The sequence below is a fragment of the Salmo trutta genome, chromosome 7 (genome assembly GCF_901001165.1).
Source record: "Salmo trutta chromosome 7, fSalTru1.1, whole genome shotgun sequence".
Lineage (NCBI taxonomy): Eukaryota > Metazoa > Chordata > Actinopteri > Salmoniformes > Salmonidae > Salmo > Salmo trutta.
The window spans coordinates 28,889,888-28,961,976 of NC_042963.1; the positions used below are offsets into that span (position 1 = coordinate 28,889,888).

Below are 72,089 nucleotides of genomic sequence, written 5' to 3' on the forward strand. Positions count from 1 at the left end.
TTTGGATACTGCTTCAAACAAATTTCTGCAGCATTAGTAAAGATATGATGAATACATGTTGATGATTTCATTCCTGTACTGTTTGTAGGTTGACTGAACCAGGTTGCAGGCACTGGGTACAGTTTGAAGCTTTCTCTTGGATGGGCAGGCTGATGAAAGCCAATCAATATTTAAATCAACCAGAAAGTATAACTCTATTGACGTCACATACATTATCAAGCATTTCACACTTTATCCAGATACTGACTGTTAGCACTTGGTGGTCTATAGCAGCTTCCTACCAGAATGGGCTTCAGGTGAGGCAGATGAACCTGTATACATATTACTTCAACAGTATTTAATATGAGATCCTCTTAGCTTTACAGGAATGTGGTTCTGAATATAAACATCCACACCTCCACCTTTGGAATTTCTGTCTTTTCTGTAGATCTTATAACCATGTATTGCTACCACTGTATCATCAAAGGTATTATCTAAGTGAGTTTCAGAGATTGTCAAAATATGAATGTCATCTGTTAGCAAATGATTGATTTCATGAACCTTGTTTCTTAAGCTACATATGTTAATGTGGTCTATTTTAACTCTTTTCTGGGATGCTTGATTATTTTTCTTGCTTTACTGGGAAGCTTAGAAGAGATAGACATACTCTGGTTATTTATGTTAGTGCATGGTGAGCTGCACACAGTGGACTTCCTGGTAGGGCACACCACCTCAATGCTAACAGTATAACTCTGGTTCATAGGCTCATGATTACGGCATACAATAGCTGTAGGATCAGCAGAGGCATTCAGGGCAGTAAGAGGGACATAAATGTGGTTATTTACATTGTGTCTTCCAACGCCCCTGGGATAATGTACATTTGCTGAAGCATTATGGCAACTCAGCGACACAATGGTAGGGATTGAATGAGCTGGACTTGGGTCATTGATAAGTCATTGTCTCAACGCAGCTTTATAATGCTGTGAAAGGATCCAGGAACCCAAATGATTTGGGTGGATCCTATCCTTTTTATAATACAAGCTTTGTTTGTAGAAGGTATCAAAATTGTTAATGAATGTTACACGCACGAAGCTGCAATAGTCTCCTAGCCAGTTAAGGGGGGCTAAAGGTTTGCTGAACCGTTCAATGCCACGATTTAGGGAGGGCAGAGGGCCAGTATAGTATTTTGGGCCGTTTGTTGGTGTTAAGTAAGGACTTTAAAATCCATCTTCAGCTGTTCTGAGCTGACCTTCATAATGTAATTTGACCCCACAATAACCATGACAGTATCAGCTCCCAGTGACTGAATCACAGCCTCGGGAAGCAACCAGGTGATATCCTGAACTTTTGCCACAGGTTAAAAACACAAAGTCTTTGCCCCCAGGTACAGCTATATGCCTCACCATCGAACTCCGTATCACAATCGCCGGAATGATCCAGCCTCTGCCGTGTCTCGAAGCAGAGGACAGATCCACAGAACTCACCTGAGTTGGAATTGTCCATAGAGCTCTGAGACAGTATTGTGTCGAGGCACAGATTTGGGGAAGAGTACCAAAAAATGTCTTCAGTATTGAAGGTCCCCAAGAACACAGTGGCCTCCATCAGTCTTAAATGGAAGCAAGTTGGAACCACCAAGATTCTTCCTAGAGCTGGCCACCCGGCCAAACTGAGAAGGGCCTTAGTCAGGGAGGTGTCCAAGAACCTGATGGTCACTCTGAAAGAGCTCCAGAGTTCCTCTGTGGCGATGGGAGAATCTTCCAGAAGGACAACCATCTATGCAGCACTCCACCTGTAACGCAGACGCTGGGAGTCAGGAAGTAAGTACAGGGGGTGAATTTAACAATAAATAGAACATGGAACAATACAAAACAAGAGTAGCGTCGGGACATGAGAAACTTAACTAATACTGCCTGGGGAAAGAACCAAAGGGAGTGACAGATATAGGAGAGGTAATCACAGAAGTGATGGAGTACAGGTGAGTCTCATGAGGAGCAGGTGCGCGTAACGATGGTGGCAGGTGTGCGTAATAATAAGACAACTGTCGACAACAAGTGCCAGAGGGGGAGCGGGAGTAGACGTGACACCACCAATCAGGACTTTATGGCAGAGTGGCAAGACGGAAGCCACTCCTCAGTAAAAAAGGCACGTGACAGGCTGCTTGGAGTTTGCCAAAAGGCACCTAAAGACTCTCAGACCATGAGAAACAAGATTCTCTGGTCTGATGAAACCAAGATTGAACTCTTTAGGCTGAATGCTAAGCGTCACGTCTGGAGGAAACCTGGCACCATCCCTACAGTGAAGCATGGTGGTGACAGCATCATGCTGTGGGGATGTTTTTCAGCGGCAGGGACAGGGAGACTAGTCAGGATCGAGGGAAAGATGAATGGAGCAAAGTACAGAGAGATCCTTGATGAAAACCTGCTCCAGAGCGCTCCAGACTGGGGTGAAGGTTTACCTTCAACAGGACAACGATCCTAAGCACATGGCCAAGACAACGCAGGAGTAGCTTTGAGACAATGTCCTTGAGTGGTCCAAACAGAGCCCTGACTTGAAACTGATCAAACATCTCTGGAGATGCCTGAAAATATCTGTGCAGCAACGCTCCCCATCCAACCTGACAGCTTGAGATGATCTGCAGAGAAGAATGGGAGAAAATCCCCAAATACAGGTGTGCCGAGCTTGTAGCGTCATACCCAAGAAGACGAGTCTGTAATTGCTGCCAAAGTTGCTTCAACAAAGTACTGAGTAAAGAGTTTGTAAATGTAATATCACATTTAATAGATTTTAGAATAAGGCTGTAACATAATTTTGAAAAAGCACTGCATTCGGAAAGTATTCAGACTCCCATGCACTGTTAACTGTGGGACCTTATATAGACAGGTGTGTGCCTTTCCAAATCATGTCCTATCAATTGCATTTACCACAGGTGGACTCCAATCAAGTTATAGAAACATCAAGGATGGTCAATGGAAACAGGGTGCACCTGAGATCAATTTCGAGTCTCATAGCAAAGGGTCTGAATACTTTTTTTATTTTTAATAAAATTGCAGAATTTCTAAACCTGTTTTCGCTTTGTCATTATGGGTATTGTGTGTAGATTGATTTAAACAAATATATCATCCATTTTAGTATAGGCTGTAATGTAACAAAATGAGGAGAAGACAAGGGGCCTGAATACTTTCCGAATGCACTGCATGTCTGACTCTGGCATTAAAACTGAGAAGAATGGGATATGTGGTCGTCATTTTATCTCAGCAGGCTTTGAGAAACAGTGGGGTAGTTGACCTTGGTCAGTTAATCGACTGCTCTTCCCTCTGCCAGCCTCTAGCTGACTTGTCGGTTTAACCCCTTCAACTTCTGGTGAATCTTTGTTTTCATTTCAAGAATTTACTATCTGTGATGTGCTAGATCCCTGCCCCTGCATTAATGCAAATAAAAATCCACTGGAGCTGATATGCTTGATCCATTTTTGCTGCAGCTCTCTGCCCCCGATTGCTGAATTATTAACCCATATGTTTTACCTGACGATTATATATCTGGTACTATCCCCAAGGTTTGGAAGGCACCCTATGTACTCCCATTCACAAAGGTGGTGACTCGTGACCAACCTGACAGAGCTTGAGAGGATCTAAAGAGAATGGGAGAAACTCCCCAAATACAGGTGTGCCAAGCTTGTAGCATCGTACTCAAGTAGACTCAAGGCTGTAACAAAGTACTGAGTGAAGGGTCTGAATACTTCTGTAAATGTGATGTTTTTTTTGTTTTTTTTAATTTGTAATAAATTCGCACAATTTTGAAAAACCTGTTTTTGCTTTGTCATTACGGGGTATTGTGTGTAGATGGGTGAGGAAAAACAATTAAATCCATTTTAGAATAAGGCTGTAAAACATAACAAAATGCGTAAAAAGTCAAAGGTTCTGAATACTTTGATGCATATGTTCTAATATGCATGAGTGTTTTGAATGAATCATCACCTTTGAAAGGCTGTGCATTTCTTTGTGTTAGGCTTTGAAACAACATCCACAACAATGTTTTACCTGCTATTGAACTTCTTTCTTCAAAACTGATCATCACAGCGAGGTGAGTTGTAAAATGTTCGATAGGCCTACTGTTTTGATAAGTGTTTGATGTGATTTTCAATTGCATTTGCAATGATGTCAAAGTGGTTAGAGGGACAATAGAGCCCTGAGTACGAGGCCATTAGGACCTGATGGTAGTTACAGTAGCAAGTTGGGTACTACCAAAGTATGTCCAGAGTGCATAAAAGGAGATTATCGTGACTCAACGGTCACCTGTAATTTGGATCACGTGGAATTTTACTGCAATCATGACTCATGACTGCCGGTAATATGGTCACTGCAACAGCCCTACAGCCAACCGGCCTCACAACTGCAGACCATGTGTAAAAGCCAGCCCAGGACCTCCACATCCGACTCCTCCTTCACTTGCGGGATCATCTGACACCAGCCACCCGGACAACTGATGAAACTGTGGGTTTGCACAACCAAATAATTTCTGCACAAACTGTCAGAAACAGTCTCAGGGAAGCTCTTTTGTGTATTCGTCGTCCTCATGTCTGCAGTTCGGCGTCAAAACAGACTTCAGTGGGCAAATGCTCACCTTCGATGGCCACTGAAGAAGTGTGCTCTTTGGGTATGAATCCTGGTTTCAACTGTACCGGGTAGATGGCAGACAGTGTAGCGCGTGTGGGTGAGCGGTTTGTTAACGTCAACATTGTGAAGAGTGCCCCATGGAGGTGGGGTTATTGGTATGGGCAGGCATAAGCTACGGACAACGCACAAGTGATTTCCTTATATGAACTGTAACTCAGTAAAATCTTTGAAATTGTTGTTTATATTTTTGTTCAGTGAAGATGTTCCTTCTGGTTTATGAACATCTACAACCAGGAGCTCAAATTACTTGGGAACAGAAAGATTTGGACACCATGAAATTTGATTTTACATATGGCCCCTCCTTCCTTTAATCTGTCACATCTAAATACATGAATCACTTACTTCAATGTCTATCGGAGAAGAAACCATTTAACCATGTTTCCTAGAGAACCAGAATGTCAGTCATGAGCCCTAAACCCGAGTGTCAATTGTGTCCATTTTTTCTATCATACTTGTCACATTTAGTTGCATAAGCATGAGCCCCCCTATGAAGTGTAAAGTCAGAGAGGGTATTAATAACCTGTTTGGGATAGGGGGCAGTATTGAGAATTTTGGAAAAAATATGTGCCCATTTTTAACTGCCTCCTACACCAACTCAGAAGCTAGAATATGCATATTATTGTTCAGGTTTGGATAGAAAACACTCTGAATTTTCTAAAACTGTTTGAATGGTGTCTGTGAATATAACAGAACTCCTATGGCAGGCAAAAACCTGACAAGGTTTCAAGCAGGAAGTACCCTGTCTGACAAGGAGTCGTGCGTCTTGCATCTGTTTATTGAAAAGTAAGGATCTTAGCTGTAACGTGACAATTCCCAGGGCTCCGATAGGCTCTCAGAACCCGGGAAATACCTGAAGGTTGACGAGACAGCCTCAGGCTGAAACACATTATCGCCTTTGGTAAGTGGCGGCTCAGAGGACCTTTGAATGAGGCGCTTGCACGATTCGCTCCTGAGGAGAAATTTTATTCGGCTGTTTAGGCTCAATGCATATTCCCGGTCGGAATATTATCACTTTTCTACGAGATAAATGGCATAAAAATTGGTTTTAAACAGCGGTTGACATGCTTCGAAGTACGGTAATGGAATATTTAGAAATTTTTTGTCACGCCAATGCGCCATGCGCGAGACCGTGATGTAGCATTCTGATAGTGTCTAGAACTCACGAACAAAACGTCGCTGTTTGGATATAACGATGGATTATTTGGGACCAAACCAACATTTGTTATTGAAGTAGAAGTCCTGGCAGTGTATTCTGACGAAGAACAAGCAAGGTAAGAACATTTTTCTTATAGGAAATGTGATTTTGGTGGAGGCTGACCTGGGTGGGTGTCTAAATAGCTAGCCCTGTGATGCCGGGCTATGTACTTAGAGTATTGCAAAATGTGCTTCATCCGAAAAGCTATTTTAAAATCGGACATATCGAGTGCATAGAGGAGTAATGTATCTATAATTCTTAAAATAATTGTTATGCTTTTTGTGAACGTTTATCGTGAGTAATTTAGCAAACTGTTAGTAAATTCCCCGGAAGTTTGCGGGGGTTATGCTTTTTCTGAACGTCACATGCTAATGTAAAAAGCTGTTTTTTGATATAAATATTAACTTGATTGAACAGACATGCATGTATTGTATAACACAATGTCCTAGGTGTGTCATCTGATGAAGATCATAAAAGGTTAGTGCTGCATTTAGCTGTGGTTTGGGTTTATGTGACATGATATGCTAGCTTGAAAAATGGGTGTCTGATTATTTCTGGCTGGGCACTCTGCTGACATAATCTAATGTTTTGCTTTCGTTGTAAAGCCTTTTTGAAATCGGACAGTGGGGTTAGATTAACGAGATTCTTGTCTTTAAATAGCTGTAAAATAGTCATATGTTTGAGAAATTGAAGTAATAGTATTTCTAACGATTCAAAAATCGCGCCACTGGATTTCAGTGGCTGTTACGTAGGTGGGACGAGTTCGTCCCACATGCGCCAGAGAGGTTAAGGTCATTCCCATAAGAGCTAACAGGCATAGGGTCATCTGCAGCTATTTGTTGAGTGAGATGAGACTTCGATAAAGTCCCTGGCCAACCACGTGACAGCAGAGCAGTCTGAACATTTGACAGACCTCCCTCAAGTTGCTGGATGCAGGGGAGAGAACTGGGAGAGCAGTGTTGGTGGAGTTGCTTTGTGAGATGGTGTAAACCGTGAAAGGTGTGAACCCATGTTCACAGTTATTCCAGTGTTATATCAATGCCAGCTGAAAAGTACCAGCGACCCCGCTTTGGTCATGTCAGAGCAGGTCCGCTGAGGCCATGGCCAAATGTGTCACTGGAGCCGGGCCGTATAGGTGGTAACACAAACGTCTGTGCCTTTTTGGTAAAACACCGGTGTAAATTCTCTGTGGAAATTTGCCATGTGAGCTGCACCATGCATAATCGATGAGTCACAAATAAAGCCAGGATAACAAATGTTCACATTTTTCATTAGATTTTATTGAAAACTTTATAAAATAACATGCTACAGCAGCATTTCATTTTTAGTTTACTATCCTTTACATGTTCACATTTATTCAAACTGTAGAAAATGGCATTAACAGCCCTCTCAGACCAACTGCACAGGCAGAGGCTGTGACAGAAGGGATCTGCTGCCCTCTTGTGGCTAAGAGTGGGAGTTCACTTACCCAACACCACGCTATAGGCCTTTTTTAATTTTTTACCTTTATTTAACTTGGCAAGTCAAACAGATTTTAGTCTCAGAAACCCCACCCTAGGTAGCACAGTGACCAAATGTACATGCGCACAGTATTCCGGATAGTAGCTCATATCCCGCTTAAGGTCTTAATCTGAAATGAATAAACTGAATATTCCTCATTTAAGTTATAGGTTAAATGGAATTGTAACAGAAACACGGACTGACAGTAGGCCCTATAACCTCTCACATGCAGTGTAATATAATACTAACACTAGCAGTAAAATTATACAACAAAAGCCCGTGTGGCTCAGTTGGTAGAGCATGGTGTGTGCAACGCCAGGGTTGTGGGTTCGATTCCCACGGGGGACCAGTACGGAGAAGAATTTTTTTTAAATGAAATGTATGCATTCACTATTGTAAGTCGCTCTGGATAAGAGCGTCTACTAAATGACTAAAATGTAAATGTTAATATTATACTACTTTCCTTTTTTTCTTCTCTCTCAAGTCCAGTACGGAGAATCAGCTAAATAAACAATTATTGAATTATTTTGGTTGTACGAACTGTGCAGGTAGACTACATTTTGGAAGTGACTTGTTTGACAAATCAAATGAAAATATCACACAACACCCATGATTTGCAAAATTGAGCCTGCGCACTCCATGAAAAACAACAGTAAACGGGATACATGCCACAGTATCCCGTCTAAGATCAGCATATCCCAGACATCTTATCCGGGTTTCTCATAACCGGGATACAAGCCTTTTCAGGTTATTATAAATGGGATATGATGTTCATATGCATAAACTCAAAAACAGTATACTTCAATATACCGAATAATAACGGGATATTGGTGTGCATGTAAATGTGGTCAATGACTAGGTTCTGGTTTCAATGATGGACTCGTTTGGCATAGAGGAACTACATCACTGCTTATGCCACTACTTCATCCACTTGAATAAAATACTAAATATATTTTGGCTGCAACCTTGGATTTACAAGGTTTTGGCATGTCTGCCTCGTGATTTGTTGGGAGAGTCACCAGACCAACCCCCCCCCCTCCTATCAACGTAGGCAGTGACATAGTTCCTCTATGCCAAAAGAGTCCATCATTGAAACCAGACTCTAGTCTCTGTTGCTTGGGGTCAGGTTTTGGAGAATAAGCAGGTTAGGGGATCAATCCCATTTCAGTGCCGTCAGCTCGAAAAGTAAAAGAAAACAATGAACAATTATCAAGCAAATACTTTGAATTTCAAATCATCAGTTTCCTGAATTGAAATAGAATTGGCCCGAAATCCTGATCCTTCAACGGGCACGGTAGACTGAATTCCCAGGCCCATGTCTTAAATAATAAAAAATAAAACAAAATTCTTAGTGTCATCTTCAAGACACTCCAACATATAACATAGTACAAGAAAACAGGTACAGACTTAGGGATACTTCACCTAAACAGTATTTTGTTGTTGTACTTTGTACAGGCAGCCTGCACATTCAAAGGGGGCAAAATGTTCTGAAACCAATTTAAAAACATCCCCCCCCCCCAATTTGGAAAGTATTCAGAGCCCTTGACTTTTTTCACATTGATGAAGGCTGTAATGTAACAATCTACACACACACTCACAATACCCCTTAATGACAGTCAAAACAGGTTTTCAGAAATGTTTGCAAATGTATTACAAATAAAAAACAAAATACCTTATTTACATAACTATTTAGACCATTTGCTACGAGACACGAAATTGAGCTCAGCTGAATCCTGTTTCCATTGATCATCCTCAATGTTTCTACAACTTGATTGGAGTCCACCTGTGGTAAATTCAATTGATTGGACATGATTTGAAGAAGGCACACACCTGTCTATATAAGGTCCCACAGTTGACAGTGCATGTCAGAGCAAAAACCAAGCCATGAGGTCAAAGGAATTGTCTGTAGAGCTCCGAGACAGGATTGTGTCAAGGCACAGATCTAGGGAAGGGTACCAAAACATTTCTGCAGCATTTAAGGTCCCCAAGAACACAGTGGCCTCCATCATTCTCAAATGGAAGAAGTTTGGAACCACCAAGAGTCTTACAAGAGCTGGCCACCCAACCAAACTGAGCAATTGGGGGAGAAGGGCCTTGGTCAGGGAGGTGAACAAGAACCCGACAGTCACTCTGACAGAGCTCCAAAGTACCTCTGGAGATGGGAGAACCTTCCAGAAGGACAACCATCTCTGAAGCACTCCACCAATCAGGCATATATGATAGCGCGGCCAGACGGAAGCCCCTCCTCAGTAAAAGGCACGACAGCCCGCTTGGAGTTTGCCAAAAGGCACCTAAAGATTCTCTGGTCTGATGAAACCAAAATGGCACTCTTTGGGCTGAATGCCGAGCATCACGTCTGGAGGAAACCTGGCACCATCATTACGGTGAAGCATGGTGGTGACAGCATCATGCTGTAGGATGTTCTTCTGCGGCAAGGACTGGGAGTCTCGTTAGGATCAAGGCAAAGATGAACAGAGCAAAGTACAGAGATCCTTGATGAAACCCTGCTCCAGAGCGATTATGGCCTCAGATTGGGGGTGAAGGTTCACCATCTAACAGGACAACAACCCTAAGCACACAGCCAAGACAACGCAGGAGTGGCTTTGGGACAAGTATCTAAATGTCCTTGAGTAGCTCAGCCAGAGCCTGGACTTGAACCTGATCGAACATCTCTGAAGAGACCTAAAAATAGCTGTGCCGTGATGCTCCCCATCCAACCTGACAGAGCTTTAGATCTGCAGAGAGGAAGAAACTCCCAAAATACAGGTGTGTCAAGCTTGTTGCGTCATACCAAAAAAGACTTGAGGCTGTAATTGCTGCCAAAGCTGCTTCAACAAAGTACTGAGTAAAGGGTCAATCTTGGTTCAATCAGACCAGATAATCTTGTTTCTCATGGTCTGACAGCAGGCTGTTATGTGCCTTTTACTGAGGAGTGGCTTCTGTCTGGCCACTCTACCATAAAAGTCTGATTGGTGGAGTGCTGCAGAGATGGTTGTCCTTCTGGAAGGTTCTCCCATCTCCACAGAGGAACTCTAGAGCCTCTAGGAAATCTGGGTGGTTCCAAACTTTCTCCATTTAAGAATGATGGAGGTCACTGTGTTCTTGGGGATCTACAATCCTCCAAACATTTTTTGATACTCTTCCACCAGATCTGTGCCTTGACACAATCCTGTCTCGGAGCTCTACGGACAATTACTTCGACCTCATGGTTTGGTTTTTTCTCTGACATGCACTGTCAACTATGGGACCTTATATAGACAGGTGTGCGCCTTTCCAAATCATATCCAATCAATTTAAATTTACCACAGGTGGACTCCAATCAAGTTGTAGAAATATCAAGGATGATCAATGGAAACAGAATGCACCTGAGCTCAATTTCGAATCTCATAGAAAAGGGTCTGAATACTTAGGTAAATAAGGCAGTTTTTTTATTCGCAAAAAACAAAAACAAAAACACGTTTCGCCTTGACATTATGAGGTATTGTGTGTAGATTGCAAAATAAAAATGTTTAATCCATTTTAGAATAGGGCCGTAACACAAAATGTGGAAAAGGTCAAGGGGTCTGAATACTTTCCAAAGGCACTGTACACACACTACCGGTAAAAAGTTTTAGAACATTACTCATTCAAGGGTTTTTCTTTATTTTTTACATTGTAGAATAATAATTAAGACATCAAAACTATGAAATAACACATGGAATCATGTAGTAACCAAAACTGTCAAACAAATCAAAATATATTTTATATTTGAGACTCTTCAAAGTAGCCACCCTTTGCCTTGATGACAGCTTTGCACACTCTTGGCATTCTCTCAACCAGCTTCATGAGGTAGTCACCTGGAATGCATTTACATTAACAGGGGTGCCTTGTTAAAAGTTAATTTGTGGAATCTCTTTCCTTTTTAATGCCTTTGAGCCAATCAGTTGTGTTGTGACAAGGTAGGGGTGGTATACAAAAGATAGCCCTATTTGGTAAAAGACCAAGTCCATATTATGGCAAGAACAGCTCAAATAAGCAAAGAGAAACGACAGTCCATCATTACTTTAAGACATGAAGGTCAGTCAATACGGAACATTTCAAGAACTTTAAAAGTTTCTTCAAGTGCAGTCGTAAAAACCATCAAGATCTATGATGAAACTGGCTCTCATGAGGACCGCCACAGGAATGGACGACCCTGAGTGTTACCAGCTTCAGAAATTGCAGCCCAAATAAATGCTTCAGAGTTCAAGTAACAGACATCTCAACATCAACTGTTTCAGGCCTTCATGGTCAAATTGGTGTCAATAAACCACTACTAAAGGACACTAATACAAACTAGAAACTTGCTTGGGCCAAGAAACACGAACAATGGACATTAGACCCGTAGAAATGTGTCCTTTGGTCTGGAGTCCAAATTGGAGATTTTTGATTCCAACCGCCGTGTCTTTGTGAGACGCGGTGTGGGTGAACGGATTATCTACGAATGTGTATTTCCCACTGTAAAGCACAGAACTGGTGTTATGGTGCTTTGCTGGTGACACTGTCCGATTTATTTAAAATTCAAGGCACACTTAACCAGCATGGCTACAACAGCATTCTGCAGTGATACGCCATCCCATCTTGTTTGGGCTTAGCGGGACTATCATTTGTTTTTCAACAGGACAAACGACCCAACACACCTCCAGGTTGTGTAAGGACTATTTGACCAAGAAGAAGAGTGATGGCGTGCTGCATCAGATGACCTGGCCTCCACAATTACCCGACCTCAACCCAATTGAGATGGTTTGGGATGAGTTGGACCGCAGAGTGAAGGAAAAGCAGCCAACAAGTGCTCAGCATATGTGGGAACTCCTTCAAAACTGTTGGAAAAGCTGGTTGAGAGAATGCCAAGAGTGTGCAAAGCTGTCATCAAGGCAAAGGGTGGCTACTTTGAAGAATCTAAAATATATTTAGATTTGTTAAAAGAAAAAAAATGGGTTACTACATGATTCCATATGCGTTAATTCATAGTTCGATGTCTTCACTATTATTCTACAATGTAGAAAATGGTAAAAATAAAGAAAAACCCTTGACTGAGTAGGTGTGTCCAAACTTTTGACTGGTACTGTGCACAGACAGAGACAGACAGTATGTATGATTGATATTATATACACACACACACACACATTTATATATGCCATAATTTTCAGAAACATTTCTGGAAGGAGAGAGGAAAAGCATTACAATTAAAAAAGGAAACTTTTGAGAAATATATATGTAGACTTCAATGGCAATAAACTCCTCTCTGATTCTACGTTGTACTACAGCCCAGTTTATAACCACCACATAACATGTTAAATAATTGGTGTTTAATGAGAAGCCGCCTTCTTTTAAGGTTTAGAGCTGCTGGTTTCCATTCACAATATATTAGAAATGGCATTAAGCATGTTCTAGGTCACATCAGGTAGCTTGGAACTATTTAGCACAAGTCTTCTACTCTCCATCCAGTGACATACACACTGTAATACCTACTGCGACTCACAACTAGTTATTTTACATTGGATGGTGCTTGTAATTACACATGGAATCAAGGTGCCGAAGTTCATGTCACAGCAAGAGTCACCAGCCCTGAGCAGTGCGGCCCTGAGCAGTGCCCATTTTAGTCTCATCTTTGTGATGTGCTTTTTTTTCTCCCTTATTTATTGGGAGGGTGATCACCAACACAAGTGGATTAAGTCTGTAGCCAACATCCACAATGTGGACAACTCTCCAACGCAAAAGAAGTCCCGTCATGTCATCTAGGCTTGATATTCGCCCATGATGAACAGTGCGGTGAGGGGCAAAGGGTTATGTAATACTGTAGCTACTACTTCAACTTCAAAGCCCACACTTATTGTTACCTGGCTTTTGGCTATTCTGAGACGCATTTCCCATGAATGACGCCAGTGTGATGAATTAACACGTAAAAGAGCCTATTAAAAACAGGTGTCAGACGTGGGTAACATTTCTCCGGTGGCTATGCGTGCCCTGCATTCTTTAAGCATATTTACAATTGCACAGATGTTCATTCTGTATTTAAAGCTTTTTTTGGCCGGCTTTGCATCCCTCCTTTGCATCCAATTTGGTTTGAAAACCATCATCTGTCATGTTACAGCCATCATTACCACATGTTGCTAGGATATAACGATTGCATTGGACCTCCACGGCATTGGGACTTTGTAAACTTAATTGCCCTAGCGCAGGTTAAGTGGCACAGCCCAAATGGTTTAGCATAGGGATCCCAAACTCGATCCTGGTGCGCCCCCCGATTTGTTTTTGCCTTAGCACTACACAGCTGATTCAAATAACCAACTCATCATCAAGCTGTGATCATTTGAGTCAGCTGTGTAGTGTTAGGGGGAAAAACTAAACATGCACCCAGGGGGGTCCCGGGACCGAGTTTGGGAAACCCTGCTTTAGCAGGGATGAGTTCAAAGCTTTGGCTGTTATTTAGCTTGTAAGTAAGCATGTCTGCTGGACCCTTGGGGGTTCGGTTCCTCTCCCTCCCAACCATTGCTTCATCCTGATTACATTTAAGTTAACATAATTCTGCCATGGTGAAAACAAAATCTATCATCTGTCCCAACCCAATACCCTTTGTGATCCCAGTTTTGCAACAAAAAAAAAATCATATTTGACCCAATTAAATTTCAACACATAACAGAATAATAAATCGTCCCCGTAAAGTTCCCAGCACAATTACACAATAAACGTACATGAGGTAAATCCCTGTAGTATGGGATAGCTAGCTGACACCACAACCCCAAATCCCTGTTCAGTGTTTTGTTCTGTGATTAGTGTTAACAGTGAAAAGCCAGCACAGGAATGACTATGACACTGTTCAGGTAGGCACAAGAACAACATCCCCCTTCCCCCAGACACACCTCCCCACTTGTGATCCAGGTGACCTACATGTGTATGGCGCTGCAGCGCTTTGCGGCTCTTTTTTTTGTCCCTTTCCCCACCCCCTACCAGCGGCGCAGCGGCAGGCTCCGCCTCTCAGGACTTCCTGTGTCGGAGTGACTCGGAGATGCCGTTGAGTTTGCTGCGTCCCGACGGGGTTGCCGTGCCACCATTGCCATGGGGACGGCCGCAGTCCCCTGTGACCTCCTGCTTCCGTCGGCGAGCGTCTTTGTAGCGGAGAGTGATGTCACTGCGGGTAGAGCAGAGGAAGAGAGTCAAGGGGGACACAGTGGCACACACACACACACGTGTAAGGATGTTCACCAGCCTATATAGGCCTAAACGTTAGCACGTCTTCACACAAACTTACAAATATCCTGATTCTAAAGCACCCCCAATGGTTATGAACACGCTCACCCCCATCCTCCCTAAGGGACAGTGTAGAATAGTAAGACATACATAGGTTGTGTGTTTGTCAAACAGCTGAGGAGGAGGACACCACTTTTCAAGTCTCTGTTTAAAGATGGCATGTCCAGACTACATGTGGCTATATTCCTCTGTGCACTTCAGAACCATGACTGAAGACAGTTGGTGGAAGGTGCAGGGTGAGGAGCTGTTGATCTGATTGGCTATCAGAGGATGGCGGGCGGGGTGGGGTCAGCATGCTGACTGACAGGTTGAAGGGCAACAGTCTCATAGCAACAATATCCCTATTTTCATAGCAACAGTTCCCTGTGAAGAAACCCTTGGCCACACTTTAAAAACGGCCAATAATACAGCCAGGACGGCGAACCCTCTTCTAGAGAGCTACTGGGTGTGTTCCGGCCCTGTTTTAACACACCTGATTCAGTTAATCAAGCTTACCCGACTCCTGAGCTAATGATTAGTACAATTATGTGTGTTCAAGCTAAAATGTTGACTGCTGAGAGTACTAAAGGACTAGAGTTGAGAAACTGCATGCACCCAAGGAGGGTAGCTCTCCAGAAGGAGGGTAGGTAGCTCTCCAGAAGGAGGGTAGGTAGCTCTCCAGAAGGAGGGTAGGTAGCTCTCCAGAAGGAGGGTAGCTCTCCAGAAGGAGGGTAGCTCTCCAGAAGGAGGGTAGCTCTCCAGAAGGAGGGTAGCTCTCCAGAAGGAGGGTAGAGGAGGGTAGCTCTCCAGAAGGAGGGTAGGCCACACTGGATTTGCCAGGGAGAATCGTTAGAAAAGCCCTCAGAGATAACATGACACGTCTTGCAGGGTGACATGGCACAGGAAATAATCATTGACACAGCATCTCACACCACCAGCTCATGCCATGTAATACTTTATAAACTGTGTTGGTGGCTGAGGTATGAGTCATACAGTGCATTCGGAAAGTATTCAGACCCCTTCACTTTTTCCACATTTCATTAAGTTACAGCCTTATTCTAAAATTGATTAAATTGTCCCCCCCATCAATCCACACACAATAACCCATAATGACAAAGCAAAAACAGGTTTAGAATTTGTTGTACATGTATAAAAAAAAAATAATGAAATATCACATATACATATACATAAGTATTCAGACCCTTTAGTCAGTACTTTGTTGAAGCACCTTTGGCAGCGATTACAGCCTCAAGTCTTCTTGGGTATGACGCTACAAGCTTGGCACTTGGCACTGGGGATTTGGGGATTTTCTCCCATTCTTCTCTGCAGATCCTCTCAAGCTCCATCAGGTTGGATAGGGAGCGTCACTGCACAGATATTTTCAGACCTCTCCAGAGATGTTCGATCGGGCTCAAGTCCGGACTCTGGCTGGGCCACTCAAGGACATTCAGAGACTTGTCCCGAAGCCACTCCTGCATTGTCGTGGCTGTGTGCTTAGGGTCATTGTCCTGTTGGAAGGTTAACCTTTATCCCAGCCTGAGGTCCTGAGTGCTCTGGAGCAGGTTTTCATCAAGGATCTCTCTGTACACTTTGCTCCGTTCATCTTTCCTTCGATCCTGACTAGTCTCCCTGTCCCTGCCGCTGAAAAACATCCCCACAGCATGATGCTGCCACCACCATGCTTCACCGTAGGGATGGTGCCAGGTTTCCTGCAGACGTGACACTTGGTATTCAACCCAAAGAGTTCAAGCTTGGTTTAACCAGACCAGAGAATCTTGTTTCTCATGGTCTGAGAGTCCTTTAGTGCCTTTTAGCAAACTCCAAGCAGGCTGTCGTGTCTTTTACTGAGGGGCTTCCGTCTGGCCACTCTAAAAATAAAGACCTGATTGCTGCTGAGATGGTTGTCCTTCTGGAAGGTTCTCCCATATCCACAGAGGAACTCTGGAGCTCTGTCAGAGTGACTATCAGGTTCCTGGTCACCTCCCTAACCAAGGCCCTTCTCCCCCAATTGCTCAGTTTGGCCGGGCAGCCAGATCTAGGAAGTCTTGGTGGTTCCAATCTTCTTCCATTTAAGACTGATGGAGGCCACTGTGTTCTTGGGGACCTTAAATGCTGCAGAAATGTTTTGGTACCCTTCCCTAGATCTGTGCCTTGACACAATCCTGTCTCGGCACTCTACAGACAATTTCTTTGACCTTATGGCTTGGGTTTTCCTCTGACATGCACTGTCAACTGTGGGACCTTATATAAACAGGTGTGTGCCTTTCCAAATCATGTCTAATCAATTGAATTTACCACAGGTGGACTCCAATCAAGTTGTAGAAACATCTCAAGGATGATCAATAGAAACAGGATGCACCTGAGCTCAATTTCGAGGCTAATAGCCAAGGTTCTGAATACTTACATAAATAAGGTATGTTTTTGTTTTTTTTAATTATAAATTTGCCAAAATTACTAAACCCGTTTTCACTTTGTCATTATGGCCCATTGTGTGTAAATTGATGAGGATTTATTATTTTATCAATTTTAGAAGTAAGCTGTAACGTAACAAATTGTGGAAAAGGGGGTCTGAATACTTTCCGAATGCACTGCAGTCATAGCTTTCCAAATGTTCCAGAACGGCACTTTGAAGTGTGCAGTTGACAACTTCCACTTCATTTAAAGTGTGTTCACTGATCAAACCCTTTTCTACTTGAGGAACAATCTGAGAGAGAAAAGAAAAAGGAGTGTGAGGTCAGAAAACAAAACAAAAAAAACAGGAAGAGGATAGTAGTACGACACGGCATAACCGAAAACAACATGCATCATGAGATGGATTGATTCGGAAGAGGAAAACATGGATCTATTTTGGATCCAGAGAAGGTGAGGTGGCGGGTGATGATGATGGCACCACAGCAGACCACAGCTACGTAGGAGAAGAGAGACAGCCTCGCTCCTACACCTACCTCACTGGACATGAACATTGCCGCTAAGAACGAGAAGGGACAGGAGGAGGGTTGGAGAAAAAAGACGAGAAGCTTTAACATGCAGGGCTAATATACCCAGTCACGTCCTGCATGGGGGAGGGGGGCAACATAAAAGAAAACTTGCCACATAAAAAAACAAACATACAACGACCATGATGGGGAGGTGGGAGGAAAAAAAAGGAAACCAAAAAAAATCTACAAAAAAAAAGATACATATTAAAGAAATAGATAAACATATTAAATTACTAAAATAATAAATGGGCAACTACTGAACATAAGGTTCCATGAAGAATCAACATAACTATGTCTTCATAAACATGAATTTCATGCAAGGCATTTCTTATCAATTAACAATTCATTAATGTTGATGGAATCGGAATGTTAAGTGTTGCCAAAGCATGTCTGCATGGCACAGGTAACAGAAGAGACCAGAACGACTCCAGTTCATGACCCTAACACTGCTGAAGACCTCTTTTACTCCAAACATGTTACAGTATATCCACATTCCTGTCATTATTGCTATGTTCTACAACAGAGAACTCAGAGGAGGAGACAGGCAGACTGGTTGGCAGCTTACCGGATGAAGAAGCGCCACAATGTCCAGCTGAGGATGAGGACGATGCCCAGGAACCAGCATTGGGTGACGAAGAAGGGGATGGGCAGCATGATGGTCCTGGGGTCGTATTTGACCACGATGAGGAACTCGGTCACTGTGATGGCTGCCACCAGCCACGCCTGCTGCCCCAGCTTCCTATAGAACTTCCTGAGGGAGGAAGGAGGAGACAGATGATTGAATTGCTAGAAAGGGAAAGGGGGATACCTAGTCAGTTGTAAAGACACACTGTACACAATACATAGTGTTACTAATACTCACGGGTCGTCCATGAAGTCGTAGATCTCCCTCATGGCCACTCCGCCCACGTTGACAAAGAAGACGAGGCGAAGCAACACCAGGTAGTGCTCCGGAGGCATCCACAGCACAAACTTCAGGTAGAAGGTGTTCAGCTCCGCCAGCAGGAACTAACAGAGAGCAAGAGAGAAGGGAGAGCGAGATGGAGACAGGCAGGGAGATTGCAGAGAGATTACAGGTCAGAGGGGAGAAAAACTTGAGTAGAGAGATAAGCGACAGATTAGTGTGGGCGAGAGTGAAAGTGAGAGCGCAACATAGACAGCGTGACAGTCGACAAAGAGAGTTAAGTGAGAGAGAAATGAGAGAGACAGCAACAGTGAGAGAGAGAGAGATTGAGTCTCACCATGAAGATGATTCCCAGGACAGCCAGCCACCTGCGTAGGTTGGAGGCAGGCTTCCACTCAAACTTGACCCAGCTGTAGGGTGTGAACTGGAAGGCCATGCGCTTGATCTTCCCCCTGATTAACAGACACACACATATCGTACACAATCCATCCCTAATAAGAAATGAGAACATTCTATAAAAAAAAAAATACTACTACAAACTCTTTGATAGGAGAATATTAGTTAAGTAAACAATGGCCATATCTATAACTTATGACATTGGGACTTGGAACTTCTTTGTGTACAAGCTTAATGAAGCGTAACCAAGGTGGCAGGAGATGGGCAGCGTACTTGTATGTGGGGATGTTCCACAGTCCCTGCCACTGGTAGGGCTTCATAGACAGCCAGCCTAAGGTCTTCATCCCAGCGTAGATCCCCAGGCCATTACACACCAGCACATCCATTATCCACTGAAAGACAGACATGACATTTAGGATTCAAAGAACAAGACATGGCATTCAGCAGTCTCTAAAGACAAAATCCTAACTCAAGCTTTCTGCACATAACATTCAGTATCTACTTACAGGGAGACATAGCATTCAACATCAACTGACAGGCACATCATTCAGTATCTACTGACAGCGAGACAGATCTACTGACGGGGCGGCAGGTAGCCTAGTGGTTAGAGTGTTGGGCCAGTAGCCGAATGGTTGCTAGATAGAAGCCCCGAGCTGACAAGGTAAAAATCTGTCGTTCTGCCCCTGAACAAGGCAGTTAACCCACTGTTCCTAGGCCGTCATTGTAAATAAGAATTTGTTCTTAACTTGCCTAGTTAAATAAAAAAGGTAAAAAGAATAATTAGCATTCCCTGTAGCTCAATTGGTAGAGCATGGTGTTTGCAACACCAGGGTTGTGGGTTCGATTCCCACGGGGGGCCAGCACAGGGAAAAAAATTAAATAAATGTATGAAATGTATGTATTCACTACTGTAAGTCGCTCTGGATAAGAGTGTCTGCTAAATGACTAAAATGTAAAATGTAAATTCAACTGACAGACACTTGAAATTCAATAAAGTCAGTTGCTTTTAAATTGCCTCCCAGTATCAAACCTGACCAAACATCTATTATCCAAACTGTAATCAATAACAAAATCAACAGGGAACAAACATATCCTTGTCAGACACAACTGTGTGTTATGAAGAAGAGGTACATACATGGTCCCACCAGCACTCAGAGAAGTTGGGGAGCTGGTGCTCCAGACTGTACTCCAGGAACTCAAACATCACGCTGATGATCATACACATCCACCAGTCTCTGATCACAAGTGTCTGACAGAAGAAGAGGGAGATGGAGACGTGAATTCGGTTGTTGTGGATTTCTGTAAGCAGTTGCCCACCACTGTGTATGATGTCATATTTCTAACTCTACCTTTAATCCAGTATTAATGCTAATCAAGTATGAAATATAGGCTTAAAATACAGTACACTACTCAGACCCACCTTAATATACCAGCCAAGAAAGTGAGCGGGGACAAAGCCATCCATCTTGTCCTGCAAAAATAGCATTCATGTAATATTTTTTAACCTTTGTCAGCAGTGACCTTTGGGACAGCCCTTTTACAACCATGTTAACAAATAACTGAGAACCTTGTTTGACGCAGACAACAGTGGATTGAAATATCTGTGGAAATTAGAGTGATTAATGAGAGGAATTTATGGTTACAAAATTAACAAGCCCACAGAAAGCCAGCATTTTGGAGTGTACAGTCCACTAGGGCAGTCTGTTGGCTTAAGGGAACCCAGTAGGAGCCCTGAGTGAAGTATTACTCTGTCGAGCAAGACACCGAGAAAGCGAGCGAGACACAGAGACACACCGAGAGAGCGAGAGACACACACACACACACACACACACAGAGAGAGCGAGAAAGAGCGAGACACACACACACCAAGAGAGCGAGAGAGCGCAAGAGAAAGCGAGAGAGAAATGTCTTTAGTGTCACAACCCCTGCAGGTGCCACCATTGCTGTTGTGCTACAGGTTAATGTGTGCGCACGTGTCTTACCCAGATGTTATGCCAGGGGTCGGTGGTGTTCCCCGGGTCGTATATGAGGCAGTTGCCGCCATAGTCCCTCTCCGGCAGGGCTACCCCCAGTTTGGGGTCAATGTACTTCATAAACTGTCTCCCATCACGGACCGTCTAAAGAATGAGGGCAAATTAAGTATACACAAATAGATAGTATTTAGTGCTTGTCTATATGTACTTGTCTATGTACACTGAACAAAAACAAAAACGCAGCATGTAAAGTGTTGGTCCCATGTTTCATGAGCTGAAATAAAAGATCCCAGAAATGTTTCAGACACACAAAAAGCTTACTTCTCTCAAATGTAGTGCACACATTTTATTTTTTACATTCCTGTGTGTGAACATTTCTCCTTTGCCAAGATAATCCATCCACCTGACAGGTGTGGCATATGAAGAAGCTGATTAAACAGCATGATCATTACACAGGTGCACCTTGTGCTGGGGACAATAAAAGGCCACTTTAAAATGTACAGTTTTGTCACACAGCACAATGCCACAGGTGTCTCAAGTTTTGCGGAAGCGTGCAATTGGCATGCAGACTGAACGAATGTCCACCAGAGCTGTTGACAGAGAATTGAATGTTAATTTCTCTACCATAAACCGTCTCCAATGTCGTTTTAGAAAATTTGGCAGTACGTCCAACCGGCCTCACAACCGCAGACCACGTGTAACCACGCCAGCCCAGGACCTCCACATCTGGTTTCTTTACCTCCGGGATCATCTGAGACTAGCCTCCCAGACGGCTGATGATACTGAGGAGCAATGCTATCTGTAATCAAGCCCTTTTGTGGGGAAAAACTCATTCCGATTGGCTGGGCCTGACTCCCAGGCCCACCCATGCCTGCACACCTGCCTTGTCATGTGAAATCCATAGATTAGGGCCTAATTTATTTATTTCAAGTGACTGATTTCCTTATATGAACTTTAACTCAGTAAAATAATTGAAATTGCTGCAGTTGCGTTTAGATTTCTGTTCCGTATACTTTGAACATAACTTCTCAATGTACATAGATAGAGAAGTTAACTAGTTTCTGGAAGATGTGTTTTCTTTCATTCCCTTTAAGTCCCTTCAGATCCATTCTGCATCTAATCGTTTCATTGATCCTTTTCCCTTTTGATTGTCCCTCTTTACTAAAAAGACCTAGTTGTCAGTGCTCCCAGAGAGAACTTGCCTCTGTATTTCAAAGCTGATTGGAGTGATTATTCATTCAAACAACAATTATATTGCAACTATAATAGCACAAACAATTCAGTGCTCGGGTGTGTGTGTGTGTGTGTGTGTGTTGGTGCAATCGACCCACCTGGAACAGCACAAAGATAAGGAATAGCTCGTAGACAACGGAGACACATAGCCAGAAGCGCCAGTATGCTGGAGAAAAAGAGAGAGATATCAAAATATTATACATTTTAGCATAATCTACACTCCTGGGACATCCACAAGGTGCTTTCCTTGTTAATTGTTTAGAGTCTAAAACGGAGGAGGCGGGAGCGCTAAGCTGACATATGGAATTGTTTTAAGATGGTCATACTATCGATCATTAAGCGATTTGATTTAGAATTTTAGGACCCCCCTCAGGTATCCCAAAAAATATATAGATTTTGGCCTTTACTACTAAATCCCACAGAAACACATTGAATAACACATTCATAAATGGCAAAAAGGACAGCCCAAAAATGTATCATAAGAAACCAGGTTAACACATCTGTCCTAAATCTAGCAGATATAAAAATAACTCACAAAACTACCTTCATACTTCCATTCCTTCTTTTTACCGGTACCGGTTACCTTCAGATGAGTCCCGTGACAGATATCTTCAGTTTAAACTGACAGATTTTGATGGGATTTTTTTTATGTAACTTAGATTGATGCACTAGTGAGTCAATCGACTCTAGGGGGTTAACGGAAAACAGTAAACCACCACAAAACTGAGTCAATAATAAGGACCGCAAGGAAACATATTACTGCACAGCATCCATTTTGTTTGTTTTGTTTATTGACAGTGTAGTGGGGCTGGGATACATACCGCAGCTCCAGTTTCTCCAGTCTAAAACCCTGCAGTAACCTTCACACCATCCAGTCCTATACAAGACTTTAGTCTCCAACAATGGGCCATTTGTTTTGCAAAATAGAAACACCTGGCAACAAGATGACAATGCCTGCAAACCACAAGTAGTGTTGTAGCATGACAAGTGTTGTTGTGTTTGCACTTTACTATCCATCACCTGTAGGAAACGAATGGGCAGGTATGAGTAGGACTGCTTAAATAGCTAACAAAATGGTTAAATGGACCATCTGCATTGACCATTTTATTTTTAGTTGACTGCACACTCAACTTCACACACACGCATACTGACTACACACACGCACTCACATAGTGAGCTACTGTTTATCATATATCCTGATGCCTTGTCACCTTAGCCCTATACATATCTAACCCTACCACTCCAGTATCCCTTCACATTGGAAATATGTTATTGGCATCGACCCTGGAACTGACCCTTTATATAGCTTACTTACTTTCTTGTGTTCTTCTCATTTCGATTTCTTGGGACTTTTTGTTTAACTTTCCTTTATAGTACTACAGATACAGTCGGGCAAAAAAGTATTTAGTCAGCCACCAATTGTGCAAGTTCTCCCACTTAAAAAGATGAGAGAGGCCTGTAATTTTCATCATAGGTACACGTCAACTATGACAGACAAAATGAGGGGGAAAAAATCCAGAAAATCACATTGTAGGATTTTTAATGAATTTATTTGCAAATTATGGTGGAAAATAAGTATTTGGTCACCTACAAACAAGCAAGATTTCTGGCTCTTACAGACCTGTAACTTCTTCTTTAAGAGGCTCCTCTGTCCTCCACTCGTTACCTGTATTAATGGCACCTGTTTGAACTTGTTATCAGTATAAAAGACACCTGTCCACAACCTCAAACAGTCACACTCCAAACTCCACTATGGCCAAGACCAAAGAGCTGTCAAAGGACACCAGAAACAAAATTGTAGACCTGCACCAGGCTGGGAAGACTGAATCTGCAATAGGTAACGAGCTTGGTTTGAAGAAATCAACTGTGGGAGCAATTATTAGGAAATGGAAGACATACAAGACCACTGATAATCTCCCTCGATCTGGGGCTCCACGCAAGATCTCACCTTGTGGGGTCAAAATGATCACAAGAACGGTGAGCAAAAATCCAGACGCACACGGGGGGACCTAGTGAATGACCTGCAGAGAGCTGGGACCAAAGTAACAAAGCCTACCATCAGTAACACACTACGCCGCCAGGGACTCAAATCCTGCAGTGCAAGACGTGTCCCCCTGCTTAAGCCAGTACATGTCCAGGCCTGTCTGAAGTTTGCTAGAGAGCATTTGGATGATGCAGAAGAGGATTGGGAGAATGTCATATGGTCAGATGAAACCAAAATATAACTTTTTGGTAAAAACTCAACTCTTCGTGTTTGGAGGACAAAGAATGCTGAGTTGCATCCAAAGAACACCATACCTACTGTGAAGCATGGGGGTGGAAACATCATGCTTTGGGGCTGTTTTTCTGCAAAGGGACCAGGACGACTGAACCGTGTAAAGGAAAGAATGAATGGGGCCATGTATCGTGAGATTTTGAGTGAAAACCTCCTTCCATTAGCAAGGGCATTGAAGATGAAACGTGGCTGGGTCTTTCAGCATGACAATGATCCCAAACACACCGCCCGGGCAACAAAGGAGTGGCTTCATAAGAAGCATTTCAAGGTCCTGGACTGGCCTAGCCAGTCTCCAGATCTCAACCCCATAGAAAAATCTTTGGAGGGAGTTGAAAGTCCGTGTTGCCCAGCGACAGCCCCAAAACATCACTGCTCTAGAGGAGATCTGCATGGAGGAATGGGCCAAAATACCAGCAACAGTGTGTGAAAACCTTGTGAAGACTTACAGAAAACGTTTGACCTGTGTCATTGCCAACAAAGGGTATATAACAAAGTATTGAGATAAATAAGTATTTGGTCAATAACAAAAGTTTTCCACCATAATTTGCAAATAAATTCATTACAAATCCTACAATGTGATTTTCTGGATTTTCTTTTCTAATTTTGTCTGTCATAGTTGACGTGTACCTATGATGTTAATTACAGGCCTCTCTCATCTTTTTAAGTGGGAGAACTTGCACAATTGGTGGCTGACTAAATACTTTTTTGACCCATTGTATTGATAACTGCATTTTTGGGAAAGCGCTTGCAAGGCATTTAACTTCCCCAAAAGGCTTGCAGTCAAGCATCTGCTCTCCTCTCCCTCACTAGGAAGCCTGCTATGGTTGTGACAGTCATTTCACGGCCCTAAGGAACATGGCATACACATGGGCATAATGCACACTTCCATGATAAAAGGAAGTCGTACTCTACTCAGAACTATCTGAAGAGGCAAGATGGCGTTGTAGAATCTGGATAAGAGCCATCGGGTTAAAATTATCCAGTCTGAGAATCTGAGCATTTCTGATAAACATCCACAAATGACAACTGTTGATTGAAAATAAAGCTTATCTGAGGGCTTCTTGACTACAGTACGAAAGATCAGTCTATGTTAAAGGATGAGAAATGTGCTGTGCAAACAAAAGGTGGTACTGCTGGTCGCTATCTAAAATGCTAAACCGTAGCTAAATCCATCATACATGGTGAATATACACAGAAAAAGGGGGTGAGAAACCATTCTCTAACCAGTCCCATTGGTGTGACCTAGCCCTGCCGACATCCCGCTGGCAGTGCAGTGAGAGCTCAGATTTAGGCATTACATTGGTGCTTGAAGGACTCTGCTTCCAGTAATGGATACGGGATTTAAACACTAATACAGTGCCTTCAGAAAGTACTCACACCCCTCGACCTAAATTATTTTGTTGTGTTACAGCCAGTTACAGTGCATACGGAAAGTATTAACACCCTATGACTTTTTCCACATCGTTACACCCTTCCCCTAAAATGTTATTTTAAAAAAATCCTCAATCTACCCACAATACCCCATAATGACGAAGCAAAAAACAGGTTTCAAATTTTAGCAAATTTGGAAAAAATACAAAAACATGACTCAAATTGAGCTCAGGTGCATCCTGTTTCCATTGACCATCCTTGATGTTTCTACAACTTGATTATAGTCCACCTATGGTAAATTCAAATTCATTTGGAATTGGTCTACAGTACCAGTCAAAAGTTTGACACTTATTCATTCCGGTGTTTAATTTATTTTTTACCATTTTCTACATTTTTGAATAATAGTGAATACAAAAACTAATGAAATAACACATTTGGAATCATGTAGTAACCAAAAAGGTTTTAAACAAATGAAAATATTTTACTTTTGAGATTCTTCAAAGTAGCCACCCTTTGCCTTGACAGCTTTGCACGCTCTTGGCATTCTCTCAACCAGCTTCACGTGGTAGTCAATTGGAATGCATTTCAATTAACCTGTTGGGGATAGGGGGCAGTATTTGCACGGCCGGAAAAAAAAGTACCCGATTTAATCTGGTTACTACTCCTGCCCAGTAACTAGAATATGCATATAATTGTTTGATTTGGATAGAAAACACCCTAAAGTTTCTAAAACTGTTTGAATGGTGTCTGTGAGTATAACAGAACTCATTTGGCAGGCCAAAACCTGAGAAGATTCCAAACAGGAAGCTCTGACTTTTTCTTGGCCTTCTTGATCATCTCTAACCAAAACAGGGGATCTCTGGCATGACGTGACATTTTCTAATGCTCCCATAGGCTCTCAGAAGGCGCCAGAACGATGAATGGTGGCTTTGCAGGCCCTGGCTGAAAAACATTAGCGCATTTTGTAAGTGGTCGATCTGAGGACAATGAGACTGGAGGCGCGTGCACGAGCCAACACCATGTTTACTTTCTCTCTCTTTGAATGAAAACAACGACTCCCAGGCGGAATATTATTGCTTTTTTACGAGAAAAATAGCATAAAAATTGATTTTTAAACAGCGTTTGACATGCTTCGAAGTACGGTAATGGAATATTTTGAATTTTTTTGTCACGAAACGCGTCGGGCACGTCACCCTTCTTTACCCTTCGGATAGTGTCTTTAACGCACGAACAAAACGCCGCTATTTGGATATAACTATGGATTATTTGGAACCAAATCAACATTTGTTATTGAAGTAGAAGTCCTGGGAGTGCATTCTGACGAAGAACAGCAAAGGTAATCAAACTTTTCTAATAGTAAATCGGAGTTTGGTGAGTACCACACTTGGTGGGTGTCAAAATAGCTAGCCTGTAACGGCCGGGCTATCTACTCAGAATATTGCAAAATGTGCTTTCACCGAAAAGCTATTTTAAAATCGGACATAGCGAGTGCATAAAGGAGTTCTGTATCTATAATTCTTAAAATAATTATGTTTTTTGTGAACGTTTATCGTGAGTAATTTAGTAAATTTACCAGAAGTGTTCGGTGGGAATGCTAGTCACATGCTAATGTAAAAAGCTGGTTTTTGATATAAATATGAACTTGATTGAACAAAACATGCATGTATTGTATAACATAATGTCCTAGGATTGTCATCTGATGAAGATCATCAAAGGTTAGTGCTGCATTTAGCTGTGGTTTGGGTTTATGTGACATATGCTAGCTTGGAAAATGGGTGTCTGATTATTTCTGGCTGGGTACTCTGCTGACATTGGCTTCCTGTTAAGGCAAGGTCTGATTTCAAGGTTTTACTACTAACCAACAAAGCATTACATGGGCTTGCTCCTACCCATCTTTCCGATTTGGTCCTGCCGTACATACCTACACGTACGCTACGGTCACAAGACGCAGGCCTCCTAATTGTCCCTAGAATTTCTAAGCAAACGGCTGGAGGTAGGGCTTTCTCCTATAGAGCTCCATTTTTATGGAATGGTCTGCCTACCCATGTGAGAGACGCAGACTCAGTCTCAACCTTTAAGTCTTTACTGAAGACTTCTCTTCAGTAGGTCCTATGATTAAGTATAGTCTGGCCCAGGAGTGTGAAGGTGAACGGAAAGGCTGGAGCAACGAACCGCCCTTGCTGTCTCTGCCTTGCCGGTTCCCCTCTTTCCACTGGGATTCTCTGCCTCTAACCCTATTACAGGGACTGAGTCACTGGCTTACTGGTGTTCTTCCATGCCGTCCATGGGAGGGGTGCGTCACTTGAGTGGGTTGAGTCACTAATGTGGTCTTCCTGTCTGGGTTGGCGCCCCCCCCTTGGGTTGTGCCATGGCGGAGATCTTTGTGGGCTATACTCGGCCTTGTCTTAGGACGGTAAGTTGGTGGTTGTAGACATCCCTCTAGTGGTGTGGGGGCTGTGCTTTGGCAAAGTGTGTGGGGTTATATCCTGCCTGTTTGGCCCTGTCCGGGGGTATCATCGGATGGGGCCACAGTGTCTTCTGAAACCTCCTGGCTCAGCCTCCAGTATTTATGCTGCAGTAGTTTGTGTCGGGGGGCTAGGGTCAGTCTGTTACATCTGGAGTATTTCTCTTGTCTTATCCGGTGTCCTGTGTGAATTTATATATGCTCTCTCTAATTCTGTCTTTCTTTCTTTCTCTCGGAGGACCTGAGCCCTAGGACCATGCCTCAGGACTACCTGGCATAATGACTCCTTGCTGTCCCCAGTCCACCTGGCCATGCTGCTGCTCCAGTTTCAACTGTTCTGCCTGCAGCTATGGAACCCTGACCTGTTCACCGGACGTGCTTGCTGCACCCTCGACAACTACTATGATTATTATTATTTGACCATGCTGGTCATTTATGAACATTAAAACATCTTGACCATGTTCTGTTATAATATCCACCTGGCACAGCCAGAAGAGGACTGGCCACCCCTCATAGCCTGGTTCCTCTCTAGGTTTCTTCCTAGGTTTTTTGCCTTTCTAGGGAGTTTTTCCTAGGGAGTTTTTCCTAGCCACCGTGCTTCTTTCACATGCATTGCTTGCTGTTTGGGGTTTTAGGCTGGGTTTCTGTACAGCACTTTGAGATTTCAGCTGATGTACGAAGGGCTATATAAATACATTTGATTTGATTTTGACATCTAATGTTTTGCTTTCGTTGTAAAGCCTTTTTGAAATCGGACAGTGTGGTTAGATTAACGAGAGTCTTGCAAGCGTCCCACCTAGCCCAGAGAGGTTAAAACCCCTTCATTCGTTAAACAGGTGTGCCTTGTTAAAAGTTCATTTGTGGAATTTATTTCCTTCTTAATGCGTTTCAACCAATTAGTTGTGTTGCGACAATATAAGGGTGGTATACAGAAGATAGACCTATTTGGTAAAAGACCAAGTCCATATTATGGCAAGAACAGCTCAAAAAAGAAAAGAAACAGTCCATCATAACATGAAGGTCAATCAGGAACATTAAGAACTTTTAAAGTTGTGTTAAAGTGCAGTCGCAAAAACCAAGCGCTATGATGAAAAAGGACGACCCAGAGTCACCTCTGCTGCAGAGGATAAGTTCATTAGAGTTAACGGCATGTCAGAAATTGCAGCCCAAATAAATGCTTCAGAGTTCAAGTAACGGACACATCTCAACATCAAATGTTCAGAGACTGCGTGAATCAGGCCTTCATGGTCAAATTCCTGCAAAGAAACCACTACTAAAGGACACCAATAAGAAGAAGAGACTTGCTTGGGCCAAGAAACACGAGCAATGGACAGACCGGTGGAAATCTGTCCTTTGGTTTGATGAGTCTAAATTTGAGATTTTTGGGTCCAACTGCCATGTCTTTGTGAGACACAGAGTAGGTGAAAGGATGATCTCCGCATGTGTAGTTCCCACCGTGAAGCATGGAGGTGGTGAGATGGTGTGAGGGGTGCTTTGCTGGTGACACTGATTTATTTAGAATTCAAGACAAACTTAACCAGCATGGCTAACACAGCATTCTGCAGCGATACGCCATTCCATCTGGTTTGCGCTTAGTTGGACTATCATTTGTTTTTCAACAGGACAATGACCCTAGGGTTGCACATTTTGGGGACTACTCAGAGGTGGAAACTTTCCGTGGGAATTAACGGGAATATATCCAAATGAATATTAATACCATTTAAATGTAGATGTTTTTTGCAGTGGATATATTTACCATATCATAAGTAGACAGAAACTGTTTACATTATCATAAGTAGACATTGCAAATGATTAATACCTCCAAAAGAAATAAAAAACAAATTTAGTTACAAATTGAACTTTAATTAAATGAATTGATTCTTCACATGGGATAATTTCACTGAACAATAAAATAAATGGGATATTGAATGATCCCCAATTATCCATCGCATCTCCCAAAAACGTTTTCAACATGCATCTGTAAAACGATAGTCTAGAAACTAAAGCTTTGGTTGTCTTACTCTCAGGCTTCCATGTCTTCTCCCTGATCCTCCTCAATGTCCAACTCTTGGCCATCAGACTCTGAGGCCTCATCTTCACTGTCACTTTCCAACCTTGAGGATGGCTCACTGGCAGGCTCAAAAAGCCTCAAATTCACCCAGATGGCCACCAATTTTTCAACCCTTGTATTGATCAGCCTGTTGCATGCTTTGGTGTGTGTGTGTGTGTGTGTGTGTGTATGTGTTCCCAAACAAGGACCAGTTGCGCTCCAAGGCGGCTGATGTTGGTGGGATTTGGAGGATGACGCAACAGGGGAAAGAGCTTCAGATCCACAAAGTCCCTTCCACCAGGTGGTTGATGAGATGTGTTGGCACGACTGCCATATTGCATCTCCATCCCAAAGCCCTTGCTTGGAAGTGTACTTTGCCAGAATGCCAAGAACATTGCCCTCATCCAGGCCAAGGTGGCGAGACATGGTAGTGATGACACCATAGGCCTTGTTGATCTCTGCACCAGACAGGATGCTCTTGGTAGCATACTTGGAGCATACTTGGGGTCCAACATGTACACTGCGGAGTGTATGGGCTTCAGGCAGAAGTCTTCATGCGTTTTGATGCATTTCAGAACTGCAGTTTCCTCTGCTTGGAGCAACAGTGAAGTGGGCAGGGCAGTACGGATTTCTCCTTTTACATCTGCAAGCAGAGTCTGAACATCAGACAGGATGGCATTGTCTCCCTCAATCCGTGCAATGGCTACTGCTATAGGATTCAGAAGTTTTAGGCTGGATCCTCTTGGTGGGGCTGTCCATATCAGCAGACTGATATGGCCATTTCTTGGAGACTCCTTCCCCTCCAGGATACTGTGAAACATGATGACAACACCACCCCAACGGGTGTTGCTGGGCAGCTTCAATGTGGTGCTCTTACTCTTCTCACATTGCTTGGTGAGGTAGATTGCTGCTATAAATTGATGACCCTTCACATATGAGGGTAGGACTCCTCCACTTTAGACCAAGCAGCCTTCATGTTTGCAGCATTGTCTGTCACCAGTGTAAATACCTTCTGTGGTCTAAGGTCATTGATGACTGCCTTCAGCTCATCAGCAATGTAGAGACCAGTGTGTCTTGTCCCTTGTCTGTGCTCTGGTAGAATACTGGTTGAGATGTAGTTAATTATTCCTTGCCCACAAACATTTGACCACCCATCAGAGATGATTGCAATACAGTCTGCTTTCTCTATGATTTGCTTGACCTTCACTTTAACTCAGCTGAACTCTGCATCCGGCAAATGAGTAGATAAAGCATGTCTGGTTGGAGGGGTGTATGCTGGGCGAAGAACATTCAGAAATCTCTTCCAATACACATTGCCTGTGAGAATCAGAGACAAACCAGTTGCATACACGGCTCGAGCAAGACATTTATCAGCATTTCTCTGACTACGTTCCTCCATTGAGTGAAACAAACTTCTGATTCCAGGAGGACCATGAGCTGTTGCTATCGATAAGGTGTCCGATTCATCATTTTCACCTCAAATAGAAGTAGAGGGACTTTTGTCAGAGGTTGCTTGTTGTGAGTGCTGAGGGACCTTTATGCATTTGGCCAGATGACTCTGCATCTTTGTTGCATTCTTCACATATGATTTGGCACAGTATTTGCAAATGTACACAGCATTTCCTTCTATATTAGCTGCAGTGAAATGTCTCCACATCAGATAGTGCCCATTGCCTTTTCCTGTAAAGATTAGGGGGAAAAAAATTGCAAAAAAATGTAAATACAATTCCATGTGCAGATAAATAGTTAAGCAGTTAGATTAAACAACTCCTTTGTAAGATAATGTTTTAAAATGAAACATGTATGGAAACAGGTGAAATACCACTCCTCAGTTAGCAGGCTCAAGCAAGCTAAAACCCACAAGGTAGCAACAACTAACTAACAGAAATTGTTAACAAGTTATAAATGATTTAAACACACTTTGATGTAGGCAACTATTTACTAGTTAACAAAAAATTGTCATATAAAATATATTCACCCCACCCAGTATTGTAATCAAATCTTACCAGAAAGCATGTAGTCCTTGACTCAGACAGTGTAGTAGTGTGGGATCAATAGCATCTCATCAGTGTGCAAGATCTTGAGAATCAGCTGTACATGTGATGGAAGAATGCACTGTGCATGCAGAGGGTTGCAATTCCATTGAATTAGGGATAGTTTAACCAAAATACCTACAATTGCCTTGTGTATCCCACAAAAAAAAGGTCCCGTTCTAAGATAACTTTTTGATGAATATAGGAAAAATTCCCAGGCTTAACTTCCCATCGAAGATTTACCGGAAAGTTTCCGACCCTTTGCAAGCCTAGACCCAACACACCTCCAGGCTGTGTAAGGACTATTTGACCAAGAAGGAGAGCTGCATCAGGTGACCTGGTCTCCACAATCACCCGACCTCAAACCAATTAAGATGTTTTGGGATGAGTTGTACCACAGAGTGAAGGAAAAACACTCAACAAGTGCTCAGCATGTGGGAACTCCTTCAAGACTATCGAAAATAGTAAAATTAAAGAAAAACACTTGAATGAGTAGGTGTGTCCAAACTTATTACTGGTACTGCATAAGGTCCCACAGTTGACAGTGCAAGTCAGAGTAAAAACCAAGCCATGAGGTCGAATAAATTGTCTGTAGACCTCAGAGACAGGATTGTGTCAAGTCACAGATCTGGGGAAGGGTAGCAAAAAATGTTTGCAGCATTTAAGGTTCCCAAGAACACATTGGCCTCCATTCTTAAATGGAAGAATTTTGGAACCACCAAGACTCTTCTTAGAGCGGCCCTCCTGGCCAAACTGAGCAATCAGGGGAGAAGGGCATTGGTCAGGGAGGTGACCAAGAACCTGGTCACTCTGACAGAGCTCCAGAATTCCTCTGTGGAGATAGGAGAACCTTCCAGAAGGACAACCACCTCTGCAGAACTCCACCAAATCAGGCCTTTATGGTAGAGTGGCCAGATGGATGCCACTCCTTAGTAAAAGGCACAAGAGCCTGCTTGGAGTTTGCCAAAAGGCACCTAAAGGACCAAGATTGAACTCTTTGGCTTGAATGCCAAGCATCATGTCTGGAGGAAACCTGGCACCATCCCTGCGGCGAAGCATGGGTGGCAGCATCATGCTGTGGGGATGTTTTCAGAGGCAGGGACTGGGAGACTAGTCAGGATCGAGGGAAAGATGAACAACGTAAAGTACAGCGATATCCTTGATGAAAACCTACTCCAGAGCCCTCAGGGGCAAAGGTTCACCTTCCAACAGGACAACGACCCTAAGTACACAACCAAGACAACGCAGGAGTGGCTTCGGGACAAGTCTCTGAATGCCCAGCCAGAGCCCAGACTTGAACATCTCTGGAGACATGAAAATAGCTTTTCAGCAACTCTCCCCATGCAACCTGAGCACTTGACATGATCTGCAGAGAAGAAATGGAAGAAACTCCCTAAATACAGGTGTGCCAAGCTTATAGCGTCATACCCAAAAAGACATGCTGCCGAAGGTGCTTCAACAGAGTACTGATTAAAAGGGTCTGAATATTAATTTTTAAACACTTTCAAAAATGTCAAAAGACCTGTTTTTGCTGTGTCATTATGGGTTATTGTGTGTAGATTGATAAGGAAAAAAAAAGATTTAGAATAAGGCTGTAACTTAAAATGTGGAAAAAGGCAAGGGGTCTGAATACTTTCTGAATGCACTGGACATATTGGTATTCTTATCTACAGTACAGTTCAATTAGATCTTTAGAAAGAGCAGAGGCATTGTGATACAATATGTTATTTTTTTAGAAGCTCCCCAGCTCAGTTGTTGGGCTCCAAGCAACGCTAAACAAAGTCAAGACCAAACAAAGCAACAGTCGATGAAAAAAAATACGTTTGAAATGCATTGTCCAGCTGTACTGACTGCTAGTCAGTCACTTTGGATAAAAGCATTTGCCAAAGGACTGAAAGGTAACGTAATGCAATGTACTCTGAACAGAAATAAACATGCTAGTTACAGTTCATATGAGGAAATCAGTCAACCGAAAGAAATAGATTTGGCCCTAATCTATGGATTTCACTTGACAGAATACAGATATGCATCCGTTGGTCACAGATAAATAAATAAAAAAGTAGGGGCATGGATCAGTCAGTATCTGGTGTAACCACCATTTGCCTCATGCAGCACGACATCTCCTTTGCATAGAGTTGATCAGGCTGTTGATTGTGGCCTGTGGAATGTTGTCCCACTCCTCTTCAATGGCTGTGCGAAGTTGCTGGATATTGGCGGGAACTGGAACATGCTGCTGTACACGTCGATTCAGAGCATCCAAAACGTACTCAATAGGTGACATGTCTGGAATCAGGATTCGTCTGTAAAGAGCACACTTCTCCAGCGTACCAGTGGCCATTGAAGGTGAGCATTTGCCCACGGAAGTTGGTTACGACGCCAATCTGCAGTCAGGTCAAGACCCTGGTGGGGATGACTAGCACGCAGATGAACTTCCCAGAGACGGTTCCTGACAGTTTGTGCAGAAATTTTTGGTGTGCAAACCCACAGTTTCATCAGCTGTCCGGGTGGCTGGTCTCAGACCATGCCGCAGGTGAAGAAGCCAGAAGTGGATGTCCTGGGCTGGCTTGGTTACACTGCGGTTGAACATATTGCCAAATTCTCAAAAACGACATTGGAGGCAACTTATGGTAGAGAAATGAACATTAAATTCTCTGGCAACAGTTCTGGTGGACATTCCTGCAGTCAGCATGCTAATTCCCTCAAAACATCTGTGGCATTGTCTTGTGTGCACCTGCACATTTTAGAGTAGCCTTTTATTGTCCCCAGCACTCGGTGCACCTGTGTAATGATAATGTGTTTAATCAGCTTCTTGATATGCCACACCTGTCAGGTGGATGGATTATCTTGGTAAAGGAGAAATGCTCACTAACAGGAATATAAAACAAATTTGTGCACAAGATTTGAGGGAAATAACATTTTTGTTCAGCATACATACATACATACATACATACATACATACATACGCATGTGAACACCCCTTAAAATTAGTGGATTTGGCCATTTCAGCCACACCCGTCGTTGACAAGTGTATAAAATTGAGCACACCGCCATGCAATCTCCATAAATCCATGCCACCTTTCCAACAAGTCAGTTTGTAAAATGTCTGCCCTGCTAGAGCTGCCTCGGTCAACTGTAAGTGCTGTTATTGTGAAATGGAAACATCTAGGTGCAACAACAGCTCAACCGCAAAGTGGTAGGTAACAAGCTCACAGGACGGGACCGCAGAGTGCTGAAGCGTGTAAAAATTGGCTGTCCTCGGTTGCAGCACTCACTACCACACAGTCGGGATAGTCTTCATGGCCCACTCCATTGTAATGTAATCTGATGCAGTGTATGTAATCTGTATGTACTTCACACACAAATCGGGATGGTCTTCATTGCCCACTCCATTGCTGTGCCTCCAAACATCTATATTGATCTAAAAGCAGACAGGCATTCTTTCTCTCCCCACTAAAGACATTTTCAGAGGAAGAAGAACAGACCTGCTCTTTACACCCCAGTATCTCTACTTGCACATTCATCTTCTGCACATCTATCACTTCACTGTTTAATTGCTAAATTGTAATTACTTCGCCACTACGACCTATTTATTGCCTTACCTCCCTAATCTTACTACATTTGGACACACTATATAGATTTTTCTATTGTGTTATTGACTATGTTTGTTTATACCATGTGTAACTCTGTTGTTGTGTCGCACTGCTTTGCTTTATCTTGTCCAGGTCCCAGTTGTAAATGAGAACTTGTTCTCAACTGGCCTACCTGGTTAAATAAAGGTGAAATAGAAAAATAAAAGACCGGAGAGCAATACTCCATTCCAGAGTTTGATTTGACACCTGTGCGTGCCACGGCAGTTGACAACTTTTTATGTTCGACATGTACACAGTGCTGCTGCAGAACCCCCACCTTTGAAAGCAGTGATTCACCGCAAGCCATATCTTGGGATGAATATTATAGGGATGCCGCTTTTCGGTTTCACAAAACCATTAACTCCCTCTTTTCTTCTTTCAAAGTGTAAAAGTGACCATGTTGACTCACTAATGGTGTCTCTTTGGACAGGATGTAGTTTTGCTGAGAGCATGTCCCATATCATGTCAATGCACTTAGCCTACGTATCAAAAAGGCTTACACTGTCTGCAACTTCGAAGGACTGGCAGGCTCGTATTAACTGAAGCACAACAGCACAAAGAAGCAGAAATGTGAAGAGTATTTGCACTGCAGGTGGAGGTTGTGTTACCTGGATGTGGTCTGGTGAATGGGCCATCTTTGGCTTGTGTCACTCCAAAGCAGAGGAACACTAGGATGCTGGCCACAATCCCTCTGGTAGAAAACACAAGCAGACTTAAGTAAATATAATAACTAATGATAAACTCACACACAGCTCAGTCCTCTTTACAGGACGACTAAAATATACAATAGCCTGGGAATATACATAAGATTATGACATCTATATACATGGACTGGAATTCATGGTTTGCATTGAAATATCATTATTTGACCAATGTTTTGGCTAAAGAGCATAAATCATAATTTTACTTTCAACCCTCCTTAGAGGTTGTTCTGTAGGTCAAGGTGGGTGAAAGAGCAAGTTTTAGAGGTCGAAGACCAGGCAAGTTAAGGACAGGGCCCAGGCAAGCTGAGTATACGTGACATGCTAGCTATAAGGTCTTCTGGGTTGTATCTCAATCTACACAGCCTCCTCTCCTTTCACCACACTCATCTAAGAGACCTAAATCAACACAAACAATATTGCAAACGGCATTATGCCTAGGAGGGCATGGGTGCTTTTACCTATCATGTCTTTTCAGAGCAGTGCACATGACTGAAGAGGCGATAAGGTGAGAAAGCCAAGGTGAGTGAGACAACCACCCCCAGGGGATCAGTACATTCAGGTGAAGGCGTTCAGCCAGGCATACAGTAGGGCAGTGCCGTCGGTTGTGACCCGGGGGGGAAGAAGATGTAGTGGGCTCTAATCTCCCAGGCGAGCTGGGCCTCGCTGACAACGGCAAATCCCGTTAATGACCGTCGGATTGTCAGTACAGATAACAGGAATAGCTGGTTGGGATTAATGCCTTCCTAAGTAACGCCAACACACAGAAACAAGCGTGCAAACACACTTCGTCTGAAGACTCCCCAATGCTGCCAAATTCCTCTGCTCGCAAAACTCACTGAAATGGCTTAAGACCTTGCAAAGGCGCTTAAAGTTCTTACTTCCATTATAGTCCCAAAATGTACAAAAAAAAGTATATGTTAATGACTAGTACAAAAGCAGGGGGGAATAGAAACAGTCCTTTGCTCTCCAAAGCATCCATTAGTCAATACCTAGCTTTTTCCTACATTATATCTATGTCTTGCAATCTTAGATGTATTCTCCAACAGCCGTTAATATTTAATTTGCTTAAGTGCTGGCCATCTCTTTCATAATAGTGCGATTTCTACTAGGCTTCACAGCATCTTTACGCTACAGAACTTAGTAAGAGTTGAGCACTTATTACCGTGCAATATATATTTTGACATTTCAAAAAAGTGCTCAAGAATGGAACAGTCAAAGCTAAAAATAAAGGAGGAACCTAAAAGTCTGTGTGCTGACTGTGCTACAAGCCAGCTGGGCTGAAGGTGACTGGCTGTTGGAGGTGGAAGCGATTCATTTCACACAAGCAGTCATGACTAAGTGTGTGTGTGCGCGTGTGTGTGTGTGTGTGTGTGCTGCATGATTATATAACACGTCATGGAAGAGACATCGTGAGTGCGTAACTGAATGGCTGACCTTTTAGTGTTGTACGTCGTATCCTGGGGTGTCTCCTCCAACAGAGTGACATAGACCAACACGCATGTGAGAATGAAAAGCACAGTGACTGTATGTGCTCTCCTGCAATGAGAGAGAGAGAATGGTAATCAATGACAGTGTGGCAAGAAGAATCAGCAACATTCATTAGCTGGACATGCAATGAGCAGAAGTGACTAAGAGTGTAGTGTATGTGTGAAAGAGAGAGTTGAGATTCTTGGGCGAATTCAGTTCAATGACAACAGATAGTTAATCTCCACTTTGCCATGCATGTGCTGATACTGGGCTGTTATACCATTCCTCCATACAGCATCCTAGTTTGAGTACACTTAAGAGAGTTCCCTTTTCTCCACAGTTCAGTGTGCTACATATGAACAGGCCACATTGCATGTTTCAAGAATGTACCTACCACACACACACAATCTACAGACACTGATTAACTAAAAAGCCTGGTAGGGGCAGAGAAGAGAAAAAACACTGAGGGAATGTGAATGATCGGTTGGAGGTTGTTCAAGAGGGTAAATGGTGTGAAAGAGCGATAGGGGAAGGAGGGAGAAGGGTGGAAGAATAGGAGAGGACATTGAGCGCAGGGGTCACAGAATCCCTCTGAGATAGGATGCCTGCCTGCCAGCATTCTTGAGCGAGAGGGGGTGAGAATAGGGCTAGGCGATATATCGAATTCATTTGGACTTATGTTTTAGCGCGATATTCCAAACACGAAAAAAAATTGAGCGTTTATGCCCGCTTGTTCTCATGTGGTCTTTTTGGTCTCATCTCCTTCTGTGCTAGGTGCACCTTCCCCATTTACACCAGAGATCTGCATACACAGTACCTTCAGAAAGTATTCACACCCCTAGATTTTTTCCACATTTTGTTGTGTAACAGCCTTAACTTAAAATCGACTGAATTGAGATTGTGTCACTGATCTATACACAACACCCCAGAATGTCAAAGTGGATTTAAATATTTATTTTAAAATTGTGTTTACAAATGAAAAGCTGAAATATCTTGAGTCAATAAGTATTCAATCTTATGGCAAGCCTAAATAAGTTCAAGAGTAAAACAAAAGTCTAAATAAGTTGCATGGACTCACTCGGTGTGCATTAATAGTGTTTAACATGCTTTTGAATGACTACCTCAGCTCTACACCTCACACATACTGATAATTGTAAAGGTTCCTCAGTCAAGCAGTGAATTTCAAGCACAGCTTAAACCACAAAGACCAGGGAGGTTTTCCACAAAGGGCATCTATTGATAGATGGGTTAAAAAAAAAAGCAGACATTGAATATCCCTTTGAGCATGGTGCAGTTAATTAGACTTTGGATGGTGTATCAACACACCCAGTCACTACAAAGACAGGCGCCCTTCCTAACTCAGTTGCCGGAGGAGGAGGAAACCGCTCAGGGATTTCCCCATGAGGCCAATGATGATTAAAACGGTTAGAGTTTAATGGCTGTGTTAAGAGATAAAGGAGGATAAACAACCATTGGGGTGCCAGAGCAGCGAATAGTTTGGACTGGGCTGAGCGGGAACCGTGCTTCCTCAGAGGTAGGGGGGCCAGCAGGCCAGAGGTGGATGAACGCAGTGCCCTTGTTTGGGTGTAGGGCCTGATCAGAGCCTGAAGGTATGGAGGTGCCGTTCCCCTCACAGCTCCGTAGGCAAGCACCATGGTCTTAACCAACAGACACTGGGGAGACAAATTCACCTTTCAGCAGGACACCTTTCACGGTAAAAGTTTGCACTTGTATTCGGCGCAGGTGGCAAATAAAGTTTGATTTGAACTACCTAAAACACAAAGCCAAATCTACGCTGGAGCTGCTTACCAAGACAACATTGAATGTTCCTGAGTAGCCTAGTTACAGTTTTGACTTAAAATCGTCTTGCAAATCTATGGCAAGACTATAAAATAACTGTTTCGCAATGATAACAACCAACTTGACAGATCTTGAATAATTTTTTAAAGAATGGGCAAATATTGTACAATCAAGGTCTGCAAAACACAGACTTACCCAGAAAGACTCGCAGCAGTAATCTCTGCCAAAGGTGATTCTAACATGTATTGGCTCACAGGCTGAATACTTATCAAATAAAGATGGGGTCTACTTTTCCATAAAGAAAACAAAAATAAACATTTTCTCCACTTTGACAGAGTATTGAGTGTAGATCATTGACAAAAGAGACAATCAAATTCATTTTTATCCCACTTTGTAACAAAACGTGGAAAAAGTCAAGGGGTGTGAATACTTTCTGAAGGCACTGTATACTGACAAGATGCTCATGTCTTCGCCCAAACAATGGGAATCATTGCCCCAAAGGCAGGCGACAAGCTTAGGTCCAAAATAAGCCCATTGAAACACATTGGATCTGTCAAGCACATTGGACAGAATAAGCCCAATGAAACACATTGGACAGATTTTGGCAAGAGTGAAATCCTTTCGCCTCTTCACACACACAGCCCCTCCCTGTGCCACTCAAAACAACAAAGATGAGAACACTTCGTCCTCACTGACAAGTGGTTTCAACTGGCTATTTGCATTTGAGGTTTGGTCTCATATGGACACCGGAACACATTGAGACATTTTACTGTAACAGAGAAGATAACCTTTCTAACGATACTCCTCAAAGCAGACACTACTAAAAGGGAAGAATCAATGAACATTGATTCTGGAAAATTAATGCTTAATTTGTCACACATGGCATTGCTGTACCACGTACCGCTAGAAGCATTTTAGCCAAAAACTGTTATACTACCTGTCAAGTCTGTTTTATAAATGTGCAATCATTGTGAGAAATAAGGTAGGCCACTTGATTTCAAATCTGAACAAAGTGGACAGGCTAGCATGCTATTCAAACAGAAGGGTGTGTATTCAACTATTCTGCCTTGTTAGCTAGCAAAAATGTCTAAGTTGGCTAAACTTGAAATATAAAGATCAGCTAGCTACTGATTAGCATGTGGGCTTGTGATTGAGAGATTGTTTCGAGAACTGTCTATTTTCTATAATGCCTGATGCAAGAAGTGAGTCAATATTAGAGGTCGACCGATTAATCGGAATGGTCGATTAATTGGGGCCGATTTCAAGTTTTCATAACAATCGGTAATCGGTATTTTTGGCCACCGATTTGCTGTTTTTTTAAAATATTTTTTTCATATTATTATTATAATTTTTTTTTTTACACCTTTATTTAACTAGGCAAGTCAGATTAAGAACACATTCTTATTTACAATGACGGCCTAGAAACGGGGGTTAACTGCCTTGTTCAGGGGGGATTGGTTTTTGCAACCTTCGGTTACCAGTCCAACGCTCTAACCACCTGCCTTACATTACACTCCACAAGGGTTAACAGGCTGACTACCTGTAACGCGAGGGCAGCAAGAAGCAAAGGTAAGTTGCTAGCTAGCATTATACTTATAAAAAAACTATCAACCTTAACATAATCACTAGTTAACTACACATGGTTGATGATATTACTAGTTTATCTAACGTGTCCTGCGTTGCATATAATCGATGCGGTGCCTGTTAATTTTCATTGAATCACAGCCAACTTCGACAGACGGGTGTTGATTTAACAAGCGCATTTGCGAAAAAAGTACTGTCGTTGCACCAACGTACCTAACCATAAACACCAATGCCTAACAGGAATATTTAGACTTAGCCACCCGTTAGATAAAATACGGAACGGTTCCATATGTCACTGAAAGAAAAAAACTTTTGTTTTCGAGATGATAGGTCATTAATATGGTCGAATCCGGAAACTAAGGCACGTATTTCTGTGTGTTTATTATATTATAATTAAGTCTATGATTTGATAGAACAGTCTGACTGAGCGGTGGTAGGCAGCAGCAGGCTCGTAAGCATTCATTCAAACAGCCCTTCGCTGTGCTTCAAGCATTGCGCTGTTTATGACTTCAACCTGGGTGGGTATAATTTGTGGAACGTTCCAACAGGAATCTATTCCAAAAACTTCGTAAATAACAAGGTTTCCAAAAAACAACGCATACAAAGTTGTATAGCGGCAGAATAAGATACCGGGTAGTGAGTGGTGTCACATGTCTGTTTGCCTATTGACAAACATTAAGAATAAGCTACGTGGTGAGTTGATGCCTATTCGGCAGCTAGTTAGCTAGGTTTGTATGCGTTGTTGGTTGGCAACCTTTCACTTTACGGTTTTTGGAACAGATTCCTGTTGAAACGTTCCACAAATTATACCCACCCCTTCAAGCCTATCAACTCCCAAGATTAGGCTGGTGTAACCGATGTGAAATGGCTAGCTAGTTAGCCGGGTGCACGGTAATAGCGTTTCAAACGTCACTCGCTCTGAGACTTGGAGTAGTTGTTTCCCTTCCTCTGCATGGGTAACGCTGCGTCGAGGGTGGCTGTTGTCGATGTGTTCCTGGTTTGAGCGAGGAGAGGGACGGAAGCTATACTGTTACACTGGCAATACTAAAGTGCTTATAAGAACATCCAATAGTCAAAGGTATATGAAATACAAATCGTAGAGAGAAATAGTCCTATAATAACTACAACCTAAAACTTCTTACCTGGGAATATTGAAGACTCATGTTAAAAGGAACCACCAGCTTTCATATGTTCTCATGTTCTGAGCAAGGCACTTAAACATTAGCTTTCTTACATGGCACATATTGCACTTTTACTTTCTTTTCCAACACTTTGTTTTGCATTATTTAAACCAAATTGAACATGTTTCATTATTTATTTGAGGCTAAATTGATTTTATTGATGTATTATATTAAGTTAAAATAAGTGTTCATTCAGTATTGTTGTAATTGTCATTACAAAAAAATAAATAAAAAAATAAAAAAATAAAAACAAATAAAAATAAATAAAAATAAAAAAATAAAATAAAAATAAAATTGCCCGATTAAAATCGGTAGCGGCTTTTTTGGCCCTCCAATAATCGGTATCGGCGTTGAAAAATCATAATCGGTCAACCTCTAGTCAATATTAGTGAATGTGGCAGGGCTTGAAAATGAATAGACTACGAAGGGAAACCCAGCCGGGAGCTGCCCAGTGAAACGAACCTACCAGACGAGCTAAATACGACAATCAACACTGAAGCATGCATGAGAGCACCAGCTGTTCCGGCCGACTGCGTGATCACGCTCTCCGTAGCCGATGTGGGCAAGACCTTTAAACAGGTCAAAATTCAAAGCTGTGGGGCCAGACGGATTACCAGTACGTGTACTCAAAGCATGTGCGGACCAACTGGCATGTGTCTTCACTGACATTTTTCAACCTCTCCCTGACCAAGTCTATAATACCTACATGTTTCAAGCAGACCACCATAGTCCATGTGCCCAAGGAAGCGAAGATAACCTGCCTAAATGATTACCGCCCGTAGCACTCACGTCGGTAGCCATGAAGTGCTTTGAAAAGCTGGTCATGGCTCACATCAACAGCATCCTCCCGGAACCCTAGACCCACTCCAATTCACATACCGCCCCAACAGATCCACAGATGAGGCAATCACTCCACACTGCCCTTTCCCAGCTGGACAAAAGAAAACACCAATGTGAGAATGCTGTTCATTGACTACAGCTCAGCATTCAACACCATAGTGACAACAAAACTCATCACTAAGCTAAGGACCCTTTGACCAAACACCTCCCTCTGCAACTGGATCCTGGACTTCCTGACAGGCCACCACCAGGTGGTAATGGTAGACCACTCTAATCCTCAACACTGGGGCCCCTCAGGGGTGCATGCTTAGTCCACTCCCGTACTCCCTAATCACCCACGACTGCGTGGCCAAACATGACTCCAACACCATCATTAAGATTTCTGACGACACAACATTGGTAGGCCGGATTACCAACAATGACGACGGCCTGTAGGGAGGTCAGAGACCTGCAGTGTGGTGCCAGGAAAACGACCTGTCCCTCAACGTGAGCAAGACAAAGGAGCTGATCGTGGACCATAGGGAAAAAAAGAAAGCCAGCTGGGTTAAGATTGCTAGCTAACAGTACGCTTTAACTTGAAACGAAAACGACTGACAAAATTAGATAAGTATAATATCTTACAAGGACAGACGCTTCTCCCTCTGTCACGGATGACCTTAGTTTGAAGATGTAATCCGGACACAGGTGATTTACACAACAGCCTTGTGTGTTCTGACTCCCTTTGCATTTTTGCAATCAAAACGGCAGAATTTTCTCCATCTCCTTGGCTATCATACAAAAAATTCCACTGATTCCAGAACTCGGTCCTCCAGAAAGTGACGAGCTACATTTTTGCAGTTCTACTACATGATATCTTTAAAAAAAAGACCCATTAGAAAGGATGACCTACACATTCTGACCAGCTCATGTTATAGACAGAAGTGTGATACATGGCATATCAATCCAAACTCATCTTTGCATGTCCAGTCAATGCATTCTCAGCCAATCATGGGCTAGCGGGAAGATTCCTGTCTTTCTCCGTGGCTAAATCAACTAGGCTCAATTAAAAAATGTAATTCATATTTCCAGATGGAATACAAGTTTGTTATAAGGCACATGAAAGTTCATGTTCCAGAAGGCATTTCTGGAAAAAAATAAGTTTACGTTCAAAATGGCTCTCCTGTGAAGTAGACACGCAACATATGCCTAGTTTTCTGAAACGGGTCACATTTACATAAGTAATCTGACCATTTACTCAGAACTTTGAAGAAGCACCTTTGGCAGCGATTACAGCCTTCAGTCTTCTTGGATATGACACTAAAAGCTTGGCACACCTGTAGTTGGGGAATTTCTCCCATTCTTCTCTGCAGATCCTCTCAAGCTCTGTCAGGTTGGATGGGGAACGCCTCCAGAGATGTTTGATTGGGTTCAAGTCCGGGCTCTGGCTAGGCCACTCAAGGACATTTAGCTCTCCACAAGATATCATGTAGTAGAACTGCAAATATTTAGCTCTTCACTTTCTGGAGGACCGAGATTTGAAATCAGTGGAATATTTTGTCCCGAAGCCACTCCTGCATTGTCTTAGGGTCGTTGTCCTGTTGGAAGGTGAACCTTCGCCCCAGTTGGAGGTCTTCATCAATGATCTCTCAGTTCTTTGATCAGTTAATCTTTCCTGACTAGACTCCCAGTCCCTGCCACTGAAAAACATCCCACAGCATGATACTGCTACCACCATGCTTCACCATAGGGATGGTGCCAGGTTTCCTCCAGACGTGACGCTTGGCATTCAAGCCATTGAGTTCAATCAGACCAGAGAATTTGGTTTCTCATGGTCAAAGTCCTTTAGGTAGCTTTTGGCAAACTCCAAGCAGGCTATCATGTCCCTTTTACTGAGTGGCTTCCGTCTGGCCACTCTACCACAAAGGCCTGATAGGTGGAGTGGTGCAGAGATGGGAGAAACTTACAGAAGGACAACCATCTCCACAGAGGAACTCTGAAGATATGTCAGAGTGACCATTGGACTCTTGGTTATCTCCCTGACCAAAGTCCTTCTCCCCCGATTGCTCAGTTTGGCAGGGCAGCCAGCACTAGGAAGCGTCTTGGTGGTTCCAAACTTCTTCCATTCAAGAATGGAGGCCACTGTGTTCTTGGGGACCTTAAATGATGCAGAAATGTTAATGGTACCCTTCCCCAGATCTGTGCCTCGACACAATCATGTCTCGTAGCTCTACGGACAATTCCTTCAACCTCATGGCTTGGTTTTTGCTCTGACGTGCACTGTCAACTGTGGGACCTTATTTAGACAGGTGTGCGCCTTTCCAAAATCATGTCCAATAAATGTACTTTACCACAGGTGGACCCCAATAAAATTGTAGAAACTGAAAGGATGATTAATTGAAAACAGGATGCACCTGAGCTCAATTTCAAGTCTTATAGCAAAGGGTCTGAATACTTATGTAAATAATGTATGTTTTTATATTTTTAATACATTTGCAAAAAATAAAAATGTTTTTGCTTTGTCATTATGGGGTATTGTATGTACAGTCGTGGCCAAAAGGTTTGAGAATGACACAAATATACATTTCAAAGTCTGCATGATGGCAATTTGCATATACTCCAGAATGTTATGTAGAGTGATCAGATGAATTGCAAACTCCCTCTTTTCCATGAAAATGAACTGAATCCCAACAAAAACATTTCCACTGCATTTCAGCCCTGCCACAAAAGGACCAGCTGACATGTCAGTGATTCTCTCGTTAACACAGGTGTGAGTGTTGATGAGGACAAGGCTGGAGATCACTCTCTCATGCTGATTGAGTTCGAATAACAGACTGGAAGCTTGAAAAGGAGGGTGGTGCATGGAATCATTGTTCTTCCTCTGTCAATCATGGTTACCTGCAAGGAAACACGTGCCGTCATCATTGCTTTGCACACAAAAAAGCTTCACAGGAAAGGATATTGCTGCCAGTAAGATTGCACCTAAATCAACCATTTATCGGATCATCAAGAACTTCAAGGAGAGCAGTTCAATTGTTGTGAAGGCAGCTTCAGGGCGCCCAAGAAAGTCCAGCAAGCTCCTAAAGTTGATTCAGCTGCGGGATCGGAGCACCACCAGTACAGAGCTTGCTCAGGAATGGCAGCAGGCAGGTGTGAGTGCATCTGCATGCACAGTGAGGCGAAGACTTTTGGAGGATGGCCTGGTGTCAAGAAGGGCAGCAAAGAAGCCACTTCTCTCCAGGAAAAACATCAGGGACAGACTGATTCTGCAAAAGGTACAGGGATTGGACTGCTGAGGACTGGGGTAAAGTCATTCCATCTGATGAATCCCCTTTCCGATTGTTTGGGGCATCCGGAAAAAAGCTTGCCCGGAGAAGACAAGTTGAGCGCTACTATCAGTCCTGTGTCATGCCAACAGTAAAGCATCCTGAGACCATTCATGTGTGGGGTTGCTTCTCAGCCAAGGGAGTGGGCTCACTCACAATTTTGCCTAAGAACACAGCCATGAATAAAGAATGGTACCAACACATCCTCCGAGAGCAACTTCTCCCAACCATCCAGGAACAGTTTGGTGACGAACAATTCCAGCATGATGGAGCACCTTGCCATAAGGCAAAATTGATAACTTAGTGGCTCGGGGAACAAAACATTGATATTTTGGGTCCATGGCCAGGAAACTCCCCAGACCTTAATCCCATTGAGAACTTGTGGTCAATCCTCAAGAGGCGGGTGGACAAACAAAAACCCACAAATTCTGACAAACTCCAAGCATTGATTATGCAAGAATGGGCTGCCATCAGTCAGGATGTGGCCCAGAAGTTAATTGACAGCATGCCAGGGCAGATTGCAGAGGTCTTGAAAAATAAGTGTCAACACTGCAAATAGACTCTTTGCATCAACTTCATGCAATTGTCAATAAAACCCTATGACACTTATGAAATGCTTGTAATTATACTTCAGTATTCCATAGTAACATCTGACAAAAATATCTAAAGACACTGAGGCAGCAGACTTTCTGTAAATTATTATTTTTGTCATTCTCAAAACTTTTGGCCACAACTGTAGATTGATGAGGATTTTTTGGTGTGTAATCCATTTTAGAACAAGGCTGTAACGTAACAAAATGTGGAAAAGAGGAAGGGGTCCCGTGTGGCTCAGTTGGTAGAGCATGGTGTTTGCAACGCCAGGGTTGTGGGTTCGATTCCCACGGGGGACCAGTACGAAGAAAACATTTATGAAATGTATGCATTCACTACTGTAAGTCGCTCTGGATAAGAGCGTCTGCTAAATGACTAAAATGTAAAATGTAATACTATACAAATGCACTGCATATCGTAAGTCGCCCATAAGTTTGAAAAGAAAATTGATCTGATTTTTAGGCCAAATCGCCCAGCCCTAGGTGAGCTAGTGAGTTTGTGAGAGACACGGAGAGAAAAATAACAAACGAGTTGGCTTTGGCAATATTTACAAAAATGTTCTATCAATAGAGTATCCTTGAATTGGACATGTAAAGTGATAGAAGGAGAGGGAGGGAAAGGGATAACAATAAATCTACATGGAGGGGAGTAAAGAGAGCTGCCGCATGCCATAAAGAAGGTGTTGTATGCAGATCGCATAGGTCTGATATGACAAGATGGTGATGTTGAGTCATGGAGCGGGCATGTGGTTTTGTTGTTCTCCCTCTGTAATCCACTTGGCAGGAGAGAGCCTCATATGACTCCTGCCTAACAACAAACCACTGGGGAGAAAAGCTTGCTGGGACATCCTTCCATGCAGGCACCAAACAAAGATCAGCACACTCCAATTGACTAGCTTTAAGGCCTAGCCTATCTCACATTCCACTATTCACTAAGTAGTGTTGCGTCTTTGGCTATCATTAATGTGATGACGATAATTAATCGAATTGATAAAACAATGTTTAATTATAACAATGATTAAATTACTCATGTAACAATTAATACATAAGCAATCTTGGGGCACCAGGAAAAAGTTTGTTTCATGAGTTACCGTTTTCGAATTAACTCTAAAAGATCTCTCCTACAATTCAGCCATCAAGGCATTGTTATCTTCTATAAGTCTCATTTTGAATTTCGCGAAATCTTTGGATATCTGCAAGAACCCGAGCATAAATGAATCAGCGATACAAATTGGTTTAATTATTTATTTACTAGCTAACTAAATAATCACACAGAATTACATACACACAGTATAGTTATAGGTTACTAATCCAATGCAATGAAAGGTCCCTAGCGGACTAAACCGATATGACAGCATGTAAAACCAAATTAAGAGAGAGGGCCATGTAAGAAAGAGCATGAGAAAAGACAAAGGACTTCACCATCACACATACAGCTTGTAACTATGCTCATGGAAATGCTAATACTTTGCACATGATCAGCTGCTCATTCGAAAGGAATCGCAATGTATATACAGTGCCTTGCAAAACTATTCATCCCCCTAGGTGTTTTTCCTATTTTGTCACATTACAACCTGTAATTTAAATAGATTTTTATTTGGATTTCATGTAATGGACACACAAAATAGTCAAAATTGGTGAAGTGAAAAAAGTTACTTTCTAAAAAATAAAAAAACGAAAAGTGGTGCGTGCATATGTATTCACCCCCATTGCTATGAAGCTCCTCAATAAGATCTGGTGCAAACAATTACCTTCAGAAGTCACAGAATTAGTTAAATAATGTCCAACTGTGTACAATCTAAGTGTCACATTATCTCATATACATAATATAGACCGCACACAGGTACAATTGAAGTCAGAAGTTTACATACACCATAGCCAAATACATTTCAACTCAGTTTCACAATTCCTGACATTTAATCATAGTAAAAATGTCCTGCCTTAGGTCAGTTAGGAACACCACTTTATTTTAAGTGAAATGTCAGAATAGTAGAGAATAATTTCTTTCATCACATTCCCAGTGGGTGAGAAGTTTACATACAGTACACTCAATTAGTATTTGGTAACATTGCCTTTAAATTGTTTAACTTGGATCAAACATCGTTTCGGGTAGCCTTCCACAATAAGTTGGGTGAATTTTGGCCCATTCCTCCTGACAGAGCAGGTGTAACTGAGTCAGGTTTGTAGGCCTCCTTGCTCACACACGCCTTTTCAGTTATGCCCACAAATGTCCTATAGGCTTGAGGTCAGGGCTTTGTGATGGCCACTCCAATACCTTGACTGTTGTCCATAAGCCATTTTGCCACAACTTTGGAAGTATGCTTGGGGTCATTGTCCATTGGGAGACCCATTTGCGACCAAGCTTTAACTTCTTGACTGATGTCTTGAGATGTTGCTTCAATATATATGCACATCATTTTCTACCTCATGATGCCATCTATTTTGCAAAGTGCACCACTCCTTCCTGCAGCAAAGCACTCCCACAACATGCTGCTGCCAACCCCTTGCTTCACGGTTGGGATGGTGTTCTTCAGCTTGCAAGCATCCCCCTTTTTCCTCCAAACATAACAATGGTCATTTATGGCCAAACAGTTCTATTTTTGTTTCATCAGACAAGAGGACATTTCTCCAAAAAGTAAGATCTTTTTCCCATGTGCAGTTGCAAATCGTAGTATATCTTTTTTAATTCCGGTTTTGGAGCAGTGGCTTCTTCCTTGCTGAGCGGCCTTTCAGGTTATGTCGATATACAGTTGAAGTCAGAAGTTTACATACACTTAGGTTGGAGTCATTAAAACTCATTTTTCAACCACTCCACAAATGTCTTGTTAACAAACTATAGTTTTGGCACGCCGTTTAGGACATCTACTTTGTGCATGACACAAGTAATTTTTCTAACAATTGTTTACAGACAGACTTTTTCACTGTATCACAATTCTAGTAAGTTGACTGTGCCGTTAAACAGCTTGAAAAATTCCAGAAAAGGATGTCATGGCTTTAGAAGCTTCCGACAGGCTAATTGGCATAATTTGAGTCAATTGGAGGTGCACCTGTGGATGTATTTCAAGGCCTACCTTCAAACGCAGTGCCTCTTTGCTTGACATCAAGGGAAAATCAAAAGAAATCAGCCAAGACCTCAGAAGAAAACAAATGTAGACCTCCACATGTCTGGTTCATCCTTGGGAGCAATTTCCAAACACCTGAAGGTACCATGTTCATCTGTACAAACAATAGTACGCAAATATAAACACCATGGGACCACGCAGCCGTTATACCACTCAGGAAGGAGACGCGTTCTGTCTCCTAGAGATGAACGTACGTTGGTGCTAAAAGTGCAAATCAATCCCAGAACAGCCAAGGACCTTGTGAAGAAGCTGTAGCAAACAGGTACAAAAGTATCTATATCCACAGTAAAACGAGTCCTATAGCAACATAACCTGAAAGGCCGCTCAGCAAGGAAGAAGCCACTGCTCCAAAACTGCCATAAAAAAGCCAGACTACGGTTTGCAACTGCACACAGTGACAAAGATCGTACCTTTTGGAGAAATGTCCTCTGGTCTGATGAAACAAAAATAGAACTGTTTTGCCATAATGACTAGAGGCCAACCGATTATGATTTTTCAACACCGATACCGATTATTGAAGGACCGAAAAAAGCCGATGCCAATTAAATCGGACAATTTTTTTATATATAAAATGACATATATAAAATGACAATTACAACAATACTGAATGAACAATGAACACTTATTTTAACTTAATATAATACATCAATAAAATCAATTTAGTCTCAAATAAATAATGAAACATGTTCAATTTGGTTTAAATAACGCAAAAACAAAGTGTTGGAGAAGAAAGTAAAAGTGCAATGTGCCATGTAAAAATGTACCATGTAAAAAAGCTAACGTTTAAGTTTCTTGCTCAGAACATATGAAAGCTGGTGGTTCCTTTTAACACGAGTCTTCAGTATACCCGGTAAGAAGTTTTAGGCTGTAGTTATTATAGGACTCTCTCTCTCTATACCATTTGTAGTTCATATATACACACACATACACACACACACACATATATATAAATAATATACCTTGACTATTGGATGTTCTAATAGGTACTTTAGTATTGCCAGCCTAATCTCGGGAGTTGATAGGCTTGAAGTCATAAACAGCGCAATACATTGCGAAGAGCGGCTGGCAAACGCAGGAAAGTGCTGTTTGAATGAATGCTTACGAGCCTGCTGCTGCCTACCACCGCTCAGTCAGACTGCTCTATCAAATCATAGACTTAATTATAACACAGAAATACGAGCCTTAGGTCATTAATATGGTCAAATGGAAACTATCCTTTCGAAAACAAAACGTTTATTCTTTCAGTGAAATACGGAACCGTTCCGTTTTTTATCTAACGGGTGGCATCCATAAGTCTAAATATTGCTGTTACATTGCACAACCTTCAATGTTATGTCATAATTATGCAACATTCTGGCAAATTAGTTTGCAACGAGCCAGGCGGCCCAAACTGCTGCATATACCCTGACTCTGTTGCACAGAACGCAAGAGAAGTGACACAATTTCCCTAGTTAAAAGAAATTCATGTTAGCAGGCAATATTAACTAAATATGCAGGTTTAAAAATATATACTTGTGTATTGATTTTAAGAAAAGTGTTGATGTTTATGGTTAGGTACACCTTGGTGCAACGACTGCTTTTTTCGCAAATGCGCTTGTTAAATCACCCGTTTGGCGAAGTAGGCTGTGATTCAATGATAAATTACAGGCACCGCATCGATTATATGCAACGCAGGACAAGCTAGATAAACTAGTGATATCATCAACCATGTGTAGTTAACTAGTGATTATGTTAAGATAGTTTATGAGATAAGTTTAATGCTAGCTAGCACCTTACCTTGGCTCCTTGCCGCACTCACGTAACAGGAAGTCAGCCTGCCACGCAGTCTCCTCGTAGAGTGCAATGTAAGCGACCATAATCGGTGCCCAAAAATGCCGATTACAAAAACTTGAAAATCGGCCCTAACTAAATCGTCCATTCCGATGAATCAGTCGACCTCTAATAATGACCACTTATGTTTGGAGGAAAAAGGGGGATGCTTGCAAGCTGAAGAACACCATCCCAACCGTGAAGCACGGGGGTGGCAGCATCATGTTGCGGGGGTGCTTTGCTGCAGGATGGACTGGTGCACTTCACAAAATAGATGGCATCATGAGGAAAGAAAATGTGAATATATTGAAGCAACATCTCAAGACATCAGTCAGGAAGTTAAATCTTGGTTGAAAATGGGTCTACCAAATGTACAACGACCCCAAGCATACTTCCAAAGTTGTGGCAAAATGGCTTAAGGACAACAAAGTCAAGATATTGGAGGGGCCATCACAATGCCCTGACCTCATCCTACAGAAAATGTGTGGGCAGAACTGAAAAAGCATGCGCGAGCAAGGAGGCCTACAAACCTGACTCAGTTACACCAGCTCTGTCAGGAGGAATGGGGGAAGCTTGTGGAAGGCTACCCAAAACATTTGACCCAAGTTAAACAATTTAAAGGCAATGCTACCAAATACTAATTGAGTGTATGTAAACTTCTGACCCACTGTGAATGTGATGAAAGAAATAAGAGCTGAAATAAATCACTCTACTATTATTCTGACATTTCACATTCTTAAAATAAAGTGGTGAATCTAACTGACCAAAAAAGGGAATTTTTACTTGGATTAAATGTCAGGAATTGCGAAAGACTGAGTTTAAATGTATTTGGCTAATGTGTATGTAAACTTACGACTTCAACCGTGTGTGTGTGTGTGTGTGTGTGTGTGTGTGTGTGTGTGTGTGTGTACACACACACGTTCTGAAAGGCCCCAGAGTCTGCCACACCATTAAGCAAGTGACACCATGAAGCCCAAGGAGCTCTCTAAACAGGTCAGGGACAAAGTTCTGGAGAAGTACAGATCAAGGTTGGGTTATAAAAAAAATGTATTTGGCTAAGGTGTATGTAAACATATTGTTATTAAATGTATTATTCCCATGCATAACAGAGATATACAAAACACACCTTTTACCATGACAGACTGACTAGGTGAAAGCTATGATCCCTTATTGATGTCAATTGTTAAATCCACTTCAAAATCAGTGTATATGAAGGGGAGGAGACAGGTTAAATAAAGATTTTTAAGCCTCGAGACAATTGAGACATGGATTGTGTACCATTCAGAGGGTGAATGGGCAAGACAAAATATTGAAGTGCCTTTGAACGGGGTATAGTAGTAGGTGCCAGGCATAGGGCGGTGACTATTACCGTCACACCGCCAGTCACGAGTCATGAAGGTAGTCAAATTCCATGTGACCGTTTAGTCACAGTAATCAGACTTCTCAAAGCTCGGATGCTGCCGATGGTCATTAGTAGCCTACCAAACTTACTAACTGCCTCGTACTCAGCACTCCATTGTCCCCCTAATCACTTTGACATCAATGTAAACGTAATCGAAAAGGCTATGCAATTGCATGAGAAAACAGAGTGATGGCTTCTATTAAAAAGAGGGTCCCATCAGAATTCTATAGGCTAGGCCTACTATATTGATTTCTCAACTTTCCTGATATTGAGCAAATATTAAATCACATTGCTTATCTTTACAACATGAGTATAGCCTACCTAGCGGGCATGAAAATTAACCACAAGAAAAGCATCCTCTATTCGCTATTTAAGTGCATAGATGACATGTATTTTTTCCCCTGCCCCCATTTCAAGACAGGTGCATGATAATAAACAAATAAACAAATTTCACACAGAGCTGAAGGAATTTCAAAATTAATAAAATGGGCAAATGTTGCACAATCCAGGTGTAGAAAGCTCTTAGAGACTTACCCAGAAAGACTCACAGCTGTAATCACTGCCAAAGGTGCTTCTACAAAGTATTGACTCACGGGTTTGAATACTTATGTAAATGAGATATTTTTGTATTTATGTTTTTAGACATTTTAGCAAATGTATTGAAAATGATTTTCACTTGGTCATTATGGGGTATTGTGTGCAGATGGGGGTGAGAAAATAATCTATGTAATCAATTTTGAATTCAGGCTGTAACAACAAAATGTGGAATAAGTCAAGGGGTATAAATACTTCCTGAATACACACTTTTACACTTATCATATGCTGCTGCAACGCCGTTCTTCATTTGACTCTTATATATCCTGATGCCTCGTCACTTTACCCTGCCTTAATGTACAAATCTACCTCAAATACCTCATACCCCTGTACATTGATCTGGTACTCCCTGTATATAGCTCCATCTTGTGCATTTTATTCCTTGTGTTACCATTTACTTTTATTATAATTTATTTTACTCTGCATCATTGGGAAGGGCTCATAAGTATTTCACAGTTAAGTCTACACCCGTTTTATTCGGCGCATGTGACAAATATAATTTTATTTTAGATCCGAATCACATCTGTGAAAGAGCTGTTCATTTGGCTCTCTGATTTGCATACTGCTACTAATACTTTTTGAGCTCCAGACAACAATACATCTGGAGATATCTTATAAAAACCTTATCTGAAGATGGTAATTCCTGACTGCAGGAACAATAGGTAGTGAGGAGAGAGCCTCATTCTGGTCCATAATCATTTTTGCAAAGTGTTAAAAAAAAAGCTCCATTTTCTTTTATTGAACTCACATTTCACAATCTGAGATAATGGTAGGTAACTTTTTAGGCATGTCGCTTTTAGTTTAACAGAGACAAAAGATCTGTCTCACCAAAAATACTCAAAATGTCCATCACAAATACATGGGGGCATGAAAAACCTGTCTGAGCTTGTATTCCAGTGGCATGTGACAAATGTACAATTAACCTTGAATTCATAGCCCACATAAAAAGCAGAGCTGTCACTTTCTAAAGAGCCCCAGGCACTGGCACGTCAATAGCCAACAATGACAGCCTTCAGTTTGGGAGAATAAAATGACCTGCCATTGATCAGCAGCACTCACCAGAAAAAGGTGTTGGTTCCGTCGTCGAATACTTCAGACTCCGTGTTTCGTCTAGAAAGGTTGTCTCGGGAGACTTGTTTAGCAGATTTGTGTTTGGTTGGAGTCGCCGGGGTCACTGCGTGGTGGGGAGAACCGGACACTGAAGGGTCAGATGAGCCATTATTGACCTGCTCCTCCGCAGCATTGGCAGGTCTGCCAGTGACAAGAGCCATGCTGCTCCTCTTCGAGTCAGGTTTGGTCATTGTGTTCTGAATCCCTAGGTTGAGTAGATAGCTATTTCCTGAGAATATCTTGTTATTTCACTGCGTGTCATCCAAAACAGCCCCTCCCAAGTCTGTCAGCATCTGAAGCAGGTTGAGATAGTAAAACACACCGTTAATTGAAAAGCACATGTGAAGTTCATGGGAGCATGTTAAATCTGGTGTCAAATGAAAGTTAGGAGTCTATATTTGAGAAATTAAAGCATACATAACCATTTCAAAGATTTTCCATCCTAAAAGTTAGGAATAAGCAAAGGGTTTGACTTCTGGACCGAGTTTGGGAAACCCTGCCATAGATTTCCAGTCAAGTCTGTGGTATCTGCTAGTATGATAGCAGATACCATAAGACTTCGAGTCATTGCGCAAACGCTAGTTAGGATTGGCTCGCAAAACTACCACTAAGTTCCTTCATTACTGTGCGTAGAGACATTAAAATGATATCCGCGAGTTCATCTGACTCTGCGGAAGTAGATAAAGGGGCCTCCTTGCCTAAATATCCCTTTAAATAGGTACTAGAAATACATCAAAACATAACAATGCTGAAGACCCCTGCCAACTAATAACACTTATATTTAGTTATTGAGAAATTATTTGCCTTGTGTACATTTAAGAAACATTGCCCTGGACCTTACAGGAATACTTCGGGATTTTGGCAATGAGGACCTTTATCTACTTCCCCAGAGTAAGAAGAACTCATGGATACCATTTTATTTATCTGCGTGCAGTTTGAAGGATGTTGCTAACTAGCACAATTGCTAACAAGCGATAGCACAATGACTGACAGTCTATATACCCATAGACTTCCATTCATTGCGCTGACGGTAGTTGGCATTGGCTCATTAAACTACCTGTAACTTCCTTCATACTGGACACAGATACAACTCGTGGATACCATTTGTATGTAACTTCCTTCATACTGGACACAGATGCATACAAATGGTATCCACGAGTTGTAACTTCCTTCATACTGGACACATAAATACAAATGGTATCCACGACTTGTAACTTCCTTCATACTGGACACAGATACATACAAATGGTATCCACGAGTTCATCGGACTCGTGAGGAGTAGATGAATGGCCTCATTGCCAAAATCCCGAAGTATCCCCTTTAATTCTGTTACCAAAAACCCACATATCTTTAAGATATTTTCTCATTTCTCTCCCTCACGCAGGGATGATAATGATAGTCTACCTTTACTTGTGTGAACTAAGACCTTCCAATTAGTTCGCGTTTTTACTGATAGCTATTAAGTGATTAAAACGTACAATTATGTTACCAAATTGAATTACTGCAATTGAATTGGCTACAAAGGGAAACCATTATCACAAATACAGATATAAATTGAACCCGTTCCGAAATTAACTTGGGGCTTTCCCATCCGGACACGATATAGATAAATGAACCTCCCATGTTGTAATGGTGAGAGGATAGTATGTCATCGAACTGAGATTCACGATCGAGGGCTAGGGTAGGGACGTCCAATGGACCCCGGATAGCACTGGTCCTTCATGAATGACAGGTTAGAACACAGTGATACCGCGAGCTTTTTTCTCTCTAATTGACCTTGTAAATGCCCGGGCCAGACACTTCATGCCAACACGAAAAGCAAACTTCACACAACGTATACATTTATATCAACGCGATGACTTGCTACAAATGTTCCCATGTCTCAACGATTATGCTATAATAACGTATTGATACATTGCTGAAGAAAAAAAAACATCTCGCTAGCTAGCTAGCTAGCCATTTTCCATCCATCACAAATCTAAGAAATGTATCACTTATTCCAACTGTTCATACACCGCAAATGTTGTGTCACTGCAAATAAGATAACTAAATACATCAGTTCAACGTCAGACTGTGGCTAACTGGATAGTTACATAAATGATAGTCATTACGCAATTTGCAAACCACTGATGATAGCCTATAAAGCCAGACCCAGTGTCTACAGCTCTCCAAGCTAGCTACTGTAGCTAACGTTAGCTAATCCAACCTGGACACATGGGCATTCCGTCTATCGATCTAGAGTGATGACTGGCGAACAAAAAAATTAAATGTGAGCGTCGTCAAATTCGCATATAATTGGCTTGTAAACGACGGGTTGATCACATAAAGCGACTCCCCTCTTAGGTTGTGCCCCACAAATACTTGTCTCTCCACGCAACGTCCAGTTTGTGTAAAAAGCTACTGTTGCCACCTAACTTACCTGTAACGTTGCCTCGAAAATAATTTCAGGAGATGCGAACGAACATGTTGTGGTGGCCGCTTTTGTCGTCACTTCCTTCTGGATCAGCATACACATAATCCCATTGCGTCACCAAATTTGTCGTTTTCGTCATTTATTTTACTCAAATATAACTGTGCCACTGCACTGTGTCAAAGATTTTCTTTAGAATATTTATAGTGAATAAGAATATCTATATTACTGACATAGATCTATATAGATCTTGATTTTCTAATCTGTATAAGTAAAGACTATCAAATATATTATATAGCTCATAGCTTCACCAATACTATTTTTATGTGATTCATAATTTCAGGTTCAAACATCTCCCCCATGGTTTCTCTTTTGAACATTTGAAGAGTGTTCAAATGTATTCTGGAGAAAAGACAGGTTACAATTAATGCAGAATAGGTCTGTCTTTATTTCTTGTGAATACAATTAAGGGCAGGCAACAATACAACTGAATAGCCAAAAGCTATTTGAAATTAACCCAAATGTTCTTGATTCCCCTTTAGCCTATAGCCTAAAACAGATTAAGCGCCTCAAAATCAGTCTGTCTTCTTTTATACTTAGTCACTCCACCTCTGTCACGACATGTCTTGGGCTAAAGTGTTAAAAACTTTTCTAAAAGTTATAGATCTTGTCATGAGTGATCTTTGACTGAATGTGTAGATAGCACAAGGTTATCATAGCGAACATCTGTTCACCAGACTGAATATGGAATATCCTACAGAAATCCTGGCGAAAATCTCCAAAAAGTGTCACACCATCTATATCTTCCTTTTGTGTGGGTTCAAACAAGCACTGATGAGCTGGAGATTTAACACAAAGGTCATTTACCCACTGCACAGTCCAACTGGCTGACCCAACCACTAACACTATTGGCTCTTCTCTTGGTTTTATTTGATAATAGCCTGATAGATGGTCAATCTATAATGTAGCCTATCTTTTGATCCATACAGTTTTGCAATATCATATGAATTCAAAGGTTTTTTTGTTTTGTTTGCCTTGCGGTCCCAGACTAAATTAATGAGGTACTAATATGAGGTCTCCAAAGTCTACGTAAAACAAACCAAATAGAAATAGAAGAACTGAGCAAATATGATCTTTGGCAGAGGGCCAGTGAGGGGATTTCTTCAGTGCAACACAGAAAGCAAACTTTCCCAACACAATTACGTCCACACAGTTTCTTTGAGTTAATGTATAACTGGAGTTAATCTCCAGCTATTCTCGTGTAGCCATACCTCCTAGTGGTGCATGGGTCAGCTGTTTGTTCACCTGCAGCTGCCCACAATTGCTAATAACCCATCCACAACCACTGGACTATATGTGATCAAGTGAAAATCTGAGGCTCACACCCGACCCGCTAATATAGAAAAAATGCTGTAGGCTACAGTCAGAGACAGCGGAACGTTTTTTTGACAGGAGGTGCAGGATAATTTTTTTGCTGATTTAGATATGTTTCTGCCTATAAATTCCGACATTTTGGTAGCTTATTTGTTCATCAACTTGTCTATCGTTCAGCCTGGTCTCGTATAACATAAACGTCTAGCAACCCAAAGGTTGCATGCTCAAATCTTGGCCCACTTTCAAATTTTAGCTTATTACCAAAAAAATTACTTTGCAACTACTTACTACTTTTTCTAGCTACTTTTCAACTACTTAACATATAAGCTAACCCTTCCCCTAACCTTAACCCTTTAACCTAAATCCTAACCTTAACCCAGGGCTTGCAAACTATTACAGACTATTACAGACTACAAAGGGAAGCACAGCCGAGAGCTGCCCCGTGACACGAGCCTACCAGATGAGCTAAATTACTTCTACGCTCGCTTCGAGGCAAGTAACACTGAAACATGCATGAGAGCATCAGCTGTTCCAGATGACTGTGTGATCACGCTCTCTGCAGCTGATGTGAGTAAGACCTTTAAACAGGTCAACATTCATAAGGCCGCAGGGCCAGACGGATTACCAGGATGTGTACTCCGAGCATGTGCTGACTAACTGGCAAGTGTCTTCACTGACATTTTCAACCTCTCCCTGTCTGAGTCTGTAATACCAGCATGTTTCAAGCAGACCACCATAATCCCTGTGCCCAAAAACACTAAGCAAACCTGCCCAAATGACTAGCGACCCGTAGCACTCACGTCGGTAGCCATAAGTGCTTTGAAAGGCTGGTCATGGCTCACATCAACACCATTATCCCAGAAACCCTTGACCCACTCCGATTTGCATACCGCCCCAACAGATCCACAGATGATGCAATCTCTATTGCACCACACACTGCCCTTTCACACCTGGACAAAAGGAACACCTATGTGAGAATGCTATTAATTGACTATTGGTCAGCATTCAACACCATAGTGCCCTCAAAGCTCATCACTAAACTAAGGACCCTGGGACTAAACGTCTCCCTCTGCAACTGGATCCTGGACTTCCTGACGGGCCGCACCCAGGTGATAAGGGTAGGCAACAACACATCCGCCACGCTGATCCTTAAAATGGGGGCCCCTCAGGGGTGCGTGCTCAGTCCCCTTATGAACTCCCTGTTCACTCATGACTGCACGGCCAGGCACGACTTCAACACCATCATTAAGTTTGCCGATGACACATCAGTGGTAGGCCTGATCACTGACAATGACAAGACAGCCTATAGAGAGGAGGTCAGGGACCTGACCAAGTGGTGCAAGGACAACAACCTCTCCCTCAATGTGATCAATAGAAATGAGATGATTGTGGACTACATTCTCATCGACAGGATTGAAGTGGAGCAGGTTGAGAGCTTCAAGTTCCTTGGCGTCCATATCACCAGCAAACTAACATGGTCCAAGCACACCAAGACAGTCGTGAAGAGGGCACGACAAAACCTATTCCCTCTCAGGAGACTGAAAAGATTTGGCATGGGTCCTCAGATCCTCAAAGGATTCTACAGCTACACCATCGAGAGCATCCTGACGGGTTGCATCACTGCCTGGTATGGCAGCTGCTTGGCCTCCAACCGCAAGGCACTACAGAGTGTTTTTTATTTTATTTCACCTTTATTTAACCAGGTAGGCCAGTTGAGAACAAGTTATCATTTACAACTGCGACCTGGTCAAAATAAAGCAAAGCAGTGCGACACAAACAACAACAACACAGAGTTACACATGGAATAAACAAACGTAATTGTCAATAACACAATAGAAAAAAAGTATATACACTGCTCAAAAAAATAAAGGGAACACTAAAATAACACATCCTAGATCTGAATGAAATAAATAATCTTATTAAATACTTTTTTCTTTACATAGTTGAATGTGCTGACAACAAAATCACACAAAAATAATCAATGGAAATCCAATTTATCAACCCATGGAGGTCTGGATTTGGAGTCACACTCAAAACTAAAGTGGAAAACCACACTACAGGCTGATCCAACTTTGATGTAATGTCCTTAAAACAAGTCAAAATGAGGCTCAGTAGTGTGTGTGGCCTCCACGTGCCTGTATGACCTCCCTACAATGCCTGGGCATGCTCCTGATGAGGTGGCAGATGGTCTCCTGAGGGATCTCCTCCCAGACCTGGACTAAAGCATCCGCCAACTCCTGGACAGTCTGTGGTGCAACGTGGCGTTGGTGGATGGAGCGAGACATGATGTCCCAGATGTGCTCAATTGGATTCAGGTCTGGGGAATGGGCGGGCCAGTCCATAGCATCAATGCCTTCCTCTTGCAGGAACTGCTGACACACTCCAGCCACATGAGGTCTAGCATTGTCTTGCATTAGGAGGAACCCAGGGCCAACCGCACCAGCATATGGTCTCACAAGGGGTCTGAGGATCTCATCTCGGTACCTAATGGCAGTCAGGCTACCTCTGGCGAGCACATGGCATGGAGGGCTGTGCGGCCCCCCAAAGAAATGCCACCCCACACCATGACTGACCCACCGCCAAACCGGTCATGCTGGAGGATGTTGCAGGCAGCAGAACGCCACAGCTCGCATTGATGTGCCATCCTGGATGAGCTGCACTACCTGAGCCACTTGTGTGGGTTGTAGACTCCGTCTCATGCTACCACTAGAGTGAAAGCACCGCCAGCATTCAAAAGTGACCAAAACATCAGCCAGGAAGCATAGGAACTGAGAAGTAGTCTGTGGTCCCCACCTGCAGAACCACTCCTTTATTGGGGGTGTCTTGCTAATTGCCTATAATTTCCACCTGTTGTCTATTCCATTTGCACAACAGCATGTGAAATTTATTGTCAATCAGTGTTGCTTCCTAAGTGGACAGTTTGATTTCACAGAAGTGTGATTGACTTGGAGTTACATTGTGTTGTTTAAGTGTTCCCTTTATTTTTTTGAGCAGTATATATACAGTGTGTGCAAATGGTGTGATTAGGTAAGACAATAAATAGGCCATAGTGGCAAAGTAATTACAATTTAGCAAATTAAATCTGGAGTGATAGATGAGCAGATGATGATGTGCAAGAAGAAATAATGGTGTACAAAAGAGCAAAAAAGTAAATAAATAACAATATGGGGATGAGGTCGGTAGATTGGATGGGCTATTTACAGATGGGCTGTGTACAGCTGCAACGATCAGTTAGCTGCTCAGATAGCTGATGTTTAAAGTTAGTGAGGGAGATATTTATTTTTATTTCACCTTTATTTAACCAGGTAGGCTAGTTGAGAGCAAGTTCTCATTTACAACTGCGACCTGGCCAAGATAAAGCAAAGCAGTGTGACACAGACAACAACACAGAGTTACACATGGAATAAACTGAGGAACTCCATTTAGTATGAAATGTTACGAATTACAATCCGTATGATATGTTACGAATTGCATATTGTACATTTTGCAAATTCGTAACAAATTGCACGAATTGCAATTCGTAACATATCATACGGATTGTAATTCGTAACATTTCATACTAAATGGAGTTCCTCAGATTTATGTACAGAATAATACAAGATGCTTTGAGACCAGGTCGTATAATTATATACATGCAGCTTTTCTTCTGTTATTTTATATTGCCCAAGAAAACTAAATAAACCCTTTCTCACCAGAATAATGTCATAAATACTGTAGATAGAATGAATGCTTTAATCTAGTTGACAGCAGTAAAGTTTTATATATCATCTCTGCTTCTTTCATGGAGCAAAGACGTTTAGGGATGGGGGACAAAATACAATAACTCAGGAAAGTTTTCTGTGTAAAATGTCAAATGACATAAGCTTGACCAGTTGTAAGGAAATAGAAAACTGTGAAAACAGACGCAACATGTTTCTTAAAAGATTTCAGTTTGGCTTGAGTGCATATTTTGTGGTTGAAATACTATCAGCTTTTATAATGCTAATACAGATAGCACCTATACAGATGGTAGGCCTATCTAACTAAGCATTTGCATTCTCTCAAGATGCTGAAAGAAATCTGATTTCTTCACTCCTGTTCCTGAGTAAAAATATAGCCTAAATTTGGTGTATCATATTACTGTAAGACATGCTTAATTCTGCAGGAGTTAATGTTAAGGGTATGTGAGAAGTTATAGACCTTCATTCAATGTCCAGATTTCAGTTTCCATTTAACCCATCTAAACAGTTGGCTACAGCTCCCTTGAAGTGCCATAGGCCTTATTTGAAGTCCCTTCTTATGACTGTATAATTTGTAGGCTATAGCACCTCACAATTGTCACACATAACATAGGCACTTCAGTCATCCTCATTAACCACTTCACCAAATATTTCTCAAACATGAAGCTACTTTTCTGACCCTCCCTTCTCTTTATTTTCAACTCTCCATTTCGCAGCTTTTTCAGTTATTGTCTCTGTGGATCAACCTGTTTAACCAAAAGCATTTGGCGATTGGCATGTAGGCTATTTGGCATGCCTACAGTTAGGCCCTAAAGATTAGGTTTATCGACTAATGCCAGATAGCCTAAAATAATGAAAGAAAAACCTCAATGTAGCCTACATATATAAATTGCACAAGAACTTTAGAAACACTTAAAAATAAGGGCTGTGTTTCATGTAGGCTTACCCTGGTGTGGCATTTTGATAACCATGGGTATTATGACTCATACTGTGGTACTCTATTACAGTCGAGGTGTTTTAATAATGCTGAAGATTCACAGTAATTGGCACAGAACAGCACAGTGCAGTGTATATAGTACAAGGGCTAGGGCACTTTAGGGCGGCAGGTAGCCTAGCAGTTAGGGCGGCAGGTAGCCTAGCAGTTTGGGCGTTGGGCCTGCAATTGAAAGGTTGCTTGTTTAAATATCTGAGCCGACAAGTTGAAACCTCTGTCAACGTGCCCTTGAGCAAGGCACTTACCCTAATTTGCTCCAGGGGCGCTGTACATGGATGACCCTGTAAAACAACACATTTCATTGCACCTATCTGGTGTAGTTTACATTATGTGACAATGAAAACATCTTATTTACTTTAAGGCTTACATCAACCCTTAAAGGGTCTATCAGAGTACCGTACCGGTACACACAGCAGTGTTCTACAATATTGTACCGTTGACATTCATACTTTTCGAATTCTCAGTGCAGCTCCAGCAATTTCTCCAACTGTCAACAAATTCAAATGTATAGAGGCCGCGTACTGGAGACTTGTTTGTTAGGAATTGTGGGGAGGTGCATGTTTGGGCCATTCACCTTGGATGTTGGTCTCAGAGCTGCGTAGCCATGTCACAATCAGTGGTGTGTGCTCATGGATGCCAAGGGAAGCCAGGCTTCTGCCAAGAATTGACCAAAAATATTTGATAAAATAACAGCCAATCAGCGATGAGCTAAACTGAGTGATCTCAACTGTGAATGGTCCTGGCACACCAAAAAAAAGTGTCATAGAATAAAACTTTATTGTCCATCCAGGATGGCCATTTCTTTTTGGCATCACCTTCATTAAAAGAATCACATACACATACATTCTCACCTCATACCCATTTAAACCAGTCAGTGCATCATGTTGCATACACAACAACATAGAGGACATTAATACATTCACTCACAACAACCACTGTCCCAACTGCACTAGATAAGTCCAGATACCAATACAATTTACTATTCTTTTTTGTTAGTCCAACAGCATAAGGAACAAATGAATGTTTGAACACATTCTTCTTGGCCATGGGCGTTCTGAAGCACCGGCCAGAGGGAAGCCTCTCGAACTGAGGGTGTAGAGGGTGGGAGGGGTCGCCAACGACAGCCAGTGCCTTCTTTTTGGTTGCCTTGTGGAACAGAAGTCATAGGAAGCCAGTTTGGATTTAATTTCACACCAATTACATCAAATCAAAAACAGATCGCCATTTACAGAAAAAAAATGGAATTGTTGCATCTTGTTGTGCTTCGGTGGCTAGCTAGCTAGCTAAAATCATCACATTCCTAAATTAGCCATGGATGGAGATGGGTATTTGGACTTGTGGTTTTACTTAATTCTCCGTACTAGCCGACGATTATAACGACTATTCTGATCCAACCATAAATTCATACATTGTGCCCCTGGCCTGAGAGGATGGAAGTTCAATATTTAGCTACTGTAGATGTAGTAGGCTAATGTTAACTAGCTGGCCTGGCGCATCGTTGCCTATGAAAATAAGTTAGGCTAGCGAGCAAGTATTTTAGCCAGGTAGACTAGGACAACAAAAACTAAAAGCATGTACTGTATGACAGAGTCATAGCCCGTTTTGGCAACATGAAAGTCATTGGCATTTCTCTACAAGTAGGGTGAGTGAAAAAAATGTTTTTCTTCTACTTGCACGCACACGCACACACACACACACACACACACACACACAAATCACAACCATGGACAAGCCACATATTTAGCTTACGTTGATTGGACTCAATTGTTTTTCGTATCTTTTAGTTGTCACTGTATTACACTAAGCAATATGTGATCTGATTATGTTGAAATGTTTAAGTTGAAAGGGTGCTGGAATAGTGGAGGCAGGTCCTGTTTTCTTTGCAACTTGTGGTAACTCTCCGGTGTTCTAAATCAATAGTTGTTTAGTGGTCTGAAAATGTCGGAAACATTAACTTGCTTAACCATGCTGTAGGTCATGTAACTGTTTGTTACAGGCAAAATGCTTTGTGGCCTTCACCGGACAGATGTTGCTCTCCGGTTTTGTGATGAGACAAAGGTGTGGTTGAATTTATTCTGCCACTGTCTTCTTATTGTCTCAGCCTTAGGCCTATTACGGTGGCAAGGCATATGAACTACTGATCACAATGGGATGGCGGACTATTCTGTCTCAGTGTCTATGGACTATGATTTATGCTTAACCCTTTTCCTAACCTTAACCTAAGTCTCATAACCTGCCACTTTAATTATCCTAACCTGCTGTATAAATGATCCTAACCTGGTACAAAAAAGTCACTTCTGATTGTAGCTGTACTCCCTCAGAACTCCCACTCACCGTTGTGTTGAGTTGCCTAGCAACTGGAGTAAACAAACCGGCAGTGCTCATGCTTTTGCCACATTTATTTAATTTATTTATTTCACCTTTATTTAACCAAGTAGGCAAGTTGAGAACAAGTTCTCATTTACAACTGCGACCTGGCCAAGATAAAGCAAAGCAGTTCGACACATATAACAACACAGAGTTACACATGGAGTAAAACAAACATGCAGTCAATAATACAGTAGAAAAATAAGTCTATATACAATGTGAGCAAATGAGGTGAGATAAGGGAGGTAAAGGCAATAAATAGGCCATGGTGGCGAAGTAAATACAATATAGCAATTAAAACACTGGAATGGTAGATTTGACAGTAGATGTGTGTGCAAAGTAGAAATACTGGGGTGCAAAGGACCAAAATAAATAAATACAGTAGGGGAAGAGGTAGTTGTTTGGGCTATTTATAGATGGGCTATGTACAGGTGCGGTGATCTGTGAGCTGCTCTGACAGCTGGTTCTTAAAGCTAGTGAGGCAGATAAGTGTTTCCAGTTTCAGAGATTTTTGTAGTTTGTTCCAGTCATTGGCAGCAGAGAACTGGAAAGGAGAGGCGGCCAAATCAGGAATTGGCTTTGGGGGTGACAAGTGAGATATACCTGCTGGAACGCGTGCTACGGGTGGGTGCAGCTATGGTGACCAGCGAGCAGAGATAAGGCGGGACTTTACCTAGCAGGGTCTTGTAGATGACCTGGAGCCAGTGGGTTTGGCGACGAGTATGAAGCGAGGGCCAGCCAACGAGAGCGTACAGGTCGCAGTGGTGGGTAGTATATGGGGCTTTGGTGACAAAACGGATGGCACTGTGATAGAATGCATTAAATTTGTTGAGTAGGTAGTTGGAGGCTATTTTGTAAATGACATCGCCAAAGTCGAGGATCGGTAAGATAGTCAGTTTTACGAGGGTATGTTTGGCAGCATGAGTGAAGAATGCTTTGTTGCGAAATAGGAAGCCAATTCTAGATTTGACTTTGGATTGGAGATGTTTTATGTGAGTCTGGAAGGAGAGTTTACAGTCTAACCAGACACCTAGGTATTTGTAGTTGTCCACATATTCTAAGTCAGAACCGTCCAGAGTAGTGATGCTGGATGGGCGGGCAGGTGCAGGCAGCGATCGGTTGAAGAGCATGCATTTAGTTTTATTTGTATTTAAGAGCAGTTGTAGGCCACGGAAGGAGAGTTGTATAGCATTGAAGCTCGTCTGGAGGGTTGTTAACACAGTGTCCAATGATGGGCCAGAAGTATACAGAATGGTGTCGTCTGCGTTGAGGTGGATCAGAGACTCACCAGCAGCAAGAGCGACATCATTGATATATACAGAGAAGAGAGTCGGCCCAAGAATTGAACCCTGTGGCACCCCATAGAGACTGCCAGAGGCTCGGACAACAGGCCCTCCGATTTGACACACTGAACTTTATCTGAGAAGTAGTTGGTGAACCAGGCGAGGCAGTCATTAGAGAAACTAAGGCTGTTGAGTCTGCCAATAAGAATGTGGGGATTGACAGAGTCGAAAGGCTTGGCCAGGTCGATGAAGACGGCTGCACAGTATTGTCTCTTATCGATGGCGGTTATGATATCGTTTAGGACCTTGAGCGTGGCTGAGGTGCATCCATGACCAGCTCGGAAACCAGATTAAATAGCAGAGAAGGTGCGGTGGGATTCAAAATGGTCGGTGATGTGTTTGTTAACTTGGCTTTCGAAGACCTTAGAAATCTCAGACAATACAAAAGAGAGGTTGAACAGGCTCGTTATAGGGGTTGCAACAATTTTAGCTGATAATTTTAGAAAGCGAAGGTCCAGGTTGTCTAGCCCTGCTGATTTGCAGGGGTCCAGATTTTGTAGCTCTTTCAGAACATCAGCTATCTGGATTTGGGTGAAGGAGAAATGGGGGAGGCTTGGGCATGTTGCTGTGGGGGGGGGGGGGGGGGGGGTGCAGAGCTGTTGACTGGGGTAGGGGTAGCTAAGTGGAAAGCATGGCCAGCTGTAGAAAAATGCTTTTTGAAATTCTCGATTATCGTAGACTTATCGGTGGTGACAGTGTTTCCTAGCCTCAGTGCAGTGGGCAGCTGGGAGAAGCTGCTCTTATTCTCCATGGACTTTACAGTGTCCCATAACTTTTTGGAGTTTGTGCTACAGGATGCAAATTTGTGTTTGAAAAAGCTAGCCTTTGCTTCCTTAACTGCCTGTGTATATTGGTTCCTAACTTCCCTGAAAAGTTGCATATCGCGGGAGCTATTCGATGCTAATGCAGTACGCCACAGGATGTTTTTGTGCTGGTCAAGGGCAGTCAAGTCTGGAGTGAACCAAGGGCTATATCTGTTCTCAGTTCTACATTTTTTGAATGGGGCATGCTTATTCAAGATGGCGAGGAAAGCACTTTTAAAGAATAACCAGGCATCCTCTACTGACAGAATGAGGTCAATATCCTTCTAGGATACCCGGGCCAGGTCAATTAGAAAGGCCTGCTCGCTGAAGTGTTTTAGGGAGCGTTTGACAGTGATGAGGGGTGGTCGTTTGACCGCAGACCCATTACGGGCGCAGGCAATGAGCTGAGATCCTGGTTGAAGACAGCAGAGGTGTATTTTGAGGGCAGGTTGGTCAGGATGATATCTATGAGGTTGCCTGTGTTTACGAATTTAGGGCTGTACCTGGTAGGTTCCTTGATCATTTGTGTGAGATTGAGGGCATCTAGCTTAGATTGCAGGACAGCCGGGGTGTTAAGCATATCCCAGTTTAGGTCACCTAACAGTACAAACTCTGAAGATAAATGTGGGGCAATTAATTCACATATGGTGTCCAGGGCACAGCTGGGGGCAGAGGGTGGTCTATAACAAGCGGCAATGGTGAGAGACTGGATTTTTAGAAGTTGAAGCTCGAATTGTTTGGGCACAGACCTGGATAGCATGACAGAACTCTGCAGGCTAACTCCACCCCCTTTGGCAGTTCTACCTTGGCGGAAAATGTTGTATTTGGGGATGGAAATTTCAGAATTTTTGGTGGCCTTCCTAAGCCAGGATTCAGACATGCTAGGACATCAGGGTTGGCGGAGTGTGCCAAAGCAGTGAATAAAACAAACTTAGGGAGGATGCTTCTAATGTTAACATGCATGAAACCGAGGCTTTTACGGTTACAGAAGTCAACAAATGATAGCACCTGGGGAATAGGAGTGGAACTGGGGGCTACAGAGCCTGGGTTAACCTCTACATCGCCAGAGGAACAAAGGAGGAGTAGGATAAGGGTACGGCTAAGGCTATAAGAACTGGTCGTCTAGTGCGTTGGGGACTGAGAAAAAACATTTGCAGATTTTTGGGCATGGTAGAATAGATTCACAATAGATTCAGTTAAGCCAAGTGAGGTCTCCACATGTGTGTGGGGTGGGACAAAATAGCTATCTAAGGCATTTTGAGCGGGACTGAGGGCTCTACAGTGAAATAAAACAATAAGAATTAGCCAAGACAGCAGTAGACAAGGCATATTGACATTAGAGAGAGGCATAACGCAATCACAGGTGTTGATCAGGAGAGCTAAGACAACAACGGGTAAATGGCGATGAATGGGCAGAGCGGGTCAGTTTGGTACATACAGGACCTGAGTTCTAGGCTGGGGCCGACAGGTAAAGAAAATGAGGTACTGTGTTATTGAAACAGTCCAGGGGGCATCAGCTGTGTAGCCGAGTGATCATAGGGTCAAAAGAGCAGCAATAGGTGAGTCAGGGTGCCGTTCAGTAGTTACTACTACGCTGGGCGAGCAGGGGACACAGCGTTCAGAAAAGCTAGCAGGCCGGGGCTAGTAGATGGTTCTTCGGCGACATCATAACAGAATAACCTGTTGAGACCACATCGGGCGATCACGTTGGCAGTCCAGTCGTGATGGATCGGCAGGGCTCTGTGTCGACAATAAAGGGTCCAGGCCAATTGGCAAAGGAGGTATTGTAGCCCTAGAATTAGCTGGTATATGGGCCTAGCTTGAGGCTAGCTCAAGGCTAGCTGGTGCTTGCTTCGGGACAGAGGTGTTAGCTAACAGTAGCCACTCGTTTGCATCTAGCTAGTTGCGATGATCCGGTGTAATGATCCAGAGCGGCAGGAATCCGGTGATATGGTAGAGAGAAGCAGTCCGATATGCTTTGGGTTGATATCGCGCTGTGCAGACTGGCAGGTGTTGTCCAATCTAACGCTGGCTGGTGACTGAGAAAAAGGTGAAGACCGCTAGCCGTGGCTAACAAAGACTATTAGCTAGTTAGCTGGCTAGCTCCTGATGGAAGTTCCAGTTATAATGGAATAATATAATAAAAATAGCAGATCCGTACCACATTGTGGGTTGCAGGAAAGTATATTTAGTTCGTAGATAGGAAGTGAGATTATGATATATACGTAAAAGACCGGCTATTTACATGGGATAAGACACGGGATAAGACAAATACACACGCCCTACTACTATACCATCTTGGATCCAAATGACCCCATGTCATTGATCCACAATTCATAGGTTGTACAGTGTGATAACTATGCCCCCAATGCAATTCTACACAACCAACAGCGTCAGGGAGTAAAGTCACTTAGCTGTACCACATTATGTAGCACAGCACACTCCCTCACAATGTTCCAGACCTTTTCAGGCTTGTATAAAAGGTTTCCGCCTGAGGAACTGAGGCAGCACCATCTGCCCTTCAGAAGCCCGGTGGTGCGCTCCACATCAGCGCGTACCTGGCAATGGCACACGTTGTAGTTCCTCTCCTCTGCGCTCTGTGGGTTCACACACAGCTCCGGCCTCAAGTCTGCACCCAACACTGCTGTTGCTCCATTTGAATGAGTCATGGGATGACCCAGGCCACCGAGCCACTACATTAGTCAGTACAATGTCCGGATCACATATGATTTGGATATTAGTGAAATGGTAATGCTTTCGATTATTGAAAGCAAATTCATTCTCACTCGGTGCCCATATAGCAACATGAGTGCAGTCAATAGCACCGATTACATTTGGGAAACCGGACATTGCTGCAAATTGCAATTTTTTATTAACCTGTTCACCCACCGCGTAAGGAAACTTTATGTAGAGGTCCATCAATCCAACTTTACCTCCTAACACGTCTGGCATAACATGGCTAAAGGTTGCCTGAGAGATTCCTGACCTGTCAGCCAATTCCCTTTGAAAAGTACCTGTTAGGTTCCCAAGTTTCTGTGTTGTGGGTTTGTGTATATGTATGTGTGTATTTCAGGAAATGGCTTTCTGAATTCCCCCAAGCAGCTGATTGGTCGGCCCCATTGCGGTTTGGAGCTCTGATCCCACCCTCTCGTTAGGGGAAACAGCTGTCGGCAATTACAAACTCCTTCTGCAGCTGGATAAAAGAGTGTTCCTTTGTTAGGCGAGAGAGCTTCTTTGATGTCCTGTGTTGGTTGTTGCTCAGAGACAGTTTGTGAAGTATTTTGTAACCGGTCCTGCTGAGGTATGTGTATGCCAGAAGGACTGTGTTTGTGGTTATTGAACCTGTTCACTTTAAGTTTGTATTATCCTGTTTAATTTGTTCCCAGGGGGGAAGGGGAAGGCTCCTTGGGAGTGCTTAGGCAAGAGGCCTGCGGGCATACATATACCCGTCGTATGTACTCTGTCTATGCACACTAGGTAAGACCTGGGCGGACCCACCCCCCTGTATTTTGGTTAGCGCGCCAGGTGGTAATGTAGGTAAGTAGTGGGTAGGCAGCTAAGGTAGGAGAGGGGACTCTAACTTTTACTTTCTTTGCTTTGGTTCCATCCGGCCCCTTTTCCCCAAATGACCGTGTGAAGGAAATAAATTCCCTGTAAACTGTAATATTCTCTG

At 42.5% G+C, this 72,089-nt stretch overlaps 1 protein-coding gene across 3 annotated transcripts; it reads right to left on the reverse strand.

Annotated features, from left to right (window-relative positions):
* Positions 1–12,987: 12,987 nt before the first annotated feature.
* On the reverse strand, positions 12,988–57,921 carry ptdss2 (phosphatidylserine synthase 2). 3 transcript variants are annotated; one of them, XM_029758519.1, is made up of 13 exons: positions 57,826–57,921; positions 55,356–55,699; positions 38,040–38,141; positions 36,510–36,592; positions 22,178–22,245; positions 20,856–20,990; positions 20,294–20,344; positions 20,009–20,122; positions 19,147–19,265; positions 18,815–18,929; positions 18,436–18,581; positions 18,139–18,324; positions 12,988–14,497 (listed from the first exon to the last, which is right to left on the reverse strand). In XM_029758519.1, the coding sequence occupies exons 2-13, from the start codon at positions 55,595–55,597 to the stop codon at positions 14,344–14,346; spliced, it is 1,515 nt and encodes a 504-aa protein (XP_029614379.1). In that variant the 5' UTR covers positions 55,598–55,699; positions 57,826–57,921; the 3' UTR covers positions 12,988–14,343. The 3 variants fall into 3 exon arrangements, with proteins under 3 accessions (XP_029614379.1, XP_029614381.1, XP_029614380.1); XM_029758521.1 differs by lacking the exon at positions 57,826–57,921 and adding an exon at positions 57,613–57,797; XM_029758520.1 differs by lacking the exon at positions 57,826–57,921 and adding an exon at positions 55,829–56,282.
* Positions 57,922–72,089: the final 14,168 nt, after the last annotated feature.

Coding starts and splice junctions, on each gene's coding strand:
- ptdss2 (XM_029758519.1), bottom strand. CDS start 55,597: ATGACCAAACCTGACTCGAAGAGGAGCAGCATGGCTCTTGTCACTGGC. Junction 20,991..22,177: donor TTATCTTTGTGCTGTTCCAG/GTGGGTCGATTG, acceptor CTCATTCTTTAG/ACGGTCCGTGATGGGAGACA. Junction 20,345..20,855: donor ACCCCTGGCATAACATCTGG/GTAAGACACGTG, acceptor CTATTTTTGCAG/GACAAGATGGATGGCTTTGT.